Raw genomic sequence first — 72,089 nt, forward strand, 5'->3', positions numbered from 1 at the left:
CGCAAGGGTGAGCTCCTGAGCAAACCTACTCTGCGTCTCATACATGGCATCCATCCGCCGTGAAAGCCTCCTATACTGGGCATCACCCATCCCAGCACCCTCCTGAGCTCTCGACGAACCAGCCTCACCACGCCCTGGCCTAGCCATAGTAGCACCTCGTGCTGGACGCCCTCCTGGAAGACGATAACCCAGCCCATGCTCCTCAGGCTCACCACCGGTCCACTCCTGCATCCCATTCAGAGTGCCAGAATCTATCGGAGCTGCTGGCAACTGCAACTGCTCATGAGCCGGCCAGTTCACTCCCACTGCTCGGCATAGCTTCGTAACCGTAGATGCATAAGGGATGTTCATATGCTTTGCTCCCCTCAAAATCTTCAAAATCCCTTGGTAGATAAACTCACCAAGGTCCACATAGTATTCCTCATTCAGAATTCCCCACAACAGCTGTGCTCTCTCAACTGTGACCTCGTGTGCATGTGAAGAAGGCAAAATATTAGCACATATAAATGCATTCCATGCACGGGCATACCTGTTCATGGCGATCGCCGGAAAGTGACGATACTCATTATTGGCTGGACTGCGGTTCCAAACTGTGCCCGGTCGACAGAGAGTCGCACAAATTAAATCCAAGTCAAAATCCTCAGCAGTCTTTTCATTCCAGTTCTCCTTCTCGGGCTTCCTCTCTCGCTGTCCAATCACACGGCGAATCGCCGCAGGATGATAATCAACCGTCAGCCCACGGACTACAGAAAACCCATTCTTTTCAGCCTTCACGTTCGCGTAGAACTCGCGAACAACGCTCATCGGTACTGCTTCGGGTGACTCACAAAAAGCTATCCACCCCTTCTCTGCAATCATGGGCAACAACTCACCATCCCTCCCTGATGGTAAAAACCCCCTCTCCTTCAGAATCGGCTTCCCCAACAGCCTAGTGTACTCCTCCTTCGCAGCTCTGTCAGTTAACCGAGGCCTTGCAGCAGTGCCCCTCGAAGAATCAGCAGTAGGAACTGTGCTGCTGCTTTCAATAGTGCGTGCTCTCTTGGGTGCCATTGATTCGTGACTAGAAGTGTGTAAGAACTGATTTTTGATGTTTGTGAGAGGGTTTAAATGTAGGAAGTTTTGTGGGAGATATGTAGGATAGGTGTATGTATATATAGGGTATGGATTAGATTAGGGTTTGGGAATTAAGGGATAAACTCATGGGGTAGTGGGAACAATTCGTGGGTTTATGGGCTAAAACTGTTTTTGTGTTTTTATTATTATTATTTTTTTTTTTCTGAACTGCAAAAAAAAATTTCTGGAACTCGACCCCTGCCCGGCCGCTCAGCATTTCTGCGCGGGCGCGCAGCAAGCTGCGCGGCCGCTCAGCCTAGCTGCGCGGGCGCGCAGAGGGTCTCTGGAAATTTTTTTTTCAGCCCCTGTTTTCTGATTTTTTTGTGTTTTTGGATAGGTTATTAACTTCTAAGGGTTCCTGTAACAACAATTCATGGGTTGCCTCCCACGCAGCGCTTCTTTTTCGTCATTAGCTTGACGTTCCGTACCTTTCTCAAGTAGTCAACAAAATGGCACTAACCACCTCTCGGCTTGCCATGTCCCCATAGTAGTGCTTCAACCGCTGACCGTTAACCTTGAATGCTTGGTCCGAATCATTCTCAAAAATTTCCACCGCTCCATGTGGAAACACAGTTTTGACAATAAAAGGTCCAGACCACCTTGATTTCAACTTCCCAGGAAAAAGTCGGAGCCGAGAGTTGAATAAAAGAACTTGTTGCCCTGGCACAAATAACTTAGGATGTAGCTTCCTATCGTGCCACCTCTTCAGCTTTTCCTTATACATTTTGTTATTCTCGTACGCTTGAAGTCGAAATTCATCAAGTTCATTAAGCTGAAGCATTCTTTTCTTACCAGCTGCATCTAAATCCAGGTTCAATTCCTTCAATGCCCAGTAGGCCTTATGCTCAAGCTCCGCCGGTAGATGACATCCCTTACCGTACACCAACTGAAACAGTGATATCCCAAGTGGAGTTTTGTATGCTGTTCTGTAAGCCCAAACAGCTTCATCGAGCTTTAAAGACCAATCCTTCCTTGACGGACAAACAACCTTCTCTAGAATGCGCTTTATCTCTCTGTTAGACACTTCTGCTTGACCATTTGTTTGCGGATGATAGGCAGTAGCTACTCGATGATTCACATTATAATGCTGTATCATAGAAGTGAACTTACGGTTGCAAAAATGTGATCCTTCATCACTTATGATTACCCGAGGCGTTCCAAACCTTGTGAAAATTTGCTTATGAAGAAACTTTAGTACTACCTTTGCATCATTTGTCGGTAAAGCTTTAACTTCGACCCATTTTGAGACATAATCGACTGCCAGTAAGATGTACTGATTATTGCAAGACGAGATAAAAGGCCCCATGAAATCGATTCCCCACACATCAAAGACCTCGACTTCAAGCATCACATTTAATGGCATCTCATCCTTCCTTGACAAATTTCCCACTCTTTGGCAACGATCACACCTTAAAACAAACTGATGAGCATCCTTGAACAAAGTAGGCCAGAAAAAACCTGCTTGCAGAATACGAGCTGCCGTCTTCTCACCTCCATAGTGTCCACCATAAACCGTGGAATGGCAGTCTCGTAATATCCCCTCCGTCTCACAGATTGGGATACATCTCCTGATGATCTGGTCAGCTCCCTGTCTAAACAAATATGGTTCATACCACATATACCACTTCACCTCATGCAGAAACTTCTTCTTTTGCGCGGATATCAAATTAAGAGGCATTATATTGCTGATAAGATAGTTTACAATATCTGCAAACCATGGTTCTTCCTCCTGAATTGCAAACAACTGCTCATCCGGAAAAGATTCATTGATTAACGTCCTATCTTGTGAAGTAGAATCGGGATTCTCCAACCTAGAGAGATGGTCAGCTACTTGATTCTTGGTACTTTTTCTATCTTTGATCTCTAACTCAAATTCCTGAAGTAAAAGCACCCAACGAATGAGTCTCGGCTTCGAATCCTTCTTAGAAACCAGATAGCGAATAACTGCATGATCAGTGAATACTGTTACTTTCGTACCAAGCAGATAAGATCGAAATTTCTCAAAGCCAAAGACTATAGCCAAAAGCTCCTTCTCAGTAGTGGTGTAGTTCAATTGGGCACCATTTAAAGTCTTACTCGCATAGTAGACCACATGGAAGAGATTTTTCTTGCGCTGTCCCAGAACTGCACCTACCGCATAATCACTCGCATCACACATCATCTCAAACGGTTCTGTCCAATCTGGTGCTGTAATAACTGGTGCAGTGATCAAACTCTTCTTGAGAGTCTCGAATGCTGCCAAACATTCATCATCAAATTTGAAAGGCACATCTTTCTCAAGCAAATTGCACAATGGCTTAGATATCTTTGAAAAGTCCTTGATGAATCGCCGATAAATACCCGCATGACCAAGAAAGCTACGGATTCCTTTCACAGAATTGGGTGGGGGAAGATTTTCAATGACTCCCACCTTGGCCTTGTCCACCTCCAGACCCTTGCTAGAGACCTTATGCCCAAGGATAATGCCTTCACGCACCATAAAATGACATTTCTCCCAATTAAGCACCAAATTAGTTTCCACGCATCTTTTGAGTACGGCGCGCAGATTATTCAAACATTCATCATATGAGTGTCCAAAGACGGAGAAGTCATCCATGAACACTTCGACGTTATTTCCAATCATGTCAGAGAATATAGCCATCATACATCTCTGAAAGGTGGCCGGGGCGCCACATAACCCAAACGAAACTCTACGAAAAGCAAATGTGCCAAATGGACAAGTGAAGGTAGTCTTTTCCTGATCCTCTGGCGCAATACAAATCTGATTATACCCGGAATAACCATCTAGAAGACAAAAATACTCATGTCCCGCCAATCTGTCAAGCATTTGATAAATAAATGGAAGAGGAAAGTGATCCTTCCTTGTGGCTTTGTTCAATTTCCCATAATCCATGCATACTCTCCATCCTATAACTGTTCGAGTAGGGATGAGCTCATTCTTTTCATTTACGACCACAGTGATACCTCCTTTCTTAGGTACACATTGTACGGGGCTCACCCACGAGCTGTCAGAAATAGGATAAATGATGCCTGCATCTAGCCATTTCAGAATTTCTTTCTTCACCACCTCCTTCATGATGGGATTCAGTCGTCGTTGCTGTTCCACAGTTGGCTTACTACCTTCCTCTAGCAGAATTTTATGCATACAATATGAAGGACTTATCCCCTTGATGTCTGCTATGGTCCATCCTATAGCCGATTTGAATTCTCTCAAAATCCTTAAGAGCTTGTCTTCCTCACTACCTGAAAGGTCAGCTGAAATAATAACAGGTAACGTAGATGAATCACCTAAAAAAGCATACCTCAAGTGTTCAGGTAGTGGTTTGAGCTTCAAGGTAGGTGCTTCCTCTATTGATGGTTTGAGCTTCCCTTCAGCATTCTTAAGGTCAGAAGTACCAAGAGATTCAAATGGTATGTCCAGCTTTCGCTTCCAGGGAGAAGCGTTCAGATATTGTAATTGCTCGTTGCTATCTTCATCATCACTGTCAAATTCCCCCACTAAGGCCTTTTCCAATGCATCAGACATTAGTATGTGCTCGAGTTCCGAAGTAACTGCGGAATCAATCACATCCACTTTTAAGCACTCCTCATCTTCTATAGGGAATTTCATTGCCTTGAATACGTTGAAGGTCACATCCTGATCTTGGACCCGCATAATAAGTTCCCCTTTTTGTACATCTATCAAGGTACGGCCAGTAGCCAAGAAAGGCCTCCCCAAGATTATGTGAATCTTCTTATCTTCCTCAAAATCCAGAATAACAAAATCTGCTGGAAAGAAGAGCTTATCCACATTGACGAGCACATCCTCAACTATGCCCCTTGGGTAAGTAATGGAACGGTCCGCCAATTGTAGCGACATGTATGTGGGTTTTGGATCAGGCAGATCCAGCTTTTTAAAGATCGACAAGGGCATCAGATTAATGCTTGCTCCCAAATCACAAAGGCACTTGTCAAAAGTTAGATTGCCAATGGTGCAAGGAATGGTGAAGCTTCCTGGATCTTTCAGTTTTGGTGGTAACTTTTATTGCAGAACCGCGCTGCATTCTTCCGTGAGAGCAACGGTTTCAAGGTCATCCAGTTTCACCTTCCTTGAAAGAATAGTCTTCATAAACTTCGCATAACTAGGCATTTGTTCCAGAGCCTCAGCGAAAGGTATATTGATGTGAAGTTTCTTGAACACCTCCAGAAACTTCCCGAACTGTCTATCCAGCTTTTGTTGCTGCAATCTCTTAGGAAAAGGTGGTGGAGGATAGAGCTGTTTCTCCCCTGTATTAGCCTCAGGAAGAGTGTGTTCAACAGTAGTCTTCCTTGGTTCCGCTGCTTTCTCCTTTTGCTTAGATTCTTCATCTCTAACTTCAGCTTCGACTTCTTTTGCCTTTTCAGCATCAGCTACTTTTCCAGACCTTAAGGTAATAGCCTTGACTTGCTCTTTAGCTTCCTTCCTGCCTGGTACTTCCGTGTCACTGGGAAGAGTGCCAGGTTGACGATTGAGCACTGCATTGGCTAATTGACCGATTTGATTTTCCAAGGTCTTGATAGAAACCGCCTGACTCTTGCACAACATCTTAAGTTCCTCAAAATCAGCACTAGTAGGTGCAGCTGCACTTCCCTGTTGAGGATATGATTGCCTTGTAGCATACTGCTGTGGTTGCTGGAATCCAGGTGGGTTAAACTGTTTACTCACCCCTTGCTGATATGGTGGCTGAATAGCATTCTGATTATTCCCCCAGCTGAAATTTGGATGATTTCTGTTATTAGGATGATAGGTCGCTGGCACAGGCTGCTGTTGTCGCTGATAATTATTCACATACTGAACAGATTCGTTGACAAGAGAACACTGATCCGTAGCATGAGAACCTGCACAAAGCTCACAAACCATAGCTATTTGATTAACTTCATACGTAGCCAGAGAATCAACCTTTATTGATAGCGCTTGGAGCTGGGCTGCAATAGCGGTGGCTGCATCAACTTCCAGAATACCTGCTACCTTGCCTGACGTCATCCTCTGAGTTGGGTTTTGATGCTCATTTGCAGCCATCGTCTCTATAAGATTATGCGCCTCAGTATAGCTTTTAGCCCATAAGGCTCCTCCAGCTGCTGCATCGAGCATGGGCCGAGATTGGGCCCCTAAACCATTATAAAAACCAGTGATTACCATCCAATCCGGCATTCCATGATGTGGACATTTTCTCAACATTTCCTTATAGCGTTCCCAAGCCTCGCACATAGATTCTGTAGGTTGCTGCGCAAACTGAGTAAGAGCACTCCTCATAGCAGCAGTCTTTGCCATTGGATAAAACTTCACCAGAAACTTTTGCGCAAGATCTTGCCACGTAGTGATGGACCCAGCTGGTTCAGAATGTAACCAGTCTTTAGCCTTATCCCTCAGTGAGAATGGGAAAAGCCTCAACTTGATAGCCTCATCAGTCACGCCATTATACTTAAAAGTGCTGCAGATCTCGACAAAATTTCTTATGTGCATGTTGGGGTCTTCAGTTGCCGCTCCTCCAAAAGAAACAGAATTCTGCACCATCTGAATAATGCCCGGCTTGATTTCAAAGGTGTTAGCTTGAATAGCCGGATGAAGGATGCTTGACTGAATATCATCAATTTTAGGCCGAGAAAAATCCATAAGAGCTGGATCAGCTTGAACAATACGATCTCCCATGTTTACTGGTTCTTTCTGCTCAAGTCCTGAATCCGAATCCTCAAAATCTAACTTCTCCGGAATATCAAGAACTTCGTCTGTCTCCTCAGTTGTATCTAAAGTCCTCTTGCGAGCACGAGAACGAGTTTGGATAAACGCTTGCTAAAGTACCTGAAACACAACCGAAAAGAGTAAGTAACTACTACGTCCTAATCACTAAGTCCTAATGACCAATGATGGTAACTACATAAACTAAACAAATACGCCGAGTCCCCGGCAGCGGCGCCAAAAACTTGTTAGGGCGAAAACACGCACTAATATTCACGCAAGTATACGCGTTCGCAAGTAATATAGAATACTTTCTAGTTCGTTCCCTCAAAGACTCAGACTAAATTATTGTCTAATTAAACTCACTCACCAATGTATGATTACTTCTCAATGTTAAGATAATAACACTTAAAATTGTTGATCAAATATTAACTATAATTAACTACTTAATTAACCACTTAACTATCACTTCAAATTATCAATAATAAAACACTCATGAGTTCACAACTTCATTATTACTTCCTTCTATAGCCATTGTTATTACCTTTAGCATGTGACAGTGATGACATTAATCGAATAACACGAAACTGATAAAGCCAACTTTCATTGTACTAATACCATTCTACCAAACATCCACAATTAAGATAGAAGTTGAATAGTCATCAATTATGTTGAGTTCCTATATGTCTACAGAAATTGACAACACAACGATTTAAGCACAAGTTATTCCTTTTGATTACATAAGGCAAATAAAACTGTTAGAGTTACCCACTAATCATGCACAACGTACATGAACCTATGCTAGCATGGCAAGTTCTAAATCTCAAGATCCACCGTCGCTTCACAAGAGATTAACACCCTATCTTATATGTTCGCGACGCACATAAGACGAATACGCGCAACCAATACTAGATATCATGCAATCATCACACACTAAAGTATTTAAACAATTAACTAAAGAATTCCATAATAAATCCGTTGTAACCCCATGATCACGATTAGCCCATAATAGAACTCATCGCCATCATGGGTTCATATGAAATCATGATAAACAAACACAAGAAAATAATAACTAAACTAATTATATTAAAACAGAGTATGTCACAAGAGTAAATAAGTCAAAGCAAGAAAACTAGCATCCAATGTTACAACGAAACAAGAATCACAAGAATATATGCTTCCTCTTCGTTGCGGTGTGCTAAATCGGTCTTCTTCCTTATCTCCTTCGCTCCTTGCATAAAACACAATCTAAAACATAATCTCCTTAATCCTCTCTATGAAAACGTCTCAAATCTACCTATATAATAGTCCCATAAAACTCAGATTACATAGAAGTTGGAAGCCACACAGAAGTAGAAGTCTAAAATAATTCAGCTTTTTCCCCGACCCTGCGCGGCCGCTCAGCATTTCTGCGCGGGCGCGCAGGCTACTGCGCGGCCGCTCAGCATTGCTGCGCGGGCGCGCAGGACTCTACTGGAAAAATTCCAAGCTTGCTCCGTTTCTTCGCCGTAATCTGCCCATTCCTTTCCTCTTGCAATGGTGAACACATGCCAAGGCTTATTCTTGATGATTCCTCCCCCGAAATGCAACTAATACCCTGAAATGCATAAACACTAGAAAAACGCATTAAATACACAAAATACTTGATTTCAAGACACCAATTTAAGCCATTTTAAGACGTTCTAAGTGGTATAAAATGCCACTTATCAGCTACCTGGATGACGATTTCAAAATAAGGAGTTTTCTAATTTGGCCCGAGAAAGACAATTATAACTCTGAATGGAGTGGTCTTGGAATCGGAACAATCGATAACCTCTTATCAAATATGTTTCTTGCCAATAAAAGAATACACTCAGAGGTATCCTCGTTCATATACTTTATTAGATTATCAAATAGAATTGAATTTGGAATACCAATATCAAATTGATACCCTTACTATGATTTCAAATTTTAATATACAATTTCATCCCGATTAGAAGAAAAGGATTCCCGAGGAATCTATGAATATTAGATCACCCATGTTTTTAACAATTTGTTATATATTTACAATCTCGATTGAGAAGAGTAAGTATGAAAGAAGAATCAAATGAAGGTACTCATTATGAATATTCATTGATGAATTGAGGGAAAGTTTATATATAAAAAAAATCTCTTGGATAATTGAAATGAAGTATAAATATCTCTGAGTTGAACAAGAAGATCATAATCCATGACTGAAAGTTCATGGATTAACTAAAAGAATTGAACAAGTCCTGATGCGGAGAAAGAATATTCAAGATGGTCACATCAGAAGTTCAAAGTAGGGAACGAAAATGATTGCACGATATAACTTATCAAGGCAATACGAATGATCAACAATTTGGAGGGAGTAATGTGATAGTGAGTAGGTGCCAAAATATTTCACTGATTATCCTAACTCTCGTCATTATCCATATGAGGATGATCCCACCTCTTCTTCTTCGTAATTCCATGTTTCAAATAGTTTCTCTTTCAACATCATTTTAAAATCGCTTACTAACTTAACTTTCGCACGTATATCTGTCAATCCGGTATTTTACCTCGAAGACCTTACTCAGAAATATTCCAAAAAACATCTGTTAAGCCGATAGTTTCCTGCTACACGCATCCGTTACTAACTATAAATGGCCAGTTCCCCCTGGGAAGAGATCAAAGAGATCTCTTAGGGATCTCAATACAGTCTATAAGTTCAGTGGCATGTGTGTGTAATTGAACATACGTTACCGAATATATTAGAGGTCTACGAGTATATATACGTAGCCTCTGACACCATATCTACCGAAGAATTCCGCTCTAGAATCACTGGTCTATCCCTTTTCAAAAGGTTCTAAGATCGAACCATTGCTCATTAGAATCTTACGCTATTTAATTATAGACATGCCATCGATTCTCGATGCTCTTAGTTTTTAATCTAAACCATCATATCCTTACATGTTAAGCGCACTAATAATATCATGTAGTATAGTCGTCTTACGTTAACATTCTTATATTACATTCAAATCTTCCTTAATATAAAATATCCTTAAGGGTATATTGGACACTATCTCTGGTGAATTTGTGATTAATACAATATTTAGGAAAGGTTAACATTTCCGTAGTACTACTGATCATCGTATGCAGTGGCTCTAGTGAATGTCCTATTTTTTTCCAATTGGAATTGAGATGCAATACCGTAACCCAAGCCTAGGTGCTGGGTTTACCATTAAGGTATTTGCAGGATAATAAATCCACTAAAGAATTATTTTCGAAAGAATGTGTGTATCACCAAGAAAACTACTTTCAGTAAATACATATCCATATACGGATTAATATAATTTATTTAACAATCTTTTCATACTGTTGATTATTATGGCTGAGCATTATTGCTCACTCTTGCTTTCTTATAAATGTCACAACATAACAGATTACTAGTATGCCAACGTGGGACTTAGTCACTTGAAATCGTGGGGAGAATCCCTTACAGCTTTGTCTCCGGGTGGACCAGAGTATTCAGATAGGTATAAAATGTTTGTAGTAATTATTGTAACTTCATGTAGAGGTTACAAATAATTGATTAAGATCCTGTAAAGTACATTTGAGTGTAATAAAAGAAGATTACATTTTTTACATCATTTCTAAGGCTATAACATGTGTGTGTATGTGTGTGCGTGAAATTGGGGTCTATTGGATTATTGAATCAACACAGGTTACACATGAGTGAAGGATGGCGTGACGGCCCAGATTCCTGACCCCAGATTTGGGGGCGCTATAATAACAGGCAAAGTAGATGCATCACCTAAAAGCGCATACCTCAAGTGATCAGGCAGTGGTTTTAGTTAAAGTGTGGGAGCTTCCTCAATAAATGGTTTAAGACGCTCCTGAGAATTTTTAAGCTCTGATAATCCAAGAGACTCGAATGGCAAGTCCAATCTCCTTTTTCACAAAGATGCATTCAAATACTGCAGTTGATCTTCCCCTTCTTCATCTTCACTATCAGATTCCCCTATTAAAGCTCTCTCTAAGGTGTCAGTCCTTAGCAATTGATCAAGCTCCGAATTCACAACAAAGTTGACCAACTCTACTTTAAAGTACTCCTTTTCATCATTAGAAAATTTCATTGCATTGAAGACATTAAAGGTAACCTCTTGATCCTGAACCCTCATAGTAAGCTCACCCTTCTCCACATCGATCAGAGTTCGGCCAGTAGCTAAGAATGGTCTCCCCAAGATAATGGGAATCTTCTTAAGCTTCCGAGAAAGAATACCCTTCATGAACTTAGCATTGCTCGACATTTGTTCTAGAGCTTCCGTAAAAGGTATGTTAATATGCAATTTCTTGAAAATCTCCAGAAACTTGGTAAATTATTTATCAAACTTATGCTTCTGAAGTTTTTTAGTATATAGAGGAGGCGGATAGACTTGTTTATCTCAGGTATTTTCCCCAAGTGTAGTGTTTTCGGTAGAAGTCTTCTTCGTTCCTGCTTCGACCCCTTTCTGATCAGCTATTTCCTCAAGAATTGCATTTTCCGAAGCTAGCAAAGGCGCGGGCACGCTTGATATGGGTGCAGGCGCACCCACCTTCTGGAGAAATTTTTTCAGATTCTTCATTTTGATGATTTTTAGGGCTAGCGACCTTTCCAGACCTCAAGGTAATTACCTTCAACTGCTCCCCAACTTTCTTTTTCCTGGATTAGCTTCTGTATCACTAGGAAGAGTTCCTTGTAGCCGGTTCAATAAAGCATTAGAAATTTGCCCCATTTGATTCTCCAGAGTTTTGATTGAAACCACTTGGCTTTTGCACATCAGCCTCAACTCCTCCGATTCAGATTTCTCATTCGAAGATAGACCTGCACCTCCATGAGATTGTTGTTGTATTCCCTATGGCTGAAATTGTTGCCTTTGTGCAAACTGTTGCTGAAACCAGGAGGATTGAAAGGCTTGTTTCTAAACTGCTGGTAAGGTTGTTGCATACCACCCTGATTATTGCTCCAGCTGAAGTTAGGATGGTTGCGGGTTTTAGGATGATAAGTGGAAGGAACTGGTTGCTGCGACCTCTGAAAATTGCTCACAAACTGAGCTAATTCACTAGATATAGCACATTGCTCTGTCACATGCGAACCTGCACAAAGCTCACAAACACTAGTTATCTGATGAACACCATAGTTGGTCAGAGAATCGACCTTCGTAGTCAATGCTTTGAGCTGATAAGTGATAGTCGTAGCTGTATACACCTCCAGAATTCCTGCTACCTTGCTTTATGGTAGTCTCTGAGTTGGATTTTGATATTCATTAGGGGCCATCATCTCAATAAGCTCATAAGCTTCCTCATAGCTCTTAGCCCATAAAGCTCCACCTAATGTTGCATCGAGCATAGGTCTTGACTGTGTTCCCAAACCAATATAAAAGCAATTTATCACCATCCAGTCAGGCATTCTATGATGAGGACACTTCCTAAGCATCTCCTTGTAGCGCTCCCAGGATTCACATAGAGATTCACCTGATTGTTGCGCAAATTGATTAAGAGCATTCCTGATTTCAACTGTCTTTTCCATAGGGAAGAATTTAGTAAGAAATTTATGAACAAGATCCTCCCAAGTAACAATAGAACCAACTGGTAGAGAGTGCAACCAGCTCTTAGCTTTATCCCTCAGGGAAAATGGGAAAAGTCTCAATTTCGCAGCATCTTCAGAAATATTGTTGAATTTGAAGGTATCGAAGATCTCGATGAAATCTGTAATGTGCATATTGGGATCTTTCGTTGGAGCACCCCTAAACTGGATTGAATTCTGTACCATCTGAATCTTGCCAAGCTTGATTTCAAAGGTATTAGCTGCAATGGATGGTCTGACAATGCTAGAATGAATGTCATTGATATTCGATTGAGAATAATCATTCAACGCTTTCGTTTCTGCTATTGGTTCTCCCATATCAACAAAAACTTCTTCTTCAACTTTTTTAACTTTTTCAAAAACTTCTTTTTCCTCTTCATCAACTTCGTCTAGTATTTCTTTACGATATTGAGAATGTGTTCGCATGCACGCTCTCTAGAGTACCTGAAACACATGAACAAAGTAAACCTTGTAAGAAAATAATCCGAGTCAGTGAACTTTAACGACCACTGATGACAAGCACATAAACTAAATTTAACACCGATCCCCGGCAGCGGCGCCAAAATTTTTTTCCCATAAAACCACGCAAGCGTACGCCATCACAAGTAGTATAAGATTAAGTTAAGTTCGTTCCCACATAGACTGGTTCAAACAGAATATGCACTTATGCGACAATGTATGGTTATTATTCACTGCTAAGATAAATATCAATTTTGAGTTGATTAACTAATTAAAGTGATTATACTAGCATGCATTAACTAAGAGAATAAAATAGATTTACTTATTTGAGATAAAACATGGGATTTTAACTTCATTAAATACTTCATTCAGAGTTCATGCCTTTAGTCTTAGCATGTGATGGTGATGACAACTAATCAAATAACACGAAATTAGTATACGCTATCTTTCGATATACGTATACCCTACTACTAAACATCCACAAATAAGATAGAAGTTGAGCATACACCAACTATGCTTAGACCCTATATGTCTATAAGATTTGAAAACATAACGGTTTAATGAGCAAGTTATCTATTGAGATTACATAGGGCAGCGAAGATGGTTAAAATTACACTACGAATCATGCATGACAACATACATAAACCTATTCTAGCATACCAAGTTCTAAACCTCTATATCCACTTTCGCTTCAATAAAGATTAACAAACGACTTAGATGTTAGCTACGCATCTAAGAAGAATAAGTACAACCATACTAGGAAATCATAAATCACCACACACTAACGATTTAGAACAGTCAACTATTGAAATCCATAAATAAATTCGCTAGAACCCTATGACAACGATTAGCTCATGATCAAACACATCATCACCATGGGTTCCAATGAAAACATGATAATAAATAAGTTCAGAATACTACGAGATAATATAGAAGTACAAGGGTTCAGAATAAATAAAAACAAGCATCCAAAAGTATCGCCAAAATTAAAAAATACAAAAGTGATAACTAAATCTTCTTCTCCTTAGCCATCTTGTGTGCTTTAGGTCATCTCTATGTTCTCCCTGGTTTTCTTGTTCTTAAAAATGTCTTCTTTTCTTTATATATATATAGCCCTGATTGACCTGGACTCTCGCAATAACCAAATTATAATCAAATCAGGATTCTGCAGAATTTGGCTAGCACGGGCGTGCTTGAACAGGCGCGGGAGCGCTCTTTGTCTGACAAATGGGGCGCGGGCGCGCTCCTTTGGGCACGGGCACACCTTCATTTTGTAGAATTTCTGGAGCTTTCTTCTTTTTACACTTCTTCCTTCGTACAAACTTCCACGACTCATTCCCTAATCTCTTATCAACATATAACCATTTAAAAGGTTATTTCCTCCTCTGACTAGTGCCCTGCAATGACTCAATACAAAACACATCAAAAACACCAAATACTTGAGTCGAAAACACCAACTCAAGCCGAAATAAAGCATTCCAAGTAGATATAAAATCCACTTATCACACCCCCAAACTTAAATCGATGCTTGTCCTCAAGCATAAACAAACTCGACACTAATAACAAAACTACTGCATGAATGCAACTACGTGAAATTGTAACTAAATGACAATGCAACGATCCCCTCGGAATAACCATAACCAAATTAATAAGCAATGTCTCTAAGAATACAATGACTTTAAACATAGTTTAACTAAATCCCATAAACCAACATACAAACCAGAAACATGCGTGTGTGCGATGCTTATCAATTATCCTCTTAACACTAAATCAATAACCATATCATATCCTTCGCCAAAATAATCACAATTTTAAAAATAGAATAGACGTTAAACACATAATGACTCACAACACCTCAATTTTACTAGAGTTATACAAGGACCATGCTATAATACTGAAACACATCAAACACAAATGCTTATTTGACCGTGCAATGAATGAGGTCCCAAAAGACTTATACAATAATACCCATATAGCGAACGTTAGGTTAGCGGATCCCAGACTATACAAGCGTTACGTCACTAGGCACAAAGTCCCATAGAACTTAATTGCTCGAGTATTAAATAGCTCACCCTTGGTTAATTCTGCATATACTAACATAATTTTTTTTCTTTTTTCTTGCTTTGTTTTTCAATCATTCTGAATGAGTGCATTTTGCTCCATCTCATTCAACCCTAGACTACTCATAAAAATATGAGTCGACTACTAGAAATTTGACGCCTAATTTTATTCACAACTAGAAATGATATCCATGTTTTTTCCTAGTTTAAAAATTCAGTGTTCCTACGTCATTACGAGAATAGGAAAATTTTAAATATAACCAAGTGATTAAATGCCAACAAACAAACAAGTATGATCATGATCTAGTTCAAAAGCCACCTATAAGACTTGTGAATATTTTTTATTTCTGGGCATGTAAATCAATTCATTAGGACTTAATCATCCCTCTATTAGACATCACTACACTCAAATCAACACCAACCTACCAATCAGAAATAGTTCATCCTACAGGATCATATTATATGCATGCAAATGTAACTACATGGACTCATATAATAATATGAACAAATATGTAAACAAATTTGACCTATATGAACAATCACGCAAAAATAATGAATGAACTATAACTAAACATGCAATATGAATCTATATGAACACGACACACAACTAATCCTTACATTATCACCCCAAACTTAAAATATTCAAGGTTCTCATTGAAGGTAATAATAAGGATACAAGTCATACCTAGTCGTCGGTGGGATCACCTTCCTCGGGTGGAGAATCAAGTGGTGGGTAAACAGTGCTCGCTCTAAATACAGGCCAATCAACCTCGACACTAGTGGCTCTAAAAGAAATACTCAAAGCCTGTGTCAAATCCTAAGCAAAATGTCTATAAATGCCATGCATGGCATCCATACGCCTAGTCAATCTCTTGTACTGAGCATCTCAAATTCCGGTCCTATCCATTATCTACTGTGCACGAGAAGATCTAGCGGCTGCATGAGAGAATCTAGTAGCTGCCTGTTGTGCCTGAGAAGAACCCCCTGCATATATCTGGTCAGCTGGCTGGCCACCCGGTAGATGATCATATGTATAACCCAATCCATTCTCATGGGCTGTATCGCTATACCACTCCTGCATCACCGAAATCGTCGAGCTATCAATGAGAGCACTCGGTATCTACAGCTGCTCATGCTCGGGCCACCTAACACCAACCGAAGTACACAACTTTGTAACAATGGAGGCATGAGGAATCGACCCCGTAGTTCCCCCTCGCAGAAAATGTAGCATACTCTGATGAATCACATAGCCGAGATCAACATATTCTTATTCAAAATCCCCCACAACAGAATAGCCTGATCCACAAAAACCTCGTGTGAATGTGAAGATGGCATGATATTAGCACAAACAGGTTCCAAGCCCTAGCATACCTGTTCATACAAGAAGCAGGAAAAGTAAGCGGCTCAGTGGTGCCTGCTTTGTACTTCTACTCCGTGCCTGAAACACACAACTCTGCCAAAATATAACCCAAGTCCAAATCCTCCCTAGTCTTCTGCACCCAATCATCAGCAGTCTTAGGCCTCGTGGGTTGATTTATAACCCAAAGAATAGTAGCTGGATGATAATCAACAGTCAACCAATGAGCAACAGAATACCCATTCTTGTCCTCCTTAGCATTTGTATAAAATTCCTGCATAATGCTCATCGGAACCGCAATGGGTGTCTCATAGAAAGTCAGTCAACCCTTCTCAACAATCATCTCCAACAGCTTCCCATCATTAGCCGTGGGTAAAAGTCCCCTCTCCTTAGCAATCAGCTTAGAAATCAACCTATTGAACTCCGCCTGAGCCTCCGTTGAAGTAAATCTGTTCTTCATGCTACCCACACTAGAATCCTCGATAGACGAGGGATGGGTGCTACTACTCCCCGTGGTTCATGCTCTTTTGGGTGCCATAATCACAAGTGATAACGATTTGGGTGTAAGTATTGTATGTAGGAGAGGCTAGGGTTTGTGGGTATAGGAGATGTGTTTGTATATATATAGATGTATATATATGATAGAGATAAAAGGGGTGGGGAGTTGTTTAGGGTGTAGAAATAGGGTAAAAATCGGGTTTGGGCTTGGGTTAGTCTAATTTTCTATTTTTTTCACTTTTTTTTCTTTTCCAGGGATCTCGCGCGGGCGCGCTGTGTAGAGCATGGGCGCGCCGCACTTCTAGAAAAAATTTCAGTTTTTTGATTTTTTTATTTTTTTTTCTTCAGCAAAAATACAACAAATGCATGGGTTGCCTCCCACGAAGTGCTTATTTTACGTCTTTAGCTTGACGTGAAATTTCGAAATCAAGTTGTCGCAAGAACGACGCTCACCACCTCACGATTCGCCATATCTCCATAATAATGCTTCAACCTCTGACCATTTACTTTGAACGCTTGGTCCGGATGTTTATCAAAAATTTCCACAACTCCATGTGGAGACACAATTTTGACAATGAACGGACCTGGCCATCGTGACTTGAGCTTTCTTCAAAAAAGTCGAAGACGAGAGTTGAATAATAGAACTTGCAATCGGCTTAGACATCAACCTATTGAACTCCGCCTGAGCCTCCGTTGAAGTAAATCTGTTTTTCGTGCCACCCACACTAGAATCCTCGATAGACGAGGGATGGGTGCTACTACTCCCCGTGGTTCGTGCTCTTTTGGGTGCCATAATCACAAGTGATAGCGATTTGGGTGTAAGTATTGTATGTATGAAAGGCTAAGGTTTGTGGGTATAGGAGATGTGTTTGTATATATATATATAGATGTATATATATAGGATATAGATAAGAGGGGTAGGGAGTTGTTTAGGGTGTAGAAATAGGGTAGAATTCGGGTTTGAGCTTGGGTTAATCTGATTTTCTATTTTTTTCACTCTTTTTTTTTCTTTTCCAGGGATCTCGCACGGGCGCGCTGTGTAGAGCGTGGGTGCGCCGCACTTCTGGAAAAAATTTCAGTTTTTTGATTTTTTTGATTTTTTTCTTCAGCAAAAATATAACAAAAGCAGGGGTTGCCTCCCACGAAGCGCTTGTTTTACATCTTTAGGTTGACTTGAAATTTTGAAATCAAGTTGTCGCAAGAACGACGCTCACCACCTCACGGTTCGCCATATCTCTATAATAATGCTTTAACCTCTGACCATTTACTTTGAACGCTTGGTCCAGATGCTTATAAAAAATTTCCACAGCTCCATGTGGAGACACAGTTTTGACAATGAACGAACCTGGCCACCGTGACTTAAGCTTTCCTAAAAAAAGTCGGAGATAAGAGTTGAACAAAAGAACTTGCTGACCAGGCATAAATGTCTTGTGCACTAACCTCCTATCATGCCATCTCTTGACCTTCTCCTTGTATAACTTGTTATTTTCATAAGCCCGTAGATGAAATTCCTCGAGTTTATTAAGTTGGAGCATTCTCTTTTCTCCAGCAGCTTCCATGTCAAGATTCAGTTTCTTCAAAGCCTGACATGCTTTATGTTCTAGCTTCACAGGCAAATGACACGCCTTACCATATACCAACTGGAAAGGAGACATGCTAGAGGAGTCTTGAATGCTTTTTGTAGGCCCAAACAGCTTCATCTAGATTCAAAGACCAATCTTTCCTTGACGGAATGACAACCTTCTCCAAGATTCGCTTGATCTCTCGATTAGAGACTTCAACTTGCCCATTAGTTTGAGGATGATAAGCTGTGGCCACACGATGATTCACATGATATCTTTCCATTAATGCAGTAAATTTATGATTGCAAAAATGCGATCCCTCATCACTGATTATGACCCTTGGAGTACCGAAACGTATGAATATCTGCTTATGAAGAAAATTGATCACCACCTTAACATCGTTGGTTGGAAAAGCTTTAACCTCAACCCATTTAGACATATAATCCACCGCCAAAAGAATATATTGATTATTGCATGACGAGACAAATGGCCCCATAAAGTCGATTCCCCAAACATCAAAAATCTTAACTTCGAGAAGCACATTGAGAGGCATCTCATCTCTCTTGGACATATTTCCAACTCATTGGCACCGATCACATCTCAACACGAACTGATGAGGATCTTTAAACAAAGTAGGCCAGAAAAATCCCGCTTGAAGGATACAAGCAGCTGTCTTGTCTCCACCATAATGGCCACCATATACAGTAGAATGACAGTCTCACAAGATACCCTTCGTCTCACTATACGGAATTCACCTCCTGATAATCTGATCTGCCCCCTATCTAAACAAGAATGGATCATCCCATCAATACCACTTCACCTCATGTAGAAACTTCTTCCTTTGGGCATAAGAGAGTTCTGGGGGAATAACATTACTCACAAGATAGTTCACAATATCTGCAAACTATGGTTCTTCTTATTGCACCCCAAATAGTTGCTCATCTGGAAAAGATTCATTGATCAACGTCTTATCCTACGAAGCTTTGCCTTGATCTTCCAAATGTGAGAGACGGTCTGCTATTTGATTTTCTGTACCTTTCTTGTCTTTGATTTCCAGCTCGAATTCCTGTAACAACAAAATCCATCGAATCAATCGAGGTTTTGAATCTTTCTTCGAGACCAGATCTCGAATAGCAGCATGATCAGTATAAACCGTCACTTTTGTCCCAAGCAAATAAGATCAAAATCTCTCGAAACCGTAGACAATTACCGAAAGCTCCTTCTCTGTAGTAGTGTAATTCAGCTGAGCACCATTAAGGGTTTTATTAGCATAGTAAACAACATGAAAAATGTTCTTCTTTCTCTGGCCAAGAACAGTTCCAACTGCAAAATCACTAGCATCACACATCATCTCGAAGGGCTCATTCCAATCAGGTGTAGTAATAACAAGTGTTGTAGTCAAACTCTTTTTCAAAGTCTCGAAATTTGAAGGGAACATCCTTCTCCAATAGATTGCACAAAAGATTTTGGAGAAGTCATTGATGAATTAAATGATAAAAACCCGCATGACCAAGAAAACTACGGATTCCTTTAACTGAGATTGGTGGAGAAAGATTTTCAATATCCCCCACCTTGGCCTTATCCACTTCAAGACCTTTTCTAGATACCTTGTGCCCAAGAATGATACCCTGTTCAATGATTGGTTTACTTCCTTCCTCAAGAAGAATTTTATGCATGCAATAAGAAGGGCTGATTCCATTGATATCTGCTATAGTCCATCCGATTGCTGATGTAAACCCTCTCAAAGTTCTCAAGAGCTTGTCTTCATCACTACCTGAAAGCTCAGATGTGATAATAACAGGAAAAGTAGATGCATCACCTAAAAATGCATACCTCAAGTAATCAGGAAGTGGTTTTAGTTCAAGTATGGGAGCTTCCTTAAAAAATGGTTTAAGACGCTCCTGAGAATTTTTAAGCTCTGATAATCCAAGAGACTCGAATGGCAAGTCCAATCTCCTTTTCCACAGAGATGCATTCAAATACTGCAGTTGCTCTCCCCTTCTTCATCTTCACTATCAGATTCCCCTGTTAAGGCTCTCTCTAAGGTGTCAGTCCTTAGCAATTGATCAAGCTCCGAATTCACTACAGAGTCGACCATATCTACTTTAAAGTACTCTTCTTCATCATTAGAAAATTTCATTACATTGAAGACATTAAAGGTTACGTCCTGATCCTGAACCCTCATTGTAAGCTCACCCTTCTACACATCGATCAGAGTTTAGCCAATAGCTAAGAATGGTCTCCCTAAGATAATGGGAATCTTCTTAAGCTTCCGAGAAATAATACCCTTCATGAACTTAGCATAGCTCGGCATTTATTCTAGAGCTTCCGTAAAAGGTATGTTAATATGCAATTTCTTGAAAACCTCCAGAAACTTGGTAAATTATTTATTGAATTTATGCTTCTGAAGTCTTTTAGTATATGGAGGAGGAGGATAGACTTGTTTATCTCCTGTATTTTGCTCAAGAGTAGTGCTTTCAGTAGAGGTCTTCTTCGTTCCTGTTTCGACCCCCTTCTGATCAGTCGTTTCCTCAAGAATTGCATTTTCTGAAGCTGGGAAGGGCGCGGGCGCGCTTAATATGGGCACGGGCGCATTCACCTTTTGGAGAAATTTTTCAGATTCTTCATTTTGATGATTTTTAGGGCTAGCGACCTTTCCAGACCTCAAGGTGATTACCTTCAACTTTTCCTTGACTTCCCTATTGCCTAGATTAGCTTCTGTATCACTAGGAAGAGTTCCTTATGGTCGGTTCAATAAGGCTTTGGCAATTTGTGCTATTTGATTCTCCAGAGTTTTGATTGAAACTGCTTGGCTTTTGCACATCAACCTCAACTCCTCCAATTCAGATTTTTCATTCGAAGATAGACCTGCATCTCCATGAGATTGTTGTTGCATTCCTTGTGGCTGAAATTATTGCCTTGGTGCAAACTGTTGCTGAAAACCAGGAGGATTGAAAAGATTGTTTCCAAACTGCTGGTAAGGCTGTTGCATACCACCCTGATTATTGCTCCCACTGAAGTTAGGATGGTTGCGGTTGTTAGGATGATAAGTGGAAGGAACTGGTTGCTGCGACCTCTGAAAGTTGCTCAAAAACTGAGGTGATTCACTAGATATAGCACATTGCTCCGTCGCATGCGAACCTGCACAAAGCTTACAAACACTAGTTATCTGATGAACACCATAGTTGGTCAGAGAATTGGCCTTCGTAGTCAACGCTTTGAGCTGAGCAGTGATAGCCGTAGCTGTATCCACCTCCAGAATTCCTGCTACCTTGCTTTGTGGTAGTCTCTGAGTTGGATTTTGATATTCATTAGCGGCCATCATCTCAATTAGCTCAGAAGCTTCCTCATAGCTCTTAGCCCATAAAGCTCTACCTGATGCTGCATCGAGCATAGGTATTGACTGTGTTCCCAAACCAATATAAAAGCAATTTATCACTATCCAATCAGGAATTCCATGATGAGGACACTTCCTAAGCATCTCCTTGTAGTGCTCCCAGGATTCACATAGAGATTCACCTGATTGTTGCACAAATTGATTAAGAGAATTCCTGATTGCAACTGTCTTTGCCATATGGAAGAATTTATTAAAAAAATTTATGAGCAAGATCCTCCCAAGTAACAATAGAACCAACTAGTAGAGAGTGCAATGAGCTCTTAGCTTTATCCCTCGAAGAAAATGGAAAAAGTCTCAGTTTCACAGCATCTTAAGAAACATTGTTGAATTTGAAGGTGTCGCAGATCTCGATAAAATCCGTAATGTGCATATTGGGATCTTCCATATTGGGATCTTTCATTGGAGCACCCCCAAACTAGACTCAATTCTGTACCATCTGAATTGTGCCAGGCTTGATTTCAAAGATATTAGCAGCAATAGATGGTCTGACAATGCTAGAATGAATGTCATTGATTTTTGATTGAGAATAATCCTTCAACGCTTTCGTTTCTGCTATTGGTTCCCCCACTGTAACAAAAACTTCTTCTTCAACTTTTTCAACTTTTTCAACTTTTTCAAAAACTTCTTTTTCCTCTTCTTCAACTTCGTCTAGTATTTCCTTACGAGATTGAGAATGTGTTCGCATGCACACTCTCTAGAGTACCTGAAACACATGAACAAAGTAAACCTTGTAAGAAAATAATCCGAGTCAGTGAACTTTAACAACCACTGATGACAAGCACATAAACTGAATTTAACACCGATCCCCGACAGCGGCGCCAAAAACTTTTTCGCACAAAACCACGCAAGCGTACGCCATAACAAGTATTATAAGATTAAGTTAAGTTCGTTCCCACATAGACTGATTTAAACAAAATATGCACTTACATGAGATAAAATATGGGATTTTACTAATTAAAGTGATTATACTAGCATGCATTAACTAAGAGAATAAAACAGATTTACTTAAATGAGATAAAACATGGGATTTTAACTTCATTAAATACTTCATTCAGAGTTCATGCCTTTAGTCTTAGCATGTGATGGTGATGACAACTAATCAAATAACATGAAATTAGTATACGCTATCTTTCGATATACGTATACCCTACTACTAAACATCCACAAATAAGATAGAAGTTGAGCATACACCAATTATGCTTAGACCCTATATGTCTATAAGATTTGAAAACATAACGGTTTAATGAGCAAGTTATCTATTGAGATTACATAGGGCAGCGAAGATGGTTAAAATTACACTACGAATTATGCATGACGACATACATAAACCTATTCTAGCATGCCAAGTTCTAAACCTCTACATCCACTTTCGCTTCAATAAAGATTAACAAACGACTTAGATGTTAGCTACGCATCTAAGAAGAAAAAGTACAACCATACTAGGAAATCATAAATCACAACACACTAACGATTTAGAACAATCAACTATTAAAATCCATAAATAAATTCGCTAGAACCTCATGACAATGATTAGTTCATGATCGAACACATCGTCACCATGGGTTCCAATGAAAACATAATAATAAATAAGTTCAGAATACTACAAGATAATATAAAAGTACTAAGGTTTAGAACAAATAAAAAACAAGCATCCAAAAGTATCGCCTAAATCGAAAAACACAAAAGTGTGAACTAAATCTTTTTCTCCTTAGCCGTCTTGTGTGCTTTAGGTCTTCTTTAGGTTCTCCATGGCTTTTTTGTTCTTAAAAACGTCTTATTTTCTTTATATATATAGCCCTGGTTGACCTGGACTCTCGCAATAACCAAATTATAATCAAATCACGATTCTGCAGAATTTGGATGGCGCATGCGTGCTTGAACAGGCGCAGGCGCGGGTGTTAGTCGCTAAACATGCGCTAATAATACACGCAAGTATACGAGTTCGCAAGTAGTATAGAATCTTTTCTAGTTCGTTCTCACAGAGACTGTATTGGTTAACTATCTAATTTATGCACCTAAGCAACAATGTATGGTTATTATCCAATGATAAGACGAATAACAAAGTGAGATTGTGTATAACTAAGAATTACGCTAAAAATTATAACTACGAGAATAAGATTGACTGAGTTTATATATATGACAAATATGGGATTCTAACTTCATTAAATACTTCATTCAATAGCCTTATTATTCTTAACCTTAGCATGTAATGATGATGACACTAATCAGAAGACACGAAACTGATTAACGCCAACTTTCGTTGCACGAGTACCATTCTACCAGACATCCACAAAAGAGACAGAAGCTGAATAGGAACCAATTATATTGAGACTCTATATGTCTATAGAATTTGACAACATAACGATTTAAGCACAAGTTATCTTTCTTGATTACATAGGAAAAGTAAGATGGTTAAAATTACCTACGAATCATGCATGACACATACATGAACCTATGCTAGCATGGCAAGTTCTAAATCCTTAAATTCACTTTCGCTTCATTAAGAATTAACACACTATCTTTTAAGTTCGCGATGCTCATAAGACGAATACGCACAACCAATACTAGGATATCATACAATCACCACATACTAAGGCATCAAATAAACTAAAGAAATCCATAAAATATTCCGCTAGAACCCCACGATAACGATTAACCCATAATCGGACTCATCATCAACGTGGGTTCCGATGAAAACATGATATAACACTCGTAATCTTTATACGAATAAATAAAACCAAGTACAAACAAGAGTATCGGTTCAACAAAATAAGAAACAAGCATCCAAATTACAACTCAAAACAAAGATTCACAAGAATAAACTAGATCATCTTCGCTTTTGTTGAATTGTGCTAAAGGTCTCTTGCCGTCTTCTCCTTGCGCTCTGGTCCGTCTCTAACTTGTTATCTATTAAAAACGACCTAATATGAATATATATAGCAGCTCTCAACAATCTGGAAGCCTTCCCTTTTAGAATTGTAGTAGAAATAGGATTCTGAAATTCGGCCTCGGCGCGGCCGCGCTGTATTTTTGGAACCCTGGCGCGGCCGCGGGTTATCACAGCGCGGGCGCGCCATCCTTTTGGGAAAAACTCAGATTTTTTCTTAAATCTTGCTGCTTCGAACCGGATTTCTACGAACTTTTATTCCAACAACACCTGGACACCAAATTAGCACCAAAATAATGCTAATTTATCTGATTACCTGAATAGTGCCTGAAATGCAAAAACATTAGAAAACACATTAAAACACATAACAACTTGAGTACAAATACACCAATTCAAAGCTTATTAGAGCATAATAAAGTGTCATAAATGCCACTCAACATACCTCCAAACTTGAATCGATGCTTGTCCTGAAGCATAAACAGACTCAAAGAACGAGAAACAAAAATGAATGAATGCAACTATATGAATGCAACGATCCCCAGTAAAATAACTCAACCAACCAATAAGCAACATATCAACACATGCAGTTATTCGCATGAAGATCAACCAAATCATAAAAATCAACTTATAAAATAGAGACGTGCGTGTGTGAAGATGCTTACAGATATACTTTTGCAACTAGATCAATAATCATAACTCACTACTCATCAAGGCAATCGCAAGGTTATAAATAAAATAAAAAGCTAGACTCAAAATAACTTATAACACTTCAATTCTTATATTGGAGTTTTATACGGATTCATGCTTTTATTCTCAACAAAACAACACAAGTATGCTTATTTGATCGTGCAATGAGTGAGGTCCACAAAAGACTTATACAATAGCACCCATGTAGCGAGCGTTAGGTTAGCGGATCCCAGACCATAAAAGCCTTAGGTCACTAGGCACAAAGTCCCCTAAGAACTTAATAACTCGAGTACTAAAGAGCCCACTCGTGATCAATTATACATAACACTTATTCTTTTTTTTGCTTTTTCTTTTCATTTTTTCTTCTTTTCACAATTTCTGAATGAGTGTGTTTTGCTCCATCTCATTCAACCCTAGACTACTCATAAAAATATGAGCTGGATACTAGCCATTTGACACCTAGCCACACAACTAGCAATGAAATCCAATTTATCCAATTTTAAAATATCCATGTCTTTTATTATTAAGAGAATACCCTAAATTCTAAATATAAACATGCGATTAAACCTCGACAAATCAAATAAATCATGATCATGATCTAGCACTCTAGCAACCTATAAGACTTAGTGAAATATAAGTGTCTCTAGCATGCAAATCAATCCAATAAGACTCAACATCACTAAATACGATATCACTACACTAGCATCAATATCGTAAATCAATCGTAAAATTATCTAAGGGATCATGTTGTAATGCAAATGCATGAAAGTACATGAACAAAATATCATAAAATTACCAAAATAAAAAAACTACATGGCAAAACATGCAAACTATATGAACTAAACTATCATGAACATGTAAACTATATGAGACTCACACAAACATATTCCTTCAACTACTACCCCCAAACTTAAAATATTCACTGTCCTCAGTGAAGGTAATAGTAAGGAATCAGGCATACCTACTCTGAATCAGAATCCTCACCCTCAAGGGGTGGAGTGTCAGGTGTGTCAGGAGGTGGATACACAGAGTTCTCACCAAATACTGGCCACTGAATGTCAACTCCGGTGGCTCTAAATGCAGTCCCAAGTGCCTGGGTGAGATAGTGTGCAAAACGACTATGGATGTCATGCATCGCATCCATCCTCCTCGCAAGACGCCTATACTGTGTTGAACTCAAACCAGCTCTCATGTCCGCTCCTGCCGCCTCCTGCCGCTGCTGCGATGGTCCTCCTTCATCTCCTAACTGAGATCTCCATGTAGTCCTGCTCGCTTGACCAATAGCTGGCCTCCCACCAAGTAGGTGGTCAAAAGAATACACAAACCCCTTCAGATAGAGCTTACCTCCATCCCATTCCTGCATCGTAGCCAAAGTAGTGCTATCAATCGGAGCACTCAGAATCTGCAACTGCTCATGTGCAGGACAATGCACACCAACTACCACACACAGCTTTGTCACCACTGACGCATACGGAATAGAGCCCGTAGTGCTCCCCATCAAAAACCTCAGAATCCCCCGGTATATCACCATCCACAAATCTACATAATCAACCTGCAGAATGCCCCATAGCAGACATGCATGCTCCACTGTAACCTCATGCACATGCGAAGATGGAATGATATTAGCACATATAAAAGCGTTCCATGCACGGGCAAACCTGTTCATGCCGGATGCCGGGAACGTAGAATACTCGGCGACTGTGCCCCTCTTGATCTTTCAATATGTTAGTCCTTTAACAATATAATAAGAATTACAGAAGGGGGGTTGAATGGAATTCTTGAACCTTTTTCTTAAAATAAAAATGTTCAAACTCGAATATAAATAAAGTGTATTGATTAGCACAATGTAGAATAAAAACTTAAGTGAATCAAAACACAAGTAATTAAAAACAAGAGTCTTTAAAAACTTTTTGGTGGATTTAAATAATTCCACCAGAGATATATATTATATCGAGAGAACTCTGTGTGCAAAAATGCTCACAGCTGCTTACAAATATGAACTACTGAGAATATAGAGAAATGCTAATAATTATGCATACAAATGTTTCTCACTTTTTGTATCTCAGATCTTAGTTTCTATTTGCTACTTCTTGGTTTATATATTACCAAGATTACAAAGTCAAAAGACAGGATCATTATAAAAAGTATCAGGTCTAATGCTTTGTTATTTTGTTCTCTATTACCCAGTTAATAGGCTTCCTCATTCCATTTGCATACACTTCGACGCATGTGACCAGTTGTCACTGTCAACTGATATTTGAATTCTTTATCCGTTGAGTACATGATCATCCATCGACTTTATGATCATCCGTTGATGGCTTCATTGATCATTCATCGACTGCTATATTAAACATCCATTGATAGCTATTTGATCATCCGTCGATGGCTTTGTTAATCATCCGTCGGTAGCTATTTTGGCACTTGACTTTAATTCATTTATGCAGAATTACAAGACATCATCTATGTACAATTAATCAGCCTATTCTGCATATCTAGTTAAAGTCAACATGACTTATATGCTACTACAGAATCTATACAAAGGTGTATGCAGAAATGTGCTACAGACTCATTATTACATAAGCTACTCACTCGATGGATAATAGGTCATCATCCGTCGGGACTATAATGAGTTATCCGTCGGGACTATAATTCTTATCCGTCGAGTGCTACATTATTTCACTAAGTAAAATCTACTTAGGTGTTTTGTTTATGTAATCATCAAGTACACAACATATGCACAACACAATGTGTGTCGGGCCGGCACAGAGTAGCAACAATAAGATCCAGATCAAAGTCCTCTGGAGTCTTAGATTCCAGGTATCTTGCCCCACCTTCCTCGCAGGCTGCTCAATCACAGTCCTGATAGTCTTTGCACTATACTCCACCGTCCTCCCTCGCACCACAGTGAAACCATTATTCTCGGCCATGGAATTCGCATAGAACTCACGAACCACACTCATAGGCACGACAGCTGGTGCCTCGCAAAAAGGAACCTAGCCCATCTCCAAGATCATCTCCAAAAGCTTACCATCATTTCCAGATGGCAAGAAACCTCTCTCCTTAGAAATAGGTTTCGCGAGAAGCCTCATGTACTCCTCCTCAGCCCCGGGACTAGAAAACCTGGGCCTTACACAACTCGAAGTTGACGAATCGGTGGCGCTGATATCAACTTGAGTTCTTTGTCTCTTGGGTGCCATGGAAATTGATTAGAGAGAATAAGAGTTCTGTTTGATAGAGAATTTGTGTTTGAGAGTTTGTGAATTAGTGAAGAAGTTTGTGTATGGGGTGTATGTATATATAGGTGGTGAAAAGAGAATTAGATATGGAATATAAGTGGGATTTGATTATGGGAATAATGGGTTTGATTTAGAGAGGAAATTATGGGATATGGGAGAGTAAAATTCGGCTGGGAATTGATTTTGGGACAAAATTCCCGTCTCCCCCCTTAACTGCCTTTTATTTTTTTTCAAAGTCGGGACACGTCACGGGCACGCGCTGGGACGGCGCGGGCGCGCGCTACTTCTGCCAAACCAGCGCGGGCGCGCGCCGGAACAGCGCGGGCGCGCGATATTTCTTTTTAAATGGCGCGGCTGCACGTTGGGACAGCGCGGGCGCACCAGGCTTCTGTAGACAGACCTAAGTTTTTTTCATTTTTTTGATTTTTTTGTGATTTTCTCTTTTCTTCTTGCTTCCTCTACTTACTAATGTACAAAAAACTTGGGTTGCCTCCCAAGAAGCGCTTCTTTTACGTCGCTAGCTCGACGTAGAATCTTGAGATCAAGTGGACAATAAAACGGCACTAACCACCTCACGGTTTGCCGTGTCACCATAATAATGCTTCACCCGTTGACCATTTTTCTTGAATGCTTGGCCCGGATCATTCTCAAAAATTTCCACCGCTCTATGCGGAAATGCAGTTTTGATTATGACGGGCCCTTCCCATCTCGACTTCAACTTTCCAGGAAAAAGTCGGAGATGAGAGTTGAATAAAAGAACTTTTTGCCCTGGCACAAATTTCTTGAGCACTAGACCTCTATCATGCCACCTCTTGACTTTCTCCTTATACATCTTATTGTTCTCAAAAGCTTGAAGTCGAAACTCGTCAAGTTCATTCAACTGAAGCATCCTCTTCTTTCCAGCTGCATCCAAGTCCAGATTCAATTTCTTCAAAGCCCAATATTCTTTATGCTTGAGCTCCACAGGCAAATGATACCCCTTACCATACACCAACTGAAATGGCGACATTCCCAATGGAGTTTTATATGCTGTTCTATATACCCAAATAGCTTCGTCAAGCTTCAAAGGCCAATCCTTCCTTGATGGACATACCACTTCCTCCAAAATGCACTTGATCTCTTTGTTAGATACCTCAGCTTGACCATTTGTCTGAGGATGATAAGCCGTAGCAATGCGATGATTCACATTATACCTTTTCATCATAGCAGTGAACGTGCGATTGCAAAAATGCGACCCCTCATCACTGATTATGACTCTTGGAGTTCCAAACCTTGTGAATATCTTCTTGTGAATAAAATTAAGCACCACTTTCACATCGTTCGTTGATAACGCCTTAACTTCAACCCAATTTGACACATAATCAACCGCCAACAAGATATACTGATTGTTACAAGACGAGACAAATGGACCCATGAAGTCAATTCCCAAAACATCGAAGACCTCAACCTCGAGAAGCACATTAAGAGGCATCTCATACTTTTTAGACATATTACCCACACGTTGACATCGATCACATTTCAAAATGAAGTGATGAACATCTTTAAATAATATTGGCCAAAAGAAACCTGCTTGAAGAACACGAGTTGTTGTCTTTTCTCCACCATAATGTCCTCTATAAGCCGTTGAGTGGCAATCTCGCAAGATCCCCCCGTTTCGCTGTAAGGAATACATCTCCTGATGATTTGGTCAGCTCCTTGGCGAAAAATAAATGGCTCATCCAACATATACCACTTCACCTCATGAAGAAATTTCTTCCTTTGAGCATAAGATAAGTCGGGAGGCATGATTTTACTCACAAGATAGTTCACAATGTCTGCAAACCACGGTTCTTCTTCTTGCACTCTAAACAGCTGCTCATCGGGAAAAGACTTATTTATCAATGTCTTATCTAATGAAGTAGCATTAGGATTCTCTAAACGTGAGAGATGATCAACAACTTGATTTTCAGTTACTCATCTGTCCTTGATCTCTAGTTCAAATTCTTGGAGCAAAAGAACCCATCAAATTAATCTAGGCTTCGAGTCCTTCTTTGAGATGTGATATCGAATGGCGGCGTGATCAGTGAAAACTGTCACCTTAGTACCAAGTAGATAAGATCAAAATTTCTCAAAATTGTAGACAATAGCCAAAAGTTCTTTCTCCGTAGTAGTGTAATTCAGTTGAGCACCATTTAGAGTCTTACTAGCGTAGTAGACTACATCAAATATATTATTCTTTCTCTGCCCAAGAACTGCTCCAACTGCATAGTTACTTGCATCACACATCATCTCAAAAGGCTCATTCCAATCAGGTGCAGTTATGACAGGTGCCGTGATTAAACTCTTCTTCAATGTCTCAAAAGATGCAAGGCACTCGTCATCGAATTTAAAAGGAACATCTTTCTCTAACAGACTGCACAAAGGCTTTGAAATTTTCGAGAAGTCCTTGATGAAACGCCTATAAAAACCCGCATGACCAAGAAAACTGTGAATTCCCTTAACATAAATTGGTGGAGGAAGATTCTTAATGACCCCCCACCTTGGCCTTGTCCACCTCTAGACCTTTATTAGAAACCTTGTGCCCGAGAATAATGCCCTAATGCACCATAAAATGACATTTCTCCCAATTGAGAACTGGATTGGTTTTAACACACCTCATAAGAACGTGTCCCAGATTCTGCAAGCATTCATCAAAAGAATCGCCAAAGACTGAGAAGTCGTCCATGAACACCTCCACATTCTGGCCAATCATGTCAGAAAAGATGGCCAACATACATCTCTGAAATGTGGCTGGTGCACCACACAGACCAAAAGAAACTCATCTAAAAGCGAAAGTACCAAATGGACAAGTAAAGGTAGTCTTCTCCTGATCTTCCGGAGCGATACAAATCTGATTGTAACCCGAATTGCCATCCAGAAGACAGTAATACACATGACCAGCCAACCTGTCAAGCATCTGGTCAATGAAGGGCAATGGAAAATGGTCCTTCCTAGTGTCTTTATTTAGCTTCCGATAGTCCATGCAGACTCTCCACCCCGTGACTGTCCTGGTAGGGATAAGTTCATTCTTTTCATTTGCTACCACAGTAATTCCACCTTTCTTTGGCACACATTGAACCGGGCTTACCCATTAACTGTTAGAAATAGGATAGATGATCCCTGCATCTAGCCACTTCAGAATTTCCTTCTTCACTACTTCCTTCATGATAGGATTAAGTCTTCTTTGCTGCTCGACTGTAGGCTTGCTACCTTCCTCTAGCAAAATTTTATGCATATAGTAAGAAGGGCTGATCCCCTTGAAATCTGCTATAGTCCATCCAATTGCCGACTTGAACTCTCTCAGAATCCTCAAAAGATTTTCCTCATCACTACCTGAAAGGTCAGATGCAATAATAATAGGCAGAGTAGATGCATCACCTAAAAATGCATACCTCAAATGCTCAGGTAAAGGCTTAAGCTCAAGAGATGAAGCTTCCTCAATAGAAGGCTTGAGGTGTTTAGGAGCTTTGTTCAATTCCTCCACTCCAAGAGATTCAAAAGGCATATCAATCTTCCTCTTCCAGGGAGAAGCATTCAAATACTGCAATTGCTCTTCACCTTCGTCATCTTCACTGTCTGAATTTTCCAATAAGGTTTTTTTAAGGCATCAGACCTTAGCAATTGATCAAGTTTCGATGTGACCACCGAATCGACCAACTCCACTTTTAGGCACTCCTCATTATCAGTAGGAAATTTCATAGCATTGAACACATTAAAGGTAACATCCTGATCCAGTACTCGTATTGTAAGCTCATCCTTCTACACATCGATCAAGGTTTGACCAGTTGCCAAGATAGGTCTTCCAATGATTATGTGAATCTTCTTATACTCCTCGAAATCAAGAATTACAAAGTTTGCAGGGAAGATGAGTTTATCAACCTTGACCAAGACATCCTCCATAATACCTCGTGGATATGTAATAGAACGGTTGGCCAACTACAAAGTCATATACTTCGGTTTAGGATCTGGTAAGTCCAACTGCTTGAAGATCGACAAAGGCATCAGATTGATGCTCGCTCCCAAGTCATATAAGTATTTGTCAAAAGACACTTTTCCAATAGTACATGGAATAGTAAAGCTTCCTGGATCTTTAAGCTTTGGAGGCAACTTCTGCTGCAACACAGCACTGCATTCCTCCGTGAAAGAGACAGTATCTAAATCATCTAGCTTCACTTTCCGAGAGAGAATACCTTTCATAAACTTTGCATAACTAAGTATCTGCTCAAGAGCCTCAACGAAAGGTATGTTGATATGAAGTTTCTTGAACACCTCCAAAAACTTCTCAAATTGCTTGTCCAGCTTTTTCTTCTGTAGCCGCTTAGGAAAAGGCGGTGGAGGATAGATCTGTTTCTCCCCCATATTACCCTCAGGCGGAGTGTGCTCAACAGTAGTCTTCCTTAGTTCCACTTTGTTAGTCCCTTAACAATATAACAAGAATTACAGAAGGGGGGTTGAAGAATTCTTGAACCTTTTTTTTTCTCGAAATAAAAATGTTCAACTCGAATATAGATATAAGTGTTTTGATTAGCACAATGCGGAATAGAAACTTAATAGAATCAAAACATAAGTAATTAAAAACAAGAGTCTTTAAAAACTTTCTGGTGGATTTAAACAATTCCACCAGAAATATATATTATATATCGAGAGGACTCTGTGTGCAAGAATGCTCACAGCTGCTTACAAATCAAACTACTGTGAATACAGGGAAATGCTAAAGATTCTGCTTACAAAGATTTCTCTATTTTTGTATCTCAGCTTATTTTTCAATTTTCTACGTTCTTGGTTTATATATTACCAAGATTACAAAGTCAAAAAGACTGAATAAATATAAAAAGTATCAGTCTTAAGCTTTGCTGCTTTTCGTCCTCTATTACCCAGTTAATGGGCTTCCACAGTAGATTTGTATACATCTCGACGGCTGTGCTCAGCTTTCACTGCTCAACTGTTGTTTGAATTCTTTATATGATCATCCGTTGGATTTTATGAACATCCGTTGGATATAAGATCATCCGTCGACTTTCTGATCATCTGTTGATGGCTTCATTGATCATCCGTCGATTACTATACTAAACATCCGTTGATAGTTATTTGATCATCCGTCGATGGCTTTGTTAATCAACCGTCGGTAGCTATTTTGGCACTTGACTTCATTTCACTTATGCAGAATTACAAGACATCATTTATATACAATTAATCAACCTAGTCAACATGACTTATAGGCTACTACAGAATCTATACAAAGATGTATACAGAACTGTGTTACAGACTTATTATTACATAAGCTACTCACTCTATGGATAATAAGTTAACATCCGTCGGGACTATAATGAGTTATCCGTGGGGACTATAATTCTTATCCGTCGAGTGCTACATTATTTCACCAAGTAAAATCTACTTAGATGTTTTGTTTATGAAATCATCAAGTACATAACATATACACAATAATCTCCCCCAATTTATGTCTACTGGAATTGTAGCCATAAATTAAGAGATACTTGATGATAATAAAACATCCTAAACATAAAGCTTTAAAGATAAGCAGATAATACTGAAAGTGCTTTAAATAATCAAAATGTACAAGGTTTGGCTCACAGTCATTTTCAAGATGCTCCTCTAGCCTGAGCAGATTTTTCTAGTTTCTTGAAGGTATGGATCTTCTTCCAAGCTTTCTGTTGTTTTCATCAATCTGATTTTGGAGTTGCCTGTGGAATTCCAGTTCCTCAGATTCTGAGAGATCTAGCTTTTCTTGCATTTCCAAGAGAGTCTCATTGCTAGAGATACTCAATTGGTCTTCTAACCTGAAGAATCTGCTCACACCTTTGTCATCTATGAACTCCATCAGCCAGTAGGGCCTTAGACGTACTCTTCTCCTTGTGTATGGGATGATTAGAGTCTTTGGGAGTGCATCTTTAGCTCTAATACTCCTTAGTTCTTCAATCTTCTTCAATACTAGTCTTCTTGCAGTTACATTGAACCCAAAGTTCTTCTTGAAGGATGAATAAACTTTAATCAGTATAGCTTGGCTTTCTTGAAGAATCCTGTGAAGTGGCCACTGAATCTCCCTTCCTCCTTTGTACTTGAACACTAACCTTTCAGGTAGGTTCCTGTATGCATCAATTCCCCTCACTTCATCCAGTTCATCCAGATAAAGATTTAGATCTGAAAATTCTTTGATGTCACACAAGTACAAGTAGTCTCCCCTGTTGACTTTGGGTTGAGCTTTAACTACTGATTTGGATTTGAGAGGTGACAACTTCACTTTCTTGACTGCCCTTGTCTTTGTCCTTTTTGGCTTGCTAAGGATTGGTAAGCTGAAGTTAGGAATTGGTATGTTATCCCACTCTATTGGCTCATCCTTTGGCACAATAGGTTCACCATGAATATACCTGTAGGGATCCACCACCCTTATGTCTTCAAATACCACAGAGGGCTTTGATGCTTGAGTTGAAGCTGGTGTGGGTTCCTTAGGAAATTGATCTTTTAATTCCTTGTCAACAATATCCAGTTTCCTTTTTGTTCTTCTAGCCAATTCTTTCTTCCTTGAGGATTTCTTCTGTTCTTCAATTTGTTTCTTTGATTCAGCAGCTTCAGATGGTTGAGAGGGAATTTGTTGAGATGAATTCACAGCCTGTAGCTTGGCCAAGATAACAATCTGCTCTTTCTTTTGTTTAGTCTTCTTTGCATCTAGAGTAGCTTGCTTCTTTTCCTGCTTTAATCTGGCTTTTTCTTCTCTCTTTGCTTGAGCAAATTGTGGATGTCCAGCTACCACACAAATTTCCTTTCCATTTCTGAATATCTTAGCAATTCTCCTTTTTGAAGCTGAATCAACTGGATCTTTATAGAAGACAATTGATCTTGACAGAAGCTTCTTCTCATCAGGCTTGGGTGTCTCATATACAGTGTCTAAGGGGTTCTTCAAAGATGATTTTGGATAATTTGCCCTTGGTTTAAGAATTGTTTCAGCCTTTGGAGACTTGATGCAGGAAGATTGTCCTCTTTCCAGATAATTCATGCTCATCTCATTCACACTGATTTGCTTGAGTTGAGAGTGATGGATGGCTGAATTAACTGGCTCCTTAACAAGTTCAAACTTTTTCTGTATCTCATCAGCAATTTTATTCCAGTTGATCAAACTCAACTTTCCTTTCTCAGCAACTTTCAAATTTGCTATTGTTGCTTTGATTAGATCTATACCATCTGCAACTGGTGGCTTGGAGACAGTAATTGAAGGTACAATTACTTTGCTAATTTGAACTTGAAGTTTCTCCCCCTCACTTGGTTCTCTCTCCCCCATTTTTTTATCATCAAGTTGAGGAGTTAGGCCTTGTGCTTTAGCCAGTTGCATGAGAAGATTTTTCTGAGTCTGTTGATTTTGAAGAAGGGTAGCCACTGAATTCTCAATAATTTGAATTGTATCTTCCAGCTTGGCCAGCTTCTTTTCAGAATCTGATATTCTCCTCAGTCTTAGTAATATATTCTGCATGGTACCATATGGCATGACTGAATCCAGCTTCTCAGAATTATAGGTCAACAAGTCAGCTATATCCTTTTTGAGTTCATCCACACTCAGATTCTGTCTTAATTGCTGGATCTTCACGAGATGTAGAGAGTCTAGGTGAGCTTGAAGAATAGCCTTAGTACCAGCATCTGAAGTTTCCTGAAGGGCCTTTTGAATAGCCATAACTTGCTCAACCAAAGATACACCAAATTGTCCTGGTGTAGATTCCTTTGTCCATGCCCATTCAGGTAAATTTGAAACAGAACTTGGGCCTTCATCTCCCCCTAAGTTCATGCTTCCATCCAAAGAAACAGAGTCATCATCATTAGAATTTACTTTAAATTCTTCAGATGGCTCACCAGCTTGAGAAGGCATCCTATTGACAGCAGCTTTATCTCTTTGAAGAGATTCTGAGGTGTGTACTAAGTTCAAAGTCTGTTCTGCCTCCACATTGCCCTGAGCAGCCAAGAGTTGATAGGCTGACACAGGGTGAGTAAAAGTGTCAGCATCCAAGGAAATGTTATCAATTACAGCTTTGTAATGTTGCTGAAATTGTCTTTCCTTTTCAGCATAATCCACAATCATTGACTCACTAGCAATGGCTGGATCCACCCTTATGGCTTCTGTACCTGCTTTTCTCTTAAAATCTCTCTTTTGTTGCATCAGGGTCTCAACCTGGCTCCCCACCCTCACACCCTCACCTTCACCTACTAAGGTGGGACTCCTCTCACTCACTTTTGCCAATCCTGAATAAATGGATTGCTGATTTTCACTCTTTTCCTCTCCTTTTTCCTGGGAGCAACCCAGCCTCTCACTCAATAAACTCTCCTCTCTCAGTCCTAAGGGTGACTGTATAACCACTAAATCTTCTGCACTTGAAATAGTTGAAGTTTGAAGTTGTGCAGAGATACTCGACGGATAAGTGATATCCGTCGAGTGAGTGGTAATGCTATCCGATGGATAACTGCTGTTAGGCTTATCCGTCGGGATATAATCACTACTCGACGGATGAGCAATATCCATCAAGAGAGAAGAAATGAATGAGGTGGGAAGAGAAACTATTGTTGACTCTTTGTTGATTGAAGATATTTGGGGCACAGATGTCACAATAGAATCTGAAAAAATTGGCAAGTGAGTCAACAAATCATCTAAAAGATGATGCTCACTTGCACTAGATTTTGGCTTCCCCAACAGAGTTAAAAAAGGGGAATCAGGAATTGAAGTGTTTATCATATCCACTTCCAGAGAGTTTGTTGGTGAGTATGGTGTTTCAGATGCTTCTATAAATAGAGATTTTGGCTGTGACTCCACATTTATTGGAGCCACATCAAACTGAATTTGAGAGAGTGCAGGGACTGTGTCTTTAGCACCAGTTTGCACTGTGTGTGTGCCCTGTGCATCCCCAGAGGTTTTAGATTTCTTTTTTCTTGTGTAAGTTTGGGGTGAGCTTGTGTCCCTAACCCTTTTGGCATGTGCTCTTGGCTGAGAGCTTTGTTCAATAACTTCATCCTTTTGGGAGGATGTAGCTAGAAGTGAGCTTTTATCCTTTTTAAGCACTGCAGTTTGTTGGGAAACTGCAGTGTGGCTAGGCTGGGGTTCACTCAACTCTCCATCCTTATTCTTGGGGTTTCTTTTATGTTCACCCCTTCCCTCACCTAACTTACCCTCCTTCACACTCCCCTCTTTTGCTTTGGTGGATTTTTCAACTGGTACCTTTTGAGAGATACCAGAGGGGGTTTTCTTTGATTTGGATTTAGAAATAGCAGTAGTTTTGTCAGCTTTGGTAGGCAACTGTTTGGTCATTGTCACAGTTGCCATAGCTACTCCTGAACTCAAAGAAATTGAGGAGGTTGGAACAGTTGTAGGGATGGATGAACTTACCTCACTTACCTGAGATTCCTGCATTACAGGAAAATAGAACATTGGCACATCCCTGTGATGGTTGGCTCTGTTCAAATCTGCAATGAGTCTTCTCTCTTGAACCCAACAAACCAGTTTGTTGTTTGGGTTCGCAAGTACAATCTCTTGACATAGATGGTTAGCCAATAACATGAAAAATCTAGCATAATACACATTCTTTCCTCTTTTAGCTAACTCACCTAGTTTAAAACCTAACTCAAACAAGACAATGTCACTGAAATTGTAAAATTTATCTGTAACTAGCATGTATAGCATGTTAAGCATGGAAATGTTCAAAGAATCAAAATTACTGACTTTTCCAGATAAAACCTTAGTAACTACATCACACATGAAACTCCACTCCTTCCTAAGACCCATTCTTTTAATATCACTCAGTTTAGAAGTAGGAAGTGCATAATGCATGGAATTAAACATATTGATAATATCAGTGTCAGTGTGTGGTAAGTCACATTATTATCAGGAATTTTGAAACATGCTTTTATCACATCACTATTGATACAGAATTCATTACCTTTGATGGTTAGAGTGTGGTCTTGTCAGTAGAGTTGTAGATTGTAGTGGTCCACACCTCTTCAACAACTTCACAGAAGATTGTGGGTGATTCCAGCATGGCGTAATTTAGCTTGCAGTTCTTCACAAAGTCCATCATCTTGTGATAGTCCTCTGATTGCTGAATACCCTTATTGACCAATGCAGTGAAGTTGTTCTTCTCATAAATGAACCCAGTTTGAGACATAATCTTTACTACATGTGCCATTGTTAGAGAATGAAAGCTTGAAGAGAAAGAGAATATTTGCTTGAGAGAGAATGAAATAACAGCAGTTGAATTTGAGAATGATAAAAGAAAATAATTGGAATGAAATAAGCTTTTATACTATCTCAAAAATAACTGACAAAAATAATAAAGAAAAGTAAATTAATCAATAGAAATTGCCTAAAATAGTCGTTTAAAAATAAACTGTAAAAATTCCACCCATTATCCGTCGTGTAATGCTTACAAACTGTAAGTATACTCGATGGATAATGTTCAGGGAATTAACGGCTGAGATTTAGACAATTCGACAGATGAGGATAAACTGATATACGTCGAGTCATAAAGTATTCCAGAAAAATAATTGACTTTTATTAGTAAGTAGTATATCGACGGATGACTAAACTCGATGGATAAGGGTCATCCGTCGAGATGCAAATTTTGACTTAGCCAAAATTTCATCCAAGACTTAAAAACAACTAAATTTCTGGCTACATTACAACTTGCAAAATAATTTAGATAAATTTAAGAGTAATTAAGCATACCTAACTCACTTACCAACCTTGAAAAGGTGGATTCATCCAGTGGCTTGGTAAAGATATCTGCAAGTTGCTTCTCACTTGGAACAAAATGTAACTCCACAGTACCATTCATTACATGTTCCCTTATGAAATGGTACTTGATATCTATGTGCTTTGTCCTTGAATGTTGCACTGGATTTTCAGTGATGGCAATTGCACTTGTGTTATCACAGAAAATAGGAATCCTTTCAACTTGCAAACCATAATCTAGCAATTGATTTTTCATCCATAAAATCTGTGCACAGCAACTGCCAGCATCAATATATTCAGCTTCAGCGGTAGAAGTAGAAACTGAATTTTGCTTTTTACTGAACCAGGACACAAGCTTGTTTCCTAGAAATTGACAGGTTCCTGTTGTGCTCTTTCTATCAATTCTACAACCTGCATAATCTGCATCTGAATAACCAGTTAGATCAAAGCCAGAATTTCTAGGGTACCAAATGCCAAGTTTTGGTGTTCCCTTGAGATATCTGAAAATTCTTTTAATAGCTATCAAGTGAGATTCTCTAGGATCAGCCTGAAATCTAGCACATAAACAAGTAGCAAACATTATATCTGGCCTACTAGCTGTTAAGTACAGAAGTGAGCCAACCATGCCCCTATAACTTGAAATATCCACAGACTTTTCAGTAGTGTTTAATTCAAGCTTAGTTGTTGTGGTCATGGGAGTTTTTGCAGATGTGCAATCCATTAGATCAAACTTCTTTAAGAGATCAAAAAAATAAATTTAGTTTGACTAATGAATATTCCATCACTAACTTGCTTAACTTACAAACCAAGAAAGTAAGTTAGTTCTCCCATCATACTCATTTCATACTTACTTTGCATCAATTTGGCAAACGTTTTGCAAAGTTTCTCATCTGTAGAGCCAAAAATAATATCATCTACATAAATTTGAACAAGTATACTAGAGCCATTAACATTTCTGAAAAATAAAGTTTTATCTACAGTACCTCTTGTGAAATGATTTTCCAAAAGGAACTTTGATAAAGTGTCATACCAGGCTCTAGGTGCTTGCTTTAGTCCATAAAGTGCTTTCAGTAGATAATAGACATATTCTGGAAAATTTGGATCTTCAAAACCAGGAGGTTGACTAACATACACTTCTTCCTCCAAATCTCCATTTAGAAAGGCACTTTTGACATCCATTTGATAGACCTTGAAATTGGCATGGGCTGCATAGGCTAAGAAGATTCTGATGGCTTCAAGTCTTGCAACAGGAGCAAAAGTTTCATCAAAATCTATTCCTTCTTGCTGAAAATAACCCTTAGCAACCAATCTAGCTTTATTCCTGATTACTATGCCATTTTCATCCATCTTGTTTCTGAATACCCACTTGGTGTCTATTGGATTCTTTCCTTTAGGCTTGGGTACCAGCTTCCATACATTATTCTTTTCAAATTCATTTAGCTCCTCCTGCATAGCTAAAATCCAATCAGGATCCAACAAAGCTTCTTCTACCTTCTTTGGTTCTTCCTTTGACAGAAAGCTGTTGTATAGACATTCTTCCTGAATTGCTCTTCTTGTTTGAACTCTAAAAGAAACATCACCAATGATAAGCTCAAAGGGGTGATCTTTTGTCCATTTCCTTTGTTGAAGTAGATTAGCTCTAGATGAAGAGGCCTCATGATTGTCTTGATGTGTGATTGAGTTTTGATTGCTAGAAACTCCCCCTGAGTTTCTGGATCTTTGATTTGAGAAAGGAGAATTTTCTGTAGGTGATCTGTCTTGACCTCTTGCTCCTTTTGATAACCCGACGGATGGTGAATTTTGAGTACCGATGGATGAGGCAGGTTGTCTTCCGACGGATAACATAGATTGCCTTCCGACGGATGAAGCATTATGCAACTCGATGGATGTTGAGTTTTGTGCTTCATTGGTGGTAGATTTGTCTGCATTATCCTTAGACACTGTTTCTTGATCACTCTCATCATCACTTTCATCACTAACCATCTCAACATTGTCGAATTTGAGGCTCTCATGGTAATCTCCATCTTCCAGTCCTTCAATCTTTTTATCATCAAACACAACATGTATAGATTCCATAACAATGTTGGTTCTTAGATTGTAGACTCTATATGCTTTACCAACAGCATATCCAACAAAAATTCCTTCATCTGCTTTAGCATCAAACTTCCCATTTTGATCAGTTTGATTTCTCAGAATATAGCATTTGCAGCCAAAGACATGAAGAAAGTTTAGAGTTGGCTTCTTGTTCTTGAACAATTGATAGGGAGTCATGCATCTTGCTTGATTAATCAGAGAAATGTTCTGAGTGTAGCATGCAGTATTTACAGCTTCAGCCCAGAAATATGTTGGTAGTTTAGATTCCTCAAGCATTGTCCTTGCAGCTTCAATAAGTGATCTGTTCTTCCTTTCCACTACTCCATTCTATTGTGGAGTCCTTGCTGCTGAAAACTCATGCAGTATCCCATTTTCTTCACATAATGCTCTCATGACAGAGTTCTTAAACTCAGTTCCATTGTCACTCCTGATTCTTCTAACTTTGAAATCAGGATGATTGTTGACTTGCCTTATGTGATTGATGATGATTTCACTAGCCTCATCTTTAGACTTTAGAAAATATGTCCAAGAGAACTTTGAGAAATCATCTACAATTACTAGGCAAAATCTTTTCCTTGAGATTGACAATACATTGACTGGTCCAAACAAGTCCATGTGAAGCAGTTGTAAAGGCTCTTCAATTGCTGAATCAAGTTTCTTCCTGAATGATGCATCACACAGTCCATCACACAGTTGATCTGCTTCCCCTTTTGGCAGGCATCACACAGTCCATCTTTTGAAAACTACACTAGAGGAATACCTCTTACTAATTCTTTCTTTACCAGCTCATTTATGGTCTTGAAGTTTAAATGAGATAGTTTCTTGTGCAATAGCCAACTTTCATCCTGACTTGCTTTACTGAGAAGACAAGTTACAGATTCTGCTTTAGTTGAGTTGAAATCAGCTAGGTACACATTTCCTCTTCTCACACCAGTGAGAACCACTTTGTTGCTTTGATTATTAGTCACAACACAGGCTTCTTTGTTGAAGGTTACTGAATTGCCTTTGTCACAAAGCTGGCTGATACTCAACAGATTGTGTTTGAGACCTTCCACTAATGCAACCTCCTCAATGATGACATTGTCTTTTGAAATCAAGCCATATCCCACAGTATAACCCTTGCTGTCATCTCCAAAAGTAATACTTGGGCCAGCTCTCTCCTTAAACTCTGTGAGCAGGGTAGAATCACTAGTCATATGTCTTGAACAACCACTGTCCAAGTACCAAAGATTCCTTCTGTTTCCTTGCACACATCAAAATTAAATCAAGTTGATTTTGGTACCCAAGTTTCCTTGGGTCCTGCCTTGTTAGCTTTCTTCTTCTGTTTCTTAGGTCTTAACTCATTTGACTTAGGAATTTCAGATTCTTCCTTAGTCATTTGGGTTGGGCCTTTGAAACCATTTAATGCAACAAAATTATCATGCATATTATGGCTACCAAGAAATGGCATGCTTGGTGTAAACATGTTATTCCAGTAGGGCATGTTAAATGGCATTTGAGGCATACTGTATGCAGCATAATATGGATTAGGTGCAAATGACATATTAGAAAAATGTGCATTCATGTTCTGTGTAGGCATAACATTAACAGGCATGGGAGGCATTGCATTCATTTTGGGAAATTGAGACTGAACAGGCATGGGAGTAGGCATGGCATATTTGCAATTAACAGACACATGATTTACACTACCACACTTGACACAGATTTTTCTAGAAGCATATTTATCAGGTGTGTAGTTATTGTGTTTGTTAATCCCTACTTTACCATTCCTGTTGTTTTTCCTTTTAGTCTCTGTTTTTATCTCAATTTTCTCAAGTCTGTCACTTAGCTGTTTGACAGTCATGTGACCAACATTACCCCTTTTTTCTTTCTTAACTTGACTTGACTCTCCTGAAATAAAGTTCTTGGAAACATACCCATACTTCTCATTTAGCTTGATTAGTTTGGCTTTGATAATGGGCTTGCTCACAGCCGACGGATGAGGATTTTCATCTTTCGACGGATAACACTTTTTGTTATCTGACGGATAGTCCTCATCATCCGTCGAGTCTACATCTGTCAGCAAACCATCTACCAAATTAGGTTCTAGTTTCTCTTTATTCTTTTTCCAGGCTTCATCACAAAAAGACTCAATTCCTTGAACTTTGGTGATTTGAGCATGGACATCCCTGGATGTTTTCCATGCTTTAATCACCTCTTGTTCACGCTCGAGCTGCTTCTTTAAAATCTCTTCCTTTTTCAAGGACTCAGTTAATTCCTCTTTGGTAATCTTACACTCAATCCTTAGTTTCTCAAAATCAACAAACTGAGACTCAAGCACATTATTCCTCTCACTTAAAAACAAGTTGTTTTCTTTGATTTTAGCATTTTCTTTAGTAAGAGACTTAAGTGTAACAGGTAAATGATATAATTCTGTAGACATGTCATTTATGGCATCATTACACTCAGCTTTAGATAAATGTGCAAGGTTTGTAGTGATTACCTGATTGCTTGAGGAACTTGTCTCTGTTTCATCAGACTTGGCCATTAGGGCTAGATTGACATAGCTGACATCTTCATCTTCATCCAAACCATCTGTTGCCCAGTCATTCTCTTGTGTAATAAAAGCCCTTTCCTTTTGTTTGAGTAGATCAAAGTATTTTTTCTTATAATCCACAGACTCAAACCTTTTCTTACTGGAATCTGACTTTCTACACTCATTTGCAAAATGCCCTGCCAAGCCACATTTGAAACATTTGAATTTTGACTTATCCACCATGTTTCTATTTGGCTTGGCTGCTCCAAAGTTCTTCTTAAACTTAAGCTTGGCAAATCTCCTGGAAAGAAATGCTAGGTGCTCATCAATGCCCTCCATGTCATCTTGACTCAATGAATCTTCACTTTCTACTGCAATCCCCTTGCCCTTGCTTTCACAGACCTTAGAAGTTGACTCAACAGCTTCCATCTTCACTTCCTTCTCCTTTTCCAAATCAGCAACTAGTGCAATGGATCCTCCTTTCTTCTTTCCTCTCTCCATCCTTTCATCCTGCTCTATCTCAAGCTCATAGGTCTTCAGGATGCCATACAGTCTCTCCAAAGTAAACTCTTTATAATCTTGTGAGTTTCTTAATGAGACTGTCATTGGTTTCCATTCCTTTGGAAGAGATCTAAGGAATTTCAGATTAGAGTCTTTAGTCTGATAGACTCTTCCATGCAGCTTAAGAGCATTTAGTAGTTTTTGGAATCTACTAAAAGTGTCAGTGAGTGACTCACTTTCCTCATTGTGAAAATGCTCATATTGCTGAATCAAGAGCTGCATTTTATTTTCTCTAACTTGCTTGGTGCCATCACAGATTATTTGTATAGTATCCCAGACTTTCTTGGCAGTTTTGCAGTTAATAATGTTGTCAAACATGTGTGCATCAACTCCATTGAACAGAATGTTCATGGCCTTTTTATCCTTCCTGACTTGTTCAATATCAGGATCAGACCATTCGTGCCTTGGCTTGGGAACTGATGGCTCGTTTCCTGTTGCAGCTCTCATTGAAACATGAGGACCTCATCTATGCAATCCACATAGGCCTCATCTTGAGAAAACATATGAAGATGCATTTTTACCTTCCAATGATGGTAATTATCTTTATCTAGAAAAGGAATCTTGACTACAACGTCTTTCTTGTTCATCTTGCTGAATTGTTTTGATCTTTAAACTCTTTGTAGATTAAGAGCTTGCTCTGATACCAATTGTTAGTCCCTTAACAATATAGCAAGAATTACAGAAGGGGGGTTGAATGGAATTCTTGAACCTTTTTTTTTTCTCGAAATAAAAATGTTCAACTCGAATATAGATATAAGTGTTTTGATTAGCACAATGCGGAATAGAAACTTAATAGAATCAAAACATAAGTAATTAAAAACAAGAGTCTTTAAAAACTTTCTGGTGGATTTAAACAATTCCACCAGAGATATATATTATATATCGAGAGGACTCTTTGTGCAAGAATGCTCACAACTGCTTACAAATCGAACTACTGAGAATACAGAGAAATGCTAAAGATTCTGCTTACAAAGATTTCTCTATTTTTGTATCTCAGCTTATTTTTCTATTTGCTACGTTCTTGGTTTATATATTACCAAGATTACAAAGTCAAAAAGACTGAATAAATATAAAAACTATCAGTCTTAAGCTTTGCTACTTTTTGTCCCCTATTACCTAGTTAATGGGCTTCCACAGTAGATTTGTATACATCTCGACGGCTGTGCTCAGCTTTCACTGTTCAACTATTGTTTGAATTCTTTATATGATCATCCGTTGGATTTTATGAACATCTGTTGGATATATGATCATCCGTCAACTTTCTGATCATCCGTTGATGGCTTCATTGATCATCCGTCGACTGCTATACTAAACATCCGTTGATAGTCATTTGATCATCCGTCGATGGCTTTGTTAATCATCCGTCGGTAGCTATTTTGGCACTTGACTTCATTTCACTTATGCAGAATTACAAGACATCATTTATATACAATTAATCAACCTATTTTGCATATCTAGTTAAAGTCAACATGACTTATAGGCTACTACAGAATCTATACAAAGATGTATACAGAACTGTGTTACAAACTTATTATTACATAAGCTACTCACTCGATGGATAATAAGTTAACATCCGTCGGGACTATAATGAGTTATCCGTCGGGACTATAATTCTTATCCGTCGAGTGCTACATTATTTCTCTAAGTAAAATCTACTGAGATGTTTTGTTTATGAAATCATCAAGTACACAACATATACACAACACACTTCTTCATCATGCCGCTTTGCTTCTTTCTCATACCCAGCTTCTTTAGTCAACTCTAGAGTTTGTTCGGGATTCTCAACCTTCCCAGACCTCAAGGTGATTGGCTTTACCTGCTCCTTAGCTTCCTTCTTTCCTGGAACTTCAGTGTCACTAGGCAATATACCAGGTTGATGATTTAGCAAGGCATTGGCAATTTTCCCAATTTGATTTTCCAAGGTCTTGATGAAAACAGCTTGACTCTTGCACATAAGATTCAAATCCTCTAATTCAGATTTTTCATTAGCTTGTTGCAGCTGAAGTTGTTGTCTTGGTGCATACTGCGGTTGCTGAAAACCAGGGGGGTTGTACTGCTTAGCTGGATACTACTGATAAGGCTGTTGAACCGCATTCTGAGCGTTGCTCCAACTGAAATTAGGATGATTGCGGTTGTTAGGATGATAGATGGATGGCACAGGTTGCTGCGATCGCTGGAAATTGCTCACGAACTGAGCCGATTCACTAGAGATTGCACATTGATCAGTCTCACGGGCACCAACACAAAGCTCACAGACACTAGTGATTTGATTAACTCCATAATTAGCCAAAGTGTCCACCTTCATTGTCAAAGCCTTAAGTTGGGCAGCGATAGTAGTTGCTGCGTCCAACTCCAGAATTCCTGCTACTTTTCCCTGAGTCAGTCTCTGGGAAGGATTCTGGTACTCATTAGCAACCATCAGTTCAATAAGTTCATAAGCTTCATTGTAGCTCTTAGCCCACAGGGCTCCTCCTGAAGCTGCATCAAGCATGGGTCTAGAAGTAGTACCCAATCCATTATAGAAGTAGTTGATAATCATCCAATCAGGCATGCCATGGCGTGGGCACTTCCTTAGCATCTCCTTATATCGATCCCAAGCCTCACAAAGAGATTCTCCAGTTTACTGTGTGAACTGGGTAACAACATTCTTGATTGCGGCAGTCTTCGCCATAGGGAAGAATTTAGTGAGAAACTTTTGAGCAAGATCTTCCGAAGTTGTGATAGACCCTGCTGGTAGAGAGTGTAACCAGCACTTAGCTTTATCCCTCATAGAGAATGGAAAGAGTCGTAGCTTGATAGCATCTTCAGTCACATCATTGAATTTGAAAGTGTCAAAGATCTCGATGAAATCCCTGATGTGCATGTTGGGGTCTTCAGTAGGAAAACCCCTAAACTGAACTGAGTTTTGTATCATCTGGATCGTGCTTGACTTGATCTCAAACGTGTTAGCCCTGATGGCTGGTCTGATGATGCTAGACTGAATGTCATTAATCTTAGGCTTAGAATAGTCCATCAAAGCCTTCGGATTTTCTGCTTGATCACCCATAGCTACTACAATTGGCTCTTCAACTTTCTCTTCTTCCTCCAACTTCTTTTCTTCCTTAGAAACTTCCCTACGAATTACCACAAGTTCTTCCTCAGCTTTATCCAGTGTTCTCTTACGAGTACGAGAATACGTATGCATACACCCTCGCTAGAGTACCTGAAACCAGACAAGGAACAAATAAGTAACAATGTCCGAGTAATTGAACTTTAACGACCATTGATGGAAAGCACATAAACTATAAATTAACACTGCAGTCCCCGGCAGCGACGCCAAAAACTTGTTAGTCGCTAAAAATGCGCTAATAATACACGCAAGTATACGAGTTCGCAAGTAGTATATAATCTTTTCTAGTTCGTTCCCACAGAGACTATATTGGTTAACTATCTAATTTATGCACCTAAGCAATAATGTATGGTTATTATCCAATGCTAAGACGAATAACAAAGTGAGATTGTGTATAACTAAGAATTACGCTAACAATTATAACTACGAGAATAAGATTAACTGAATTAATATATATGACAAACATAGGATTCTAACTTCATTCAATATTTCATTCAATAGCTTTATTATTCTTAACCTTAGCATGCAATGGTGATGACACTAATCAGATAACACGAAACTGATAAACACCAACTTTCGTTGCACCACCATTCTACCAGACGTCCATAAAAGAGATAGAAGCTGAATAGGCACCAATTATATTGAGACCCTATATTTCTATAGAATTTGACAACATAACGGTTTAAGAACAAGTTATCTATCTTGATTATGTAGGGCAAGTAAGATGGTTAAAATTACCTACGAATCATGCATGACACATACATGAACCTATACTAGCATGGAAAGTTCTAAATCCTTAAATTCACTTTCGCTTCATTAAGAATTAACACATTATCTTATAAGTTCGCGACGCTCATAAGACGAATACACACAACCAATACTAGGATATCATACAATCACCACATACTAAGGCATCAAACAATTTAACTAAAGAAATCCATAAATAAATTCGCTAGAACCCCACGATAACGATTAGCCCATAATCGGACTCATCATCAACGTGGGTTCTGATAAAAAAATGACATAGAAAATGTAGTCTTTATACGAATAAATAAAACCAAGTACAAACAAGAGTATAGGTTCAGCAAAACAAGAAACAAGCATCCAAATTATAACTCAAAACAAAGATTCAGAAGAATAAACTAAATCGTCTTCGCCTTTGTTGAATTGTGCTAAAGGTCTCTTGTCATCTTCTCCTTGTGCTCTGGTCCGTCTCTAACTTGTTATCTATTAAAAACGACCTAATATGAATATATATAGCAGCCCTCAACAATATGAAAGCCTTCCCTTTTAGAATTGTAGTAGAAACATGATTCTGAAATTCGGCCTCGGCGCGATCGCGCGCTATCACAGCGCGGGCGCGCCATCCTTATGGGAAAAACTCATATTTCTTCTTAAATCTTGCTGCTTTGAACCGGCTTTCTACGAGCTTTTATTCCAACACCACCTGGACACTAAATTAGCACCAAAACAATGCTAATTCATCTGATTACCTGAATAGTGCCTGAAATGCAAAAACACTAGAAAACACATTAAAACACATAACAACTTGAGTACAAATACACCAATTCAAAGCTTATTAGAGCATAATAAAGTGTCATAAATGCCACTCAACAGCGGGCGCGCTCTTTGTCTGACAAATAGTGTGTGGGTGCGCTCCTTTGGGCGCGGGCGCGCCTGCTTTCTTTAGAATTTCTGCAGCTTTCTTCTTTTTGCGTTCTGTCCTTCATACAAACTTCCATGACTCCTTCCCTGATCTCTTATGAACATCTAATCATTTAAAGCTCATTTCCACCTCTGACTAGTGCCCTGCAATGACTCAACACAAAATACATCAAAAACACCAAATATTTGAGTCCAAAACACCAACTTAAGCCGAAATGAAATGTTCCAAGTAGATATAAAATCCACTTATCAAGTAATCCTAAGGTAAGGAGGAAGTCTTTATAGAGTATTATAACTTGCTATTGTACCGTCTAGTTCGTGAAAGGTGTTCCTGTGGTTATAAGAGTCTAAGTCGGAAAGGGAAGGGTATTCATCCCCTAGTAATAATTATGTCAATAAGAGATGTATATGGAGAACAGATTTGAATGAGGGTACCTCATTTAAAAGTGTTCATCTTGGCCAGCCTAGCATGGTCGCGATCTGCCATTGAAATGCTTAGGAAGGAGGCTTGAAATGCAGAAACATGATGAAGATGGTGGAGCAACAGTGGGAGAGAGCGCCGGAAATTGCCTTAATGAAAGAGTAAAGAGAAATTTTTGAAGTGAGTAGTGAAATGAGGAATCCCACTCCCCTCCACTCTTTTATAACAACAAGAGGGAAGATGAATCGACAAAAAAGCCCATTAAGGCAAGGCCCAAATAAAAAAGCCCATAAAAAGACAGATCTAGAGCAATCTAGAACAATCTAGAAGGTTCGAGGACGGTCAAAAAGACTAAATATCAATCAGAATCTTGATCGATTAAAGGGAGAATTCTGGTCGAATTTTCAATCGACATGAGTGGTCAAAAAGACTAAAGATCAATCAGAGTCCTGGTCGATTAGGGGGAGAATTGGGGTCGAATTTTCACTCGACATTAGTGGTCAAAAAGTCTAAAGATTAATCAGAGTCCTGGTCGATTAGGGGGAGAATTCTGGTCAAATTTTCACTCGACATGAGTGGTCAAAAAGACTAAAGATCAATCAGAATCCTGATCGATTAAAGGGAGAATTCTGGTCAAATTTTCACTCGACATGAATGGTCAAAAAGATTAAAGATCAATTAAAGTCCTAACATAGAAAATGAGGAATCCTGGTCGAATTTTTATTCGATAAGGATGATAAAAAAGCCCAAAAGTCGACCAGAATCATGGTCGATTTAGTGCAGAATCCTAGTCGATTTAGGGCAGAACCCTGGTCGAAAATTCCTTTGACTAGGGTGTTAGAATGTCCCAAATGTCGACCAGAATCCTGGTCGAAAGAAACTAGAATCTTGGTAAAAAATGTATTCGATTAGAGTGTCAAAAGTGGCTATAAGTCTACAAGAATCCTGGTCAAAATCGATCAGGAATCCTGGTCGACTAGTGATGTATCCTAGTCAAAAAACCCTGAAAATTAAGGAAAAATCCCGAAAATTAAGGATAAATCCAGAAAATTAAGGATAAATCTTGAAAACTAAGGAAAAATCCTGAAAATTAAGGATAAATCCTGAAAATCAAGGAAAAATCCTGAAAATTAAGGGAAAATCTTGAAAATCACAGAAAGATTCTGAAAATTGAAAGAAAAATTCCAGGAAAATCCTAAAAATAGGAATAAGGTGAGAAAATAGGCATGGGAAATATAAATATTCCATAAAATATCCTAAAGCCTCAGATAAGGAAAATTATTGTAAATGTGTAGGTCACTCCACACTTTACGATAAAGACAATAACCGGAATAGGTATAAACTTTAAGTTCTACGAAATCTTTACCGGGTTTCGCAAAAGTTGGGGGGCTAATATTATGGGCCAGAAATTAGCCTAGAAGCAAAATTAATGTCGAATTAATTAAACCCGCTACGGTCCAGTAACAAAGCCCAATTAATGAGGCTTAAAGCATTGATTATTTATTAATTTCGTAATTAATAAATTGGGTGAAACAACAGCTCATTTAACATATCCAAGAGATGATAGAATTCTTCAATGAGTAGCCTCCAAGGCACCCAAACCAACAAGGAATCTGCTTCCTACGTATTAGGACTCCAAAGTCTATTCTAAAATGAAGACTTGTCCACCAAGTCTCCTAATCCTAATCTAATTCAAGACATCCCATATCTATATAAGGGGCATCACCCTACCCATTAGAACTACGTTTTTGACTTGATCCTTTGCACACGGAAAGGAAGATAGGCATATTTTGAAGGCAGATTTAGTCATAAAACCCGATAGCAATCAAACAGAATCTTGAAGCTCACGAACCCTGGCAGTAAATACACCCTAGTTTTTTTATATATAAAAAATGTTATTTCATATTAATTATTAATTTTAGACTAATTACATTTATTAAATGAAATAATTATGCTCCAAATAATTTTAGGGGTATTTTCTTAATTGTAAATAATTTTCAGATTTATTAAAAATTCAGAAAAATTAGAAAAATACCCAAAAATCTTGAAATTTCTTTAAAAGTATGTTTTTGGTGTAACGATTGTGAAATTACGCTTGTATTATATTATAATAAAGATGAATTCTGTGTTTTATTATGCTATTATGTATATTTGGTCATAAAACCCTAACTGATATGTGCTACGTGTGTCCTGTGTCGTCAGTGTATTTTTCGGATATTTATCGGGTATATTGTTTCGTGTTTAAAGCTTTCGTATTAAAAGTTATACGACCCGAACTTTGTTTTAATAGCTAATATTTCAAACAAAATAATTGACCTTATTTTTCCAAGTATGGCTTATACTATATCGTTATTCTAAACATCAAGATATTTTTAAAAAATTCTCGTTTCGCAAAAAATGACTTTTCCGGGCCCCTTCTAGTGTCAAAAGCTCCACAAAAATCACATTTTTATTTTTATAAAATATGGGACTTTTAAATAGTCTATTTCTTTGTATTTTTGAATTATTCACAATTTTGGGAAATTTTTGGCATATTTAATGTATATATTAAATATTTTAAAATTAGAAATTAATACTCAAAAATTATAAAATTAGGGGCCAATTAATTTTAATAGATGTATAATTAGAGCCTTAATTTTAATTAGGGGTATTACTTTTACTACTATAAATACCCTAATTTTTATTTAATTATTTATAATTAATAATTAAAAATCAGTAAAATCAGAAATTCTCTACAAATCGGGTCAGATTTTCCAGAAACAGGTCGAAGAATCAAGGCGTGATTATGATCGATTTTGAGCACCAAATTAGTTGATGTGAGTACTCAAATCAATCCTCTCGATCTATTCTTTCGATTTATGGTATGAATTTCATGTTTAGATTCATTATTTTTTAAATTTTATTTTTTTGGGTTTATGTTCAAATTAGGACATTTTGATTCTAGGGTTATTTGATTAATTTGATGATTGGAATAGCTTTGTATGATGATTTGCAGTCAATTTATGCTAGTTAATTAACAAACGATTCCTGGATAGTGAAGTTTAATTATTAGGGTTTATATGAATTTTTGATTTATATGTTTTTGAGTTTGAATATACAGTGTACAAGCTTTGACTTGAGGTATTAAAATCGAAGTTTCATGTACAAACGAAGAAAATCGATGTCTATCCGGAGTTTGGTTGAGTTTGATCGGAGAAGATGATTTAGGGGTTATTCAGGGAAGTTGTGGCCGGAATTAAGTTGCTGTGTAGATTTAGAACTGAATCTATGTCAAAAACGAACCAAATGGTTACATTTTTGGCCTGTAAAAGGGTCATCGGAATCCTGGTCGGTCGCCGAATTCTGGGAATTTTCCGGTCATGTTCTTCATGACCCGGATTTGACCTGTTTGACCTAATAATTTGACCCGTCTTTGATCCATTTTGTCAGAAGTTCAATTTCTAACAAATGTTTCTAGATTTTTAATTTTTGTTTTATTTTTATTAATTAAAAATCAATTTTATTTATTTAATAAATTGATTAATTAATTAATTTTATAAATAATTCTGAAATATTTTCTAAAAATCCGAGATTAATTATTTATTAATATTTAATTATTTAAAAATGATAAATTATTTTGATATTGATCAATTGATTTTCAATAAATCATAATAAATTTATTTTAATTCCAAAAATTATGAAAAAATCATTTTTAATACTGTTTTTTCCTAAATAATTATTTAAAAATATTTTTGAGGTTCAATATTTTAAATAATAATTATTCCTAATTATTGAGCAATAATTGCACCGTTTATCCAATTTAAACGATAGCCCTTCGACTCCGAAAAATGACCTGTTTTCATTAAAAATAGTTTTAAATCCTAATTCCTTTTGGAAGCGAGTCGTCTTTTGATACTTATTTACTTATATGCCCTATTACTTATAGAGACGAGTCCAATAGATTCCGAAAATTAAGAAACGAGCCAGATATTGATCGATAATGCGAATAGTGATCCGATTTCAATTCTAAAAATTATTTTTAAGTCTAAAATAACTATGTGACTTATGTGTTATGTGAATTATGTGGTTAATCGAGTCCTAAATGTTAATAATTATTATACGAGTCAATTGTAAGCGTATTGGTAGACGATAAGGGCTACATGAAGTCTGTTTGAGACGCGACTGAGATACGAACTGATTAAATGAGTATCTTTCTTTGATAGATACAAAGCCAACAATGCGGACCGAGCCAGTGTTGGAGAAGGGTGATATATTTGTGGTTGATCGCATAACAGAAAAGTTTTTCCACTAATCTAAACTCAGAATAATGGATTGTTTTCTCTTATTCAGATTCTCATCGTAGTTAAACACTGATAATTCCTGTTCACATACACTGATACACAATTATTAGTCATTTATTCATATTTCATTTAGATTCTTGATTTCTCTTGATTCACTGAATATTCTATTCATATTCTAATAGATTATACATATATACATATATCCTGATATATTTTGATGTTGAGATACATCAAAGCATACTGATTGTTCCGGTTGCTCTTCTGTGGACTGGATAGTAATGGTTAGGATCAAGTATACACATGATCCTATGGACTAGGAATTAACCAGATTCTTATTTTGGGCTGTTGAGCCTGGGTACTCGAATAGATCTATACATAAAGGTATAGATCTGCACTGTATCCTGACTGATCAGCAGGATATATGTGCAAACTTTTGTCCAGCCTAGTTTATTAATACTCGCCGATAGTGGCCTTTGTTCCTCTTTGCAAAAATACATAATTACCGATACAATCAGATTACCGGTTCATTTATCTTTTTCATAACACTATTTATATATTATGAACTTGTTGAGCAAATTTTGGCTCACCCCCTTTGTTGTTATTCACCTTGTTTGTTTTTAGTTAAATAAGAAAATGAAACCTATCCGGACTCGCGTGGTAAAGAAGCGTGTCAAGCAGCGAGATCTTCTAATAACAAGAGTGCTAATCCTAATACAAGAAGAGAGCTTTGAGCTACCTAAGCAGGTGTATTGTAGATAGATGTGGTGTGTGTGTGAAATAATATAAATTTAGTTAAAACTTGTTTAGACAATGCTTTGTAATAAAGAGAGTTCTGCGAGATTTAATATTTGAGTTAGTAATAAAGTTAGTATGTTGTTTTGTTTTCATAACTCAACCTGAAAAGATGCTAGATAGAATCGAAGGGGTTAGATATATGTTTGTATAATCATCATACATGTTTGTATTAATTTGGTGTTTAGCAAGTAACCCCCAGATCTAGACCCCGAATTTGAAGGGCGTTATATTTGGCATCTGAGCCATAAGTTTTGGTCTCTGAAACAGGAACATTAGGATTAAGATAAGATAGGAAGATTATATAAGATATGAATAGGATTGTTAGGATTTAGATAGTTTCTAAGATTAGGAATTTATAAGTTTTAGGAATGCGAGTGACCCTTTTTCTTGTTTTGTTATATTATCAGATGGCATCATCATCTTCCGAGAGGACTGTCACAGGACCGGTAGCCCCGGTGATACCACCAGTTGAGGTTATAGCACCGATACCTCCACCACAGATACCACAAGAGCCAGTACTACCAGCCCTAGAGCAGCTTCCAGATCTTCATATCTTTGATCCGATGGAGTTTTTCGAGCCACTGATGTAAGGCACATGTCGTAGCCTATTTGTATATTCGAGGATTTAACTCAACTCAAATAAGAATGTAATAAGTAAATAGTGGATCTACCGTCAAAGAGATCTCATAAAGTAACATCTGTCAAAGGATTCAGAAACAAGGTTCATCTACAGACTTGAGGAATTACTTCACTGGAAGAAGTTCAAGAAATTGATCAAGCCTCAGTGATATAAATCAAGATTGTGGATTTAATCAAGTGACAGAGATCTCGTCAGGGTATCAGAGAATTACAAGGATTTAATCTGAAGAAAATTAAAGTGTCAAAGTCAAGACATGAAGAAACGTCACGGAAGTTAGTCACTCATGAACCAGACAGTACATCGAGTGTCAACATTGAAGTGGTGGAATTGATTCATAATTCTCAGTGATTTTCAGAAGATTTTCAGAAGAGTGGTTGCTGCTCAAGATTAGTATTAATTCTCTATTAATTAATTAAGTCATATAATTTAATTAAGAAAATAAATTATATTTGCAAAGACTAATTTATTGATTAATTGAATTAATTGATTAATTAATTCTGAATTAATATTAAGAGTTTTCAGAATTTTAATTGGATTAAAATCAGGTTTAAATCAGCAAGACAATTGAAATTGAACTAGCATGACAATCTGGATTGTCATACCGATTGTCATGCCAAGTTATTTCAATTGTCTCACCGAAAGTTCTACTCGAAGGAGATAGTCTTGCTAGTTCGGTTTGATAGTCTTGCTAGTTCAACAGATAGTCTTGCCGAAAGTCATACTAGCTTAAACTGATTGTCATACCGAAAGTTCTACTGGTTCAACAGATTGTCTTGCTAGTTCAACCGATTGTCATTCCAGTTCAAGTGATTCTGTTGATTGAATTATAAAGACAGAAGCAGCAGCAGGCATTCAAGACTAATATACAGAACACACTTATTTAAGAACAAAAAGAAAAGAAGTAGAAGCAATATTTCATCTTTTCATCTGCATATTTCAAGATCACAATTTCTAGTTTTAAAGTTAAATCCAACCAACTAGAAATCATTCTCTTGTTCTTGTGTAACTATCTAGCGGATCAAAATCCCTAGAACTTAATCTCAAATTGCGTTTAGCATTTGAATCTTTTTATTGCAAAAATATAAAAAGTTCATGTCAAATTTATTCTAGATTTGTGATAATTAATTTGAGATTAATCCCTTGTAATCGATACCGTTGTTGTAACACCTTTCAAGTTTAATAATATTTTTATTTAACTTGAATTTTGTTTTAATTTTTTATTCCGCACTAAATTCGATTATTCGGTATTGTTTGTATTCAACCCCCCTTCTACAAACACATTGGGACCTAACAATTGGTATCAGAGCCTTCTGATTAACGAACAAATCAAGATCTAGAATTTTATGATTTTTCAACTCCTTGAATTTTTATTTATTCAAAAAATTCATTACGACTTCACAAAAAGTTGGAATCGTTAAAATTCCACTATTTGATAAAGAAAATTATATCATGTGGAAGAAGAAGATGCTCTTGTTTTTACAAGTTGCAAATCCCAAATATCTGAACTTGTTAAAGAAGGGTCCCAAACCTCCGATGGTTATTAAACCAGATGTGATAGTAGATGATGTTGTGATTACCAAAGCTAGAACCTATCTAAAAGAGCCTGAGGATTTTTCTCCTGCTGAAAAAGAAGAAGCCTCCTTGGATGCCAGCCTTCAGTTAATTTTAGTTGATTCCCTCGATCCCTTGATGAACAGACATGTGATGAACTGTAAAAATTCCAAACACATCTGGGAAACTATTGAGGTGATTAATGAAGGTACAGAGGAAGTTAGGGAGAACAAGTTGGAGATCCTAACCTCTGAGTATGAACATTTTAAATCCAATCCAGGAGAAGGAATTACTGAAGTGTTTGAGAGGTACAATGCATTGACCAACAACCTGAACATAAATGGAAAATATTATTCAATCAGGGAGGTCAACAAAAAGTTCCTTTTAACACTGCCAACTCATCTTGAACATAGAATCACTGCCATAAGAGAAGCTAGAGATCTGAGTGAGATTTCTTTGGATAGACTCTATGGTGTGTTAAAAACCTATGAGTTGGAGCAGATTCAGCAGAAGGAAGTCTACGGGAAAGATATAATGGTCAACACATCTACTGCTCTTGTAGCTGAAGGTCAACAACAACAACAATCTCAATAGTCGGAGAGAATGGTACAGTTTTCCAAGGCTGAGGAAAATGTGTTAGTAGTAGAATATGATCCTCCTACTACAAATCAATCCAGTGATGATTTTTATTCCTTGGAAGAGCTGGAGCAATTGGAAGATGAGTCAATGGCCCAGATTGTCAAGAGATTCTCCAATGTCAGATTCAAGAGAAATCCCAAGTTTAAGTACAAGTCCAACTACAACAGATTCCAGACAGGTGGATCTTCATCCTCTAACACCAGTAGTGGTGGATACAAAATAGGGATGGTTGATCGGAGCACCATTAGATGCTATAACTGCAATGAGTTGGGACACTATGCCACAGAATGCAGGAAGCCAAAGCAAGTAAGGAAGAACTCTTATGATTCAAAAGAGAAGAGTAACTCTGAAAGGGCGTACCTGGCAAAGGGAAGAAGCTGGGATGATACTGATAGTGATGATGAAGAAGATGAGAATCTTGCTCTTATGGCTATTGATGGAAAAGCTTCATCGTCAAGAAAAGATGTAAAATTTATTGATGCTGAATTAGTTTATCATCTAGGAGGTTCCTTAGATTGTGCTCGTCGTGATAATGAACTGTTAAGTTAGCAGATCAAAGACCTTGAGAAAGAGGTCAATGAATTAAGACTTGTGCACATTAATCAAGACAAGTTAAAAGAACAAGTATCTTTTCTAGAGAATAGAGTTAACTGTTATAGACAACTCGAAACTATTCTCAAAGACAAGATCACCGGTCTTGAGACTAAGGTTAGAGCCTACTTCAATTCTTGTTCGAAGGCTAAAGAGTTCTACAGTAAGCAAGCTGTTAACCAAACATCTGGAATAGGTTATGATTACAATGCTGCTATTGGAGAATTAGGCATAAACTCCCCTCCTCATGTCTTTGCTAAAGGTAGGGAAGTACCACATGTGCTTAAGGGTGTTGATCAACCCCTCTATAAAAGATCAATTGTTGAACCATTTGATACGACCTCCTCTATTATTCAAGAAGAAATGTGTGCTGAAGATCTTGCTAATGAGAAGGTTGTTTCCAATTCAAGTGTGTCGAAAGTTCCAGTCAAAGTTGTGAAAGCAACTGAGACTAACTCAGACACACATGAGTTGGATAACAAAACTGCCATGTCTACCATGCATAATTTGCCTGTTGTTAATCCCTCTCATAAAGCATGTGGTATTGCTAATTGTATGTCTTGTGCTTTTAATTTGATGTATGCTTATTTTAATGGTAAGCATGTTTCTAGTGATAAGACTACTCCTCGTCAGCATATGAATAATAGGAAGCATAATAGGTCTAAGACTGCTAGTCCTTCTAAGGCTAGAAAGGAGAGATTTGTGCCTAAGCCTAAACAAAAATTTGTTATGGCTGTTTACAAGGTCAAATGTTCAGTCATTGAGAAAGTTGAGACCATTAAAGTTAAGAATGTTGTTTTTCCTGACAAAGGTCAATTCTACAAGTATGCCGGGCCCAACCAAGTTTGGGTTCCGAAGAAGGTCTAATCCATTTGAAGTGCAGGGCAGTAAACAGGTGGAACCGGTAGTGTGAATTCTTGACAGTGGATCGTCAAGACATATGACCAGAGATAGAGCCCTGCTATCAAATGTGGTTGAGAAAGTTGGTCCACTGGTTTCCTTTGGAGATAACAGCAAAGGTTTATCTGAGGGATATGGATGTTTGTAAGCTGGTAATGTTATCATTGAAAATTTGTATATTCTGCTAAGTTATTATCAGGAAGCAGTATCTAGCATATAGCACCAGTGACGAGACTTGAGAATATTATGACATATCACGCACATGATGCACATTACACTTGGAATTAGACTCTAATAAGATGTGTACAAGTGTACTCCTGGTTGGTGAGTCAAAAGAGGAAGTCAGTGCCCCACAGTTCATGGACTGCAGCTGCAGATCTATTGGACTATGCAATCTCTTCTTGACAATCTCACTTCAGGTTGGTATGAACTAGTGTACTACTCAAGCAATCGTCAAGAACATGGTATGACACTCTAACTAAAGTTACAGTTTAATATGAACTAGTAGAGTCGTCATATTAATAACTCTCTTATTACTAGGCACAAATATATTATTTTATATGTGTAGTGAGTTTTAGGAGAAAATCAAACTTCTTTCTACATTAGTGATTTCTTATTTCATTAAAATCTTTTGAAATCACTATTGTACATCATTTCTCTCAAAAGATTAAAATGTATAATTTTCATTCCTTAAAGATCTTAAGTACATTTTATCTCTATATTGCCATATGTTCTGTGATACAGGTTCAGTCTTCAATGGATTTCTTTCATTGACAGTCATGAGGTTGAAAACCCACAACATCTATCCCAGACTGTAAAGACAAACACAAAAAATAGAACCAACCAACACTCTCTTACCACTAAAATGAAGTATGAGTGAGCGTGAGAGAGATAGTGCCTCAGTGCACCACATAAGGAAGGTTCTGTAGTCAACCCAGCAGCTCTGTCTCCTACATAGATGAGTAGTATTTAAACCGAGACAACTGCTAGCCCCCATATATCTTCTCAAAAAGATGTAATGGCTGAAAAGGCACAAAAATAGTTACTAGATTCATTCTCTCAACAGGGTGCGTCTATTGAAATTTGTCTATCTGCCAGGGTATCCGTTGTAGTGTCACCACCTCAAACATAAACAATTCTTTATGCACAAGGAAAGGGTACACACACAAAGGATGAGTTGACAGAAATAAAAGTTTTGACCATTTTAAGGTCAGATTCGATTGTTCAAGGTTCGTTAATGGACCAATTGCCTTTACAGGTGTTAGGAGAGGATACTGATCCAAAAGCCATATGTCAGTGGTCAGTGTCTACCTCCCCAGACTTAAATCCCCTGGATGCATCTGCGGATAGTGGATCTGACATAGGTGCATATCGGCAACTTGTTGAGAATGATTCAGATATTACCTGATGAGTCACAGGGAAATGTCTTCACAGACATTAGAAGGGAACTTTGATCTTTATGCTAAATTCGTTGGATCATTGTTTACCTTCCCAGAATTCAAATCTGGAACCCTAAAAGGGAAACTAGCAACTTGTAGATTATGACTCAGATTCATCTGACGAGTTTAACAAGGATGGGGATTTACGAACCCCCATTGCACCACCTGTGACCTCCTTAAGGATGGCTAAGGTGATTTTCCTTGCAGGTACAGATGAATGTTGGAGCTATGAGAGGAGTGATACACTTGTGAGAATGAGTGTAAACACGAGTAGAGAGAAGAGTGAAATACATGTGAGGTACACTAAACAGAATCACACACTCACAGTAAGGAAGAAAGAGAAACTACTTGTTATTTCTTTTCCAACCAAGTGAAATATGAGAACTCCTTCAGACAACGACACACATTCCTTCTCTAAGGGGGAGATAAAAGCTTAAGTAATAGTTTGGAGGATTCCTCAACTATGGGGGAGAAATAGCAGGAAGGAAGAAAAAGATCCTACATATGTACACTACACCACACCATTGTTGTTTGTAACTACAGATCCTATTGTACGGGAGACGTGGTAAACACAAGGTGATTTTCTAGTAAGGGAAGAAGCTATTTTCCAAAAGGGGAGTACCATTGGTTTTTATCTGCGGATCCTATTGTACGGGAGATGTGGTAAACGAAGGTGATATCTGCGGATCCTATTGTACGAGAGATGTGGTAAACGAAGGTGATCTTCTTTAATCAGTTGATTTTCGTAGGGGGAGAAGCAAGAGAGATATGTGCTTCTCAACAGGAAATGTGGTTGTACAAAAGAAGATGAAACTACTTGAAGATATGTTCAGTCTAGAGGAACATCTATTTGGAATCTGGAAAATGTTAAATGTTATCCAGAACTTTTCTGCTATTTACTTTGCATTTCTGTTGATATCTTTTTCTTATTTGTTAGTTGAGTTATCCTTTAGGTATTTGTTGTTCTTGTCTAACAAATAAATAAGGGGAGATTGTAAGGCATATGTCATAGCCTATTTGTATATTCGAGGATTTAACTCAACTCAAATAAGAATTTAATAAGTAAATAGTGGATCTACCATCAAAGAGATCTCACAAAGTAATATCTGTCAAAGGATTCAGAAACAAGGTTCATCTACAGACTTGAGGAATTACTTCACTGGAAGAAGTTCAAGAAATTGATCAAGCCTCAGTGATACAAATCAATATTGTGGATTTAATCAAGTGACAGAGATCTCGTCAGGGTATCAGAGAATTACAAGGATTTAATCTGAAGAAAATCAAAGTGTCAAAGTCAAGACATGAAGAAACGTCACGGAAGTTAGTCACTCATGAACCAGACAGTACATCGAGTGTCAACATTGAAGTGGTGGAATTGATTCATAATTCTCAGTGATTTTCAGAAGATTTTCAGAAGAGTGGTTGCTGCTCAAGATTAGTATTAATTCTCTATTAATTAATTAAGTCATATAATTTAATTAAGAAAATAAATTACATCTGCAAAGACTAATTTATTGATTATTTGAATTAATTGATTAATTAATTCTGAATTAATATTAAGAATTTTCAGAATTTTAATTGGATTAAAATCAGGTTTAGTTCAGCAAGAGAATTGAAATTGAACTAGCATGACAATTTGGATTGTCATACCGATTGTCATTCCAAGTCATTTCAATTGTCTCACCGAAAGTTCTACTGGAAGGAGATAGTCTTGCTAGTTCAGTTTGATAGTCTTGCTAGTTCAACAGATAGTCTTGCCGAAAGTCATACTAGCTTAAACTGATTGTCATACCAAAAGTTCTACTGGTTCAGCAGATTGTCTTGCTAGTTCAACCGATTGTCATTCCAGTTCAAGTGATTCTGTTGATTGAATTATAAAGACAGAAGCAGCAACAGACATTCAAGACTAATATACAGAACACAATTATTCAAGAACAAAAAGAAAAGAAGCAGAAGCAATATTTCATCTTTTCATCTGCATATTTCAAGATCACAATTTCTAGTTTTTGAAGAGTTTTTAGAACCTAAATGCAGCGAAAACGTAAATTTAATCTTAAAAAAAACCGAACCCCTCCGCAGGATCCATGCGAAAAATAATATTTAATTCGTAGTTCAGTATATTTACCTTAAGAAGCTTTACGTTAATGGAAAGATGGAGGTCTTTAATAGCGATCCAAGAACGATGAACGGAGATCCTTAGCAGCTGCTCCTCAAGTGTGAAGCACTCCATCGTTATCCACCAAGAAAACGATGTAATGAAGGAGGAGGAGATGGAGAGAATTAGGGTTTTGTAAATCTTTTTGGTTGAGGCAAAAATAGGGTTTATAATAGTATATTTATAGGAAAAAAATTCAGCTGAAAATTTTCCCATAAAATATTATTATTATTAACCCTTTATTATTCTCACTAATAATTAAAACACCTTTTAATTATTAATCCTTTTTCTAAACTCTTTAGAAATAATTCTCTCACTTGATTTAATTTCCAAAAATTAAATTCTTAATTAATAATATTAAGAACCTTTTCTTAATTAATTTATAATCAATTAAATCTCATTTAATCAATTATTAAATTTTCCAATTAATTATTTATTTCATAAATAAATAATTATCAGCCATTATTAATTAATTTCTCCACCATTAAATCATTCTCTTTTATGGTGTGACCCTGTAGGTTCAATATTGAGCCGGTAGTAGAAATAAATAATAATAAAACTATTTTATCATTATTTATATAAATTCTCTAATTCATTAAATATGATTAATTAATTAATCATATTTATTCTACATCGTGAGGGATACTTCTCAGCATATCGCGACTATCCGGATAATACGAATTCACTGCTTAGAATACCAAGAACCTATTCAGTGAGTAGTTACCGTACAATTAATTCCTTCTACCCTGCAATGTCACGATTAAATACAAGGCATGGAACTTGTGTCAAGCCTATCTTATTTAATCACTTGCTTTCCCATTCACTATGCTTAGTTCTATTTAATGTAAATTAGAAACTCCTTTCTAATTTCATTCACTCTGGCCAGAGATTCCTGAACTAACATAAGTGGATCAACATTGAACATTCTCTTCCTACATTGGAAGGGGTAGATCCTTTATTGATCATACACTATCTTCGTGTACAAATTCCTATACCCAGTAGAGCCCTTATAATTGTCCCTTGAGACTAAGAACTAAACCAAAGCATAGTTAAGTGTACACAAGATGATAATGATGACCTCAAGTCTAAGGATACTTGTACAACTATCACTATGTGAATAACTGCTGACACGTGAGTGAACTCCATCAGTTGTTCAGCTGTGTGAGTCATGTTCAGTGAACTTATTCTATAATAAGCACCTACATACTAGCTATAGTGTCACCACACAAATGTCTATGAGAACATACATCCTTCATAATGAAGCAAGCATAGTATGTACCGATCTTTGCGGATTACTAATTACCAGTTGGTAATCCTACGACCAGGAACTATTTAAGTTTAGAGTTATCATCTTTTAGGTCTCATTATTATGATCTCGTCAAAATCCATAAAATGCTTTACTCTAAACTGTGGTATATCTTATTTAAACATTTAAATAGATAGAGCCCGCAATTAAAATAAAACAAGCCTTTTATTAATATCAATGAAATCAAAACAGATTATATAAAAGTTATTCCTAAATCCTCATACATGATTGGACTTAGGACATATTTCTTTCAGTTTTAAAGTTAAATCCAACCAACTAGAAATCATTATCTTGTTCTTGTGTAACTATCTAGCGGATCAAAATCCCTAGAACTTAATCTCAAATTGTGTTTAGCATTTGAATCTTTTTATTGCAAAAATAGAAAAAGTTCATGTCGAATTTATTCTAGATTTGTGATAATTAATTTGAGATTAATCCCTTGTAATCGATACCGTTGTTGTAACACCTTTCAAGTTTAATAATATTTTTATTTAACTTGAATTTTGTTTCAATTTTTTATTCCGCACTAAATTCGATTATTCAGTATTGTTTGTATTCAACCCCCCCTTCTACAAACACATTGGGACCTAACAATTGATACCACCTCCATTACCTTTGGAGTATCAGTTCGTACCTGAGATTGAGCTAGAGTTTCTACTGATTGCAGCTCCACTCCTATACTAGTATATGCTCCAGTTCCGGAGATATTTCAGATGGCCTCGGTTGAGGGGATGGGAGAGCATGACATAGGTTTACAGTTGGGATACCCAGAGTTTCGTTTCAAGAGTCAGTGAGTCAGGTTAGAGAGACGAACATGGTACCGTATCATGAGTATAGCACCATGAGAGAGGATGTGCATTATTGGAGATCCTAGTGCATGGAGATTATGGGATTGTTGGATCAGAGAGATTGAGGACCCTTATCAGCACTTCAGCCAGATCATCTGATGAGAAAGAGGTTATAGCAGACAGTTTATAGTGCTTCTCTTGAGTTAGATGCATTGATGCATGATGGGACTCATACCTATGTAGAGTTTCATCGAGCCACTCGTCTTGCTCAATCAATTATTGAGACTCTTCGATAGGAGTTGAGCCGTATTCCGCCAGGGCTCTGAGATATGACGGTTGGACCAGGGATGGTATAGTATATGTGATATATGTAGATAGAGGTAGCTATAGTATAGTGAGACTAGATATGTATGCGTGTATCCGGTTTTGATGTGTATTGGTAGCAATTATAATAGACTTTATGTTAGACTTTTGTATCAAGCATTAACACCTAATGTTGGTGGCAGTTATATAAAATAAACCTTTTCCAACTTTTTTCTTTCATTTATTTAAATTTTTAGCCTTTACATCATCTACATTTACTTTACTATTTTACAATCTTTCCATATTTTTAAATCCTGTTTAATTTTGAAAGATAAATGAAATATTGAAAATGGTGTTGTTCAGTTTATTTATTTAATATTTTAAGTTGATTTAAATGAATTGCTTAAAATCCTAAATTGTTTAATTTTTTTTTAATACAATTTAAATTGTTTCTTTACTCACTTTTAACCGTTTAATAAAATTGTTAAAAGAAATTTTGTTCTATTATCAGAAAAATGGCACCAAAAAGAAAGATCAGAACTGAGACCTCAAACATCTCAAACAGTAACTCTGAAGGACATAATAATGATACCATGAACCAAATGTTCTATTTGATGCAACAACATATGGTAATATTGCAACAACAAATGTAGCAACAACAACAGATTCAGCAGCAAATGTTACAACAACCACCTCATCCGGAACCACAAATGCCACCAGTGGTACATGCTGTTACTATTATTCCTAATGGACTAAAAATGAGATTTATAGAAGGGGGGTTGAATGTAAATCTCAAAACTTTTTCAAGTTTTGAGCAGTTTCTAAGGCTAAGTGTTTTTGAGAGCAAGTGTGTGTGAATTGCTTGAAGCTGATGCAGACAGATATATATTCAAACACAAATGTAAAGAACACAGAGAACTTAAAAACTTTTCTGGTGGATTTATTGTTCCACCAGAGATGTGTTATTTCAGAAAATCTGTGATTCAAAGAATTAAATCACAGCTGCTTCCTAGTACAAACTAGATGATTTTCTCTCTGGATTTTTCTAAACAGCTCTGGAAAATTCACATCTAATTACTAGCTGCTACTTGGTTTATATATCACCAAGTTTATAAGTGAAGACAAAACTGTAAAATATAATTAAAAAGGCTCTTCACATGTTTCTTCTTTATTTCTCTATCCAAAGCAATTTAGGCTTAGCTGTTAATCTTTGAATACTTCCTTGTTTGCACCAGAATGGAAATGCTGCATCTTCTTGATTCCTCCTAGAGGCTTCCACATTCCAGTTTGTCTCTGTCAACCCATGTGCCTCTGTCAGCTTATGAATTGTCATTATCAATTGCTAATGAACTAAGCATCCGTTGAAGCTTTCATCTGTTGATGCCTTATCCGTTGATGCTTTATCCGTTGAAGCTTTATCTGTTGATGCATTATCAGTTGAAGTCTTTATCCGTTGAAGCACTTATCCGTTGATGGATATTATCCGTTGAAGCATTAGAGACATCCGTTGAAGCTTTGTTTCTTATCCGTTGAAGGTCTTCAATATCAGTTGATACTTCTTCACTTATACAAAATTACAAGGCATGAAATATTTACAATTAGCCCTCCTATTTGTATATCCACTAGTAGTCAACATGACTGATACTTTCCTACAACATCTAAGAATTACAACTTGAATCCAGAGAATGAAATGTGCTACAATACTAAACTTATTGCTAAGTAAAGCTACTCCTTCAACGGATAGCCAAGATGGTCTTATCCGTTAAGGCTACAAACACTAGATTTCTACTTAAGTGTTTTGTTTAACTTATCATCAAACTAATACACATATTCCTAACAATCTCCCCCTATTTATGTCTACTAGAACTGTAGGCATAAATTTGGGTTTAGCTTGATGATAACAAAACACTTGACAAATATATTGACTGTAATAAAGCAGAAGTTCAAAAGTGCTGCAAAAATGTGTATGCTGAGATGGAATTGAAGAATTACATTGTTTCCAAGGGTGCTCCTTTAGCCTGAGCAGATTAATTTCTTTTCCTTTGATCCCTTATTTTCTTTCCTAGCCTCATGTCATTCTCCTCTATTTGAAGTTGAAGTTTTCTGTAGAACTCAGCTTCATCTTCTTCATTAATGTCCAACTTAGATTGCATATCCTTGAGAGTTTCATTACTGGCAATCTTGAGCTGATCTTCAAGTCTGAAAAATCTTCTGACTCCTTTATTGTCTCTGAACTCCATCAACCAATGAGGTGATTTGTGAACTGTAATTCCTCTTTCTTGAATGAGTAATGTTCTAGGCAAGGCATTGGGCTCCCACCAAGTTTTCCTTATGTTGGCAATCTTGTTGAGAATCTCAGTCTTGGCAGTCCTGGTAAAGCCAGAATCCCTTTGTATGGCTGAGTAGACTCTAACCAAGGTAGAGTAGCCTTCATTCAGAATCCTGTAGAGAGGCCAAGTTCTTTCCCCACTCCCTTTGTATTTGAACACTAGTCTTTCTGGTAGCTGTCTGTAGGCAGCTATTCCCCTTACTTCCTCCAGCTCATCCAGATAGAGTTCAATGTCTGAAAATTCTTTTATGTCACAAATGTGAACATAATCATCCTTAGAGGCTTGTGGCTTAGGCTTAGGCTTCTGAGTGAATTTGATTGAGGTTTTAGAGGGTGTTGATTTGATTCTTCTTTTCTGCTTCTGTGATGGTGGAGAAGAGGTTAAGAAGGTGGGCAATTTGATGGTGTCCCAATCAATTGGTTCCTCCTTAGGAATGATTGTTTCACTATGAATGTTTATGAAGGGGTCAGGCACAATGGGTTCAGGAATAGAAGGTAGTGGTTTGGATTTTGATTGGGTTTCTTCAGTCTCATCTACCATCTTTCTCTTTGCATTGGCCTTCTTTCTGTTCCCTTTATGCCATTCCTCTCTTTCCTTACTTCTTTCTTCCATATCATTATCAACCATGTCCCCCATACCTTCATCTTCACTTTTGTCTTCAATTTCTTTCTTTTCTTCAGCTTGACTTGACTTTAGCTCTTTTTCAAGCTTTGCTTGTGCTCTTTTGTCAGCCTTTAGCTTTTTGGCTTCTTCCTTCAACCTTCTGGTTTCTTCCCTCTTGGCTATTGAGAATTTGGGATGTCCTTGCATCACACAGATGCTCTTTCCCTCTCTAAAGATAATAGCCATGTTCCTCCTTACAACCACATCCATGGTCTCTTTGTGCTTTATGATACTTCCACCCAAAACCTTGTCTTCATCAGGCTTTGGAAGAGGAAAATCCACTTCTTTCATCTGAGCAAGGCTTAGAGGATTCTTTGTAGAGTCCTTATTGGATCTGTTGTTGGGCTTGAGAACCATAGGTTTCAGATTCTTGGAAGAAGTCTCTCCAACCTTATTCCTCCTTACTAGCTTGAGCTCCATAATAATTGGTTCCACCTTTGTGCTATGCTTCACAGATTGTGATTTAGAAGTTGTAGAACCAAAAATTTGTTGCATCTTTTCATCAACTTTCCTCCTTTGCTCTTTGACTTGCAATTCAGCTGCTGCTATCTGGATTAGATCAATTCCATCAATCTTTCCTTTGATTTGAATAGTTGGAGAAGTGGTGATGGCAGGAACTAGCACTTGAGATATTTGAACTGTTGTTGATGGCTCTCCTTCCCCTTCCCCTTTATTCTCCCCCTTTTTGTTATCATCAAGGGTAGGGGTCAAGCCTTGTGCTTTTGCCAGCTGCATTAGTAGATTTGTCTGAGTTTGTTGATTCTGAAGAATGGTGAACATAGAGTCTTCAATGATCTGAACTCTGTCTTCCAACCTGGTCAGCCTCTTGTCAGCATCAGATGCTTTCCTCGGTCTCCCCAACAAATCTTGCATAGTACCATAAGGCATGACTAAATCCAACTTCTCAGCATTGTAGGATTTCAGATCAGTAATGTCCTGCTTGAGTTCATCCACACTTAGATTCTGTTTGAAATGCTACAACTGCAAGAGATGCAGAGAGTCCAGATGAGCTTGAAGAATTGCCTTGGTACCAACATCTGTAGTCTCCTGAAGGGCCTTCTGAATAGTCATTACTTGCATGACCAAAGTTACACCAAACTCTCCTGGTGTAGATGCCTTTGCCCATGCCCAATCAGGTAGATTTGGAACAGAACTTGGGCCTGTTTCTCCCCCTAAGTTCATGCTCTCATCCAAAGAATTAGAGTCATCATCATTAGAATTTACTCCAAATTCTTCAGATGGCTCACCAGCTTGAGAAGGCAGCCTGTTAACAGCAGCTCTGTCTCTGAGAAGAGATTCTGAAGTGTGTACAATGTTTAAAGTCTGTTCTGCCTCCACATTGCCCTGAGCAGCCAACAATTGATAGGCTGGAACTGGGTGAGTAAAAGTGTCAGCATCCAAGGAAATGTTATCAATTACAGCTTTGTAATGTTGCTGAAATTGTCTTTCCTTTTCTGCATCATCCACTATCATTGACTCACTAGCAATGGCTGGATCCACCCTTATAGCTTCTGTACCTTCCTTTCTCTCATTTTCTCTATTTTCTTGTATTAGGGGCTCCCCCTGGCTCACACACACCCTCACACCCTCACCCTCACCTTCTAAGGTGGCACTCCCCTCACTCACTTTTGCCATGCTGGAAGAAATAACATGCATATGGTGACTCTCAACCTCTCCTTTTGCCTGGGAGCAACCCAGCCTCTCACTCAAATTATCACTCCCTTCCCTCAAACCTAAAAGTGATTGTACAGTAACCATGTCCTCTACAGTTGGAATTGTTTCTGTTATATGTGTAGAGACCATCAACGGATAGGGAGTATCCGTTGAAGTGGAAACTGATGGTATCAACGGATAACTGCTGTTAAGCTTATCCGTCGAAGAACGACCACTTGTCAACGGATGAGAGATATCCGTTGAAGAAGGAAAAGATGTAGATATAGAAAGTGACATAATTGTTGAATCTGTGTGAATTGATTTTAAGTGAGGTGACACAGATTCTTCAACTATATCTGAAAGAATTGGATGATGATCCAACAAATCATCTAAAAGATGATGATCATCAGGTTTTGAGTGGGGCTCCTCCCTGAGTTTTAATGAGGGAGAATCAGGAATTGATGTGAATATCATATCCAGATCCAGAGAGGGTGATGGAGAGTTTGATGATTGATGTGTTTCTATTATGAGAGAATGGGGTTGTGACTCCACATTTGCTGGAATCACATCAAGCTGAATTTGAGAAGGCAAAGATACAGGTGGATGTATCTGTACTGTGTGTGCCCCTTGTGTGGAAACTAGGGTCTTGGCCTTCTTCTTCCTTAAAAAGGCTTTGATTAGTGAATTTGTGGCTTCAGTGTCCCTCCCTCTTGTTTTCTGTGTCCCTGGTTGGGGACTATTTTCAATAGTTGCACCCTTTTGGGAGGATGCAACTAGGGATGTGTTTGACTCCTTTTGAACCACCACAGTCTTTTGAGAGACTGTGGCTTGGCTGGATGGGGTACCATTCACCTCTCCCACCTTATCCTGGGGGGTTTCTTGATGTTCACCCCTCCCCTCACCACTCACACCCTGTTCACTCCCTTCAGGGTTTATGGTAGTTGTTACAACTGTTGTCTTTTGAGAGACAACAGAGGTGGTTTTCTTTGACTTGTGTTTTGAAATTTTAGTTTTGGTGGCTTTGGTAGGAACCTGTTTGGACAAAGACACAGATTCCATTGCCACACTGGAAGGCAAAGAAACAATGGGGTTGGAAACAGTAGGAGTTATAGAAGTGTTTACCTCACTTACCTATGGTGCATTCATGATTGACAAATATACCAATGGCACCTGGCTGTTGAGGTTCATTCTCAAAAGGTCTGCAAGGACCCTTTTCTCTTGTGTCCAACATTTGAGTTTATTGTTCTCATTTGATATAACCAATCCTTCAGCAACATGGTTAGCCAATAACATAAAGAATCTAGCATAGTAGATGTTATGTGGTCTATTAGCTTTGTTACCTAATCTGGAACCTAATTCTAGCATGACACAGTTGCTAAAATTAAAGTACCTATCAGAAACTAGCAAATAGAGCATATTAACAAGAGATGAAGTTATGGCATCAAAATTGCTAATCTTCCCAGAGAAAACCTTGATAAAGGTATCTACAAGAAAACTCCATTCTTTCCTAAGGCCCTTCCTTCTAATACTACCTAAACTAGCAGAATCAAAAGCATAGCCTATGGAATCTAACATAGCAGATACATCTTTATCAGTGTGTGGTGTCATGGCATTATTCTCAGGCAACTTAAAGCAAGACTGTATATCATCACAGTTAATGCAATAAACCTTACCTTTGAGAGAGAAGGCAATAGTCATATCTGTGGAGTTGAACTCTGTAGTTGTCCAAATCTCCTCAATCACCTCACAGTAGATGGTTGGGGCTTCCAGCATTGCATAGCTTAGTTTGCAGTTTTTGATGAAGTCCATCATCTTGTGATAATCAGAATGAGCTTCATTCTTTTCAACCAAGGCTACGAAATTATTATTTTCATAAACAAATCCAGATTGAGACATAATTTTGACTACTGGTGCCAATGTTGTGAGTAGAGATTGCAGAGAAAAACTTGAGAATTTTGGGAGAGAAGGAGAATAAAAATTGCAAGAAAGCGTAAAGTGAAAATTAGAATTCAATGGGCTTTTATACTTTCTTGAATTAAAACGTAAATAAAATGATTAAATGATACTTTTAAATAAATTACAGCCGTTTAAGAATAAAGAAAACTGTAGAAATTCTGAAAACTGCCTTTAATACAAATATATACAATAGTGTATATCTGTATCAACGGTTAAGTAAAAGAATCAACGGCTGTGACTCACTTAAAGTAACTGATGTGACACTTCAACGGATAAGGTAAATAGTTATCCGTTGATGATCAACACTATTTTATCCGTTGAGGGATAAAATTACCAGAAATGTATTTGTCTTTCAACGGATAGTGAACATCCGTTGATAGAACAATTTTGGCTTTCAACGGATAGGGAATATCTGTTGATAAAATAAGTCTTACTTAAAGC

General features: G+C 38.0%; 1 protein-coding gene and 4 non-coding genes across 5 annotated transcripts; 4 read left to right on the forward strand and 1 right to left on the reverse strand.

The window, feature by feature from the left end:
• The first annotated feature begins 6,281 nt into the window (after positions 1-6,281).
• LOC141722479 (small nucleolar RNA R71) lies at positions 6,282-6,388 on the forward strand. Its single transcript, XR_012575498.1, has one exon. It is a non-coding gene; the product is annotated as a small nucleolar RNA R71 (small nucleolar RNA).
• Positions 6,389-12,234: 5,846 nt separating this feature from the next.
• LOC141722254 (small nucleolar RNA R71) lies at positions 12,235-12,341 on the forward strand. The gene has a single exon (XR_012575274.1). It is a non-coding gene; the product is annotated as a small nucleolar RNA R71 (small nucleolar RNA).
• Positions 12,342-17,974: 5,633 nt separating this feature from the next.
• On the reverse strand, positions 17,975-18,920 carry LOC141719338 (uncharacterized). The gene is made up of 2 exons (XM_074521710.1): positions 18,528-18,920; positions 17,975-18,427 (listed from the first exon to the last, which is right to left on the reverse strand). Exons 1-2 carry the CDS (start codon positions 18,918-18,920, stop codon positions 17,975-17,977), a joined length of 846 nt encoding a protein of 281 aa, XP_074377811.1.
• Positions 18,921-21,801: 2,881 nt separating this feature from the next.
• Positions 21,802-21,908, forward strand: LOC141722495 (small nucleolar RNA R71). The gene has a single exon (XR_012575513.1). It is a non-coding gene; the product is annotated as a small nucleolar RNA R71 (small nucleolar RNA).
• A 25,105-nt stretch (positions 21,909-47,013) lies between these two features.
• LOC141721934 (small nucleolar RNA R71) lies at positions 47,014-47,120 on the forward strand. Its single transcript, XR_012574974.1, has one exon. It is a non-coding gene; the product is annotated as a small nucleolar RNA R71 (small nucleolar RNA).
• Positions 47,121-72,089: the final 24,969 nt, after the last annotated feature.

This window comes from Apium graveolens, chromosome 4 (assembly GCF_009905375.1).
Source record: "Apium graveolens cultivar Ventura chromosome 4, ASM990537v1, whole genome shotgun sequence".
In the NCBI taxonomy this organism is placed as follows: Eukaryota; Viridiplantae; Streptophyta; class Magnoliopsida; order Apiales; family Apiaceae; genus Apium; species Apium graveolens.

Bases quoted from the DNA above. Each gene is read 5' to 3' on its own strand.
- LOC141719338 (XM_074521710.1), bottom strand. From the start codon at position 18,920: ATGTCCAAGAGAGATGAGATGCCTCTCAATGTGCTTCTCGAAGTTAAG. The intron at 18,428-18,527 runs GTTGTCATTCCG...TCTCCTTTCCAG, and splicing joins TCAAGCGAATCTTGGAGAAG to TTGGTATATGGTAAGGCGTG.